The 67198-nt window shown below is 54.4% G+C and overlaps 5 protein-coding genes across 7 annotated transcripts; 3 read left to right on the forward strand and 2 right to left on the reverse strand.

Moving 5' to 3' along the window:
- The first annotated feature begins 17417 nt into the window (after positions 1-17417).
- On the forward strand, positions 17418-20990 carry LGALS1 (galectin 1). The gene is made up of 4 exons (XM_054214583.1): positions 17418-17527; positions 18795-18874; positions 20217-20388; positions 20782-20990. The coding sequence occupies exons 1-4, from the start codon at positions 17519-17521 to the stop codon at positions 20923-20925; spliced, it is 405 nt and encodes a 134-aa protein (XP_054070558.1). The 5' UTR covers positions 17418-17518; the 3' UTR covers positions 20926-20990.
- A 2478-nt stretch (positions 20991-23468) lies between these two features.
- LOC128917687 (urotensin-2 receptor-like) lies at positions 23469-24893 on the reverse strand. Its single transcript, XM_054221061.1, has one exon. The coding sequence runs from the start codon at positions 24573-24575 to the stop codon at positions 23469-23471; it is 1107 nt and encodes a 368-aa protein (XP_054077036.1). The 5' UTR covers positions 24576-24893.
- A 1424-nt stretch (positions 24894-26317) lies between these two features.
- On the reverse strand, positions 26318-34755 carry LOC128904382 (arf-GAP with dual PH domain-containing protein 1-like). The gene is made up of 11 exons (XM_054188605.1): positions 34503-34755; positions 33380-33510; positions 32393-32484; positions 32221-32303; positions 31373-31485; positions 30472-30618; positions 29958-30041; positions 29553-29615; positions 28965-29036; positions 28234-28465; positions 26318-28146 (listed from the first exon to the last, which is right to left on the reverse strand). Exons 1-11 carry the CDS (start codon positions 34594-34596, stop codon positions 28118-28120), a joined length of 1140 nt encoding a protein of 379 aa, XP_054044580.1. The 5' UTR covers positions 34597-34755; the 3' UTR covers positions 26318-28117.
- Positions 34756-35989: 1234 nt separating this feature from the next.
- On the forward strand, positions 35990-39624 carry NOL12 (nucleolar protein 12). Its single transcript, XM_054187902.1, has 6 exons — positions 35990-36130; positions 36235-36340; positions 36544-36592; positions 37102-37244; positions 38235-38335; positions 38995-39624. Exons 1-6 carry the CDS (start codon positions 36048-36050, stop codon positions 39161-39163), a joined length of 651 nt encoding a protein of 216 aa, XP_054043877.1. The 5' UTR covers positions 35990-36047; the 3' UTR covers positions 39164-39624.
- A 5513-nt stretch (positions 39625-45137) lies between these two features.
- TRIOBP (TRIO and F-actin binding protein) lies at positions 45138-67063 on the forward strand. Of its 3 annotated transcripts, XM_054202218.1 has the most exons (19): positions 45138-45174; positions 46522-46655; positions 48099-48572; positions 49360-49492; positions 49861-50844; positions 51117-51212; positions 56636-56692; positions 57035-57103; positions 57684-57773; positions 58628-58737; positions 59034-59592; positions 60240-60350; positions 62350-62497; positions 62915-63026; positions 63494-63653; positions 63987-64100; positions 64409-64495; positions 65363-65526; positions 66257-67063. In XM_054202218.1, the coding sequence occupies exons 5-18, from the start codon at positions 50176-50178 to the stop codon at positions 65522-65524; spliced, it is 2544 nt and encodes an 847-aa protein (XP_054058193.1). In that variant the 5' UTR covers positions 45138-45174; positions 46522-46655; positions 48099-48572; positions 49360-49492; positions 49861-50175; the 3' UTR covers positions 65525-65526; positions 66257-67063. The 3 variants fall into 3 exon arrangements, with proteins under 3 accessions (XP_054058193.1, XP_054058212.1, XP_054058203.1); XM_054202237.1 differs by lacking the exons at positions 45138-45174; positions 46522-46655; positions 48099-48572; ... (1 more) ...; positions 49861-50844; positions 51117-51212 and adding an exon at positions 52722-52849; XM_054202228.1 differs by lacking the exons at positions 45138-45174; positions 46522-46655; positions 48099-48572; ... (1 more) ...; positions 49861-50844; positions 51117-51212 and adding an exon at positions 55072-55149.
- Positions 67064-67198: the final 135 nt, after the last annotated feature.

Raw genomic sequence — 67198 nt, forward strand, 5'->3', positions numbered from 1 at the left:
ACAGGTTGTCCGAAGCCCTGTGCCAGCCTTTCTGCTCACCACCCTTGCTGAACCTCTAGCCTGGGTCCCGCAGAAGCTGCGCAGAAAGTGGTGCCTGGTTAAGATCCAAGGGCAGGAATTGCTTCCCTACTTGACCTGTTTCAATTAACCTGGAACAACTCAGATCATACTGTTTTCTGTTTCTTCACTCTGCCGTTGTACTACAGCTGCCTGTGTGTGATTTAAGTAGTTTGTCGCTGCAGCATGGAGGCCAGAGGAAATTGAAGCTGCTTGAGCAGCTCCTGTGCTCAACAGGCTCATTAACACCATGGTCTCTAGATTAGAGGTGAGAGATTTCCCACCTGCTAGGACAATGTTGGTTGTGGCCCTGGCAAGGTGTCCTTTCCTCGCAAAACAGAGGTGTTCCTGACTCGGTGTCCTTCTCTGGCCTAATACGTGGAGGTTGCTGATTCAGCTAACTTTGATCAGAGCTCAGGAGCGGTGCCAGTCCCTATTTGTGCACTCATGAAGTTTGGGGGTGGAGGTGTGAAGAATGGCAGTATGCTCCCATTCAGCGCTCTGGTACAACTAGGGGACCACGTGCCTGCCACAGCCTTGGTAACCTGGAGATTGACACGTCTCATGAGATGGGGTGGCTGTACTCCTCCAGTGGAGGGCGTAGGCTGTGTTTAGGCTGAGCCTCCTGATGCTCACTGCCTTGTAATCCACCTTAGTCTCATTAGTTGCTTTCCCTCAACAATTTCAGGGGTGAAAGGACCTGTCATTGAGCAATCCCACACTGTGTTTGCCTCCTGTTTGGCCACAAGCAACTCTGAATGCCCTTGAGCCAATGTTGCTGGAAATCTACCTGTTGGTGCAGGTTTTTGAGCTGCTTTCTTCTCAGTTGTCTGTTCGGGCAGCCAGATGTTAAGGATGCTCAGGAGAACTCTCTACAGAAGTGGTCATCCTCATCCCAAAGGTCACTTGTCACTTACTGATGGCTTGGTGGCAGTGGCACAGTCCTTCCTACTGGAGTACGCTTGTTCCTCAGGTCAGTCCAGGGATGGAGGTGGCTGGTCCTTGCAAGCAGTACATGGTCCTGGCTGGCACACCTTTTAAGTGGCAGGATCTGAGGCAGAACCCCTGGTGCTGCTTGCTGACACAATACAGAACTCTGCCATTCCTACTTTAGGTGTGTTGTAAGCTTTCCAGAACAGCTTCTCCAGCAACGGGACACAAACAGCAGCAGGAAAATCTGTCTGATCTCTGTAGTGACTTAGGAAGAGATACAACTCCCTGGAAACAGAGTCTGTGAGTTCTTAACCTGGGACTTCTTCTGGCAGCAAACCTCCAAGCTCAGCAGCGTGGAGGCATCCTGTTCACTACCTCTATTTCCTCCTCCTACCCTGGCAATGTTCTGCAATGATAAGGAGTAAGGCACCTGCAAAGGGTCATCCTTATCTGCTCCCTGTCTCTTGAACTTGAATGCTGTGCCAGGTGCAATATTAGGCATCTCTAGTAAGTCATCTGTCTAGAGCTTTCATTCTCCCATCTCCTGGACTGTTGTTCTCTAGGCTGAAAATAAACCTAGAAGTAGGAGGCTTCTGCCTTGTGTTCCCATTACGCTGGCTGGAGTGAATTGACAACAGATTTTTCTTTCATTTCATAATATTCGTGTCAAATGTTCTCTTTCTTTTTTTCCTTTGTATTGTAACTACCAGGGGCTCCACTGCCTGTCAGTGCCTTGTACAAACGGAGTATGAGCTGTGCATCCCCGCCACCGTCCATCCCACCGAGACCAGTTGTTACCCTGTCCTTTAACACACATCTGGGTGACACTTAGAGGCCTTAGTGCTGGGCATGGTAAGAGGAAAAAATGCAACCGGGTAGAAAGAAGTGCAGCTGAAATTGCTTTCCAGCAGACCTCACTTTCACTGTTGCCTGAGCCTCCTGTCTGTCTGTCTGTCTCAGTAGAAGGGAAGGAGTGGGAGGTTCCACGTCAGAGCTCCTCCAAAGATCTGCAAACCCAACATAAGCTGGTGCTGCGAAAAATTCAGTTATTTTCACATCGGTCTGATGCTCAGCAACAGGAATGCTTTCACCACGAGAGAGGAGGCTGTGCCAGGCAGGGGGCAAACAGCTGAAGGTCGGAGAGTGGGATGGGGTGGTCTGGGGTGTCTTCCTGGCCAATGTGAGCTCATTCATGGAAATATGGGTTGATAAGTGGCAGCTGGTTGGGAAAAGAGCGTGAAGTCCTGTCCGTTCACACATTCAAAACTTGCATTCCTCCAAATTGTTGAACAAGGCCCCTTCCCAAGAGCTGAAAAGCCAGATTTATAACCACAGACAATTTTGGTCGTTCTTTGGGCGTCAGCTTCTTTCGCTGGCTGTTGTCGAGGCTGCAGGGCCCCTAACTACTGCTGGCACCCTGGGTGCAGCCAGGCACCCCGCAGCTGCAGCTCTCCGCTCTGGAGCTGTTTCTCATCACAGCTCATCCCCACTTCCCCCCACAGCTCCGGTTGGCAGCCACTCGGTCATGCAAGCGTCTGCTCAGGAGAGCCTGGTCGCTGGCAAGCAAAGGCTGTGTCCTGGAAAGCAAATGGCGCACAATGTGGCTGACAGCCCTACAGTCTGCATCCAAGTCACGGCTCCCTTTTGTGCACACTTAATCAGCTCCTTCTGTGCCGGGCTGCGCTGGGCTGTTGCTTGGCATCTTCTGTCATCCTTCCAGTTGCTCTTAGCGGGACCATGCCCTACATCTGTGCTCTATAGCTTCAATGCTATAGATGTATGTTTTCCAGCACATTATCCTCCCTTCCATAGCTGTCTTACGCAGTTCTTCATTCCTCCCTTGATGAACGCCAGGCTCCCTGCTTGCTGCTTTACTCCCTGCTCCATTGGCTGCACCACCACAGGAATCATATTTTCTATTTTCCAGGCCTGTAGCATACTTTTTTGCCTATCCAAGTCAAAGTGAAGGAGGACCCAATCCCTTCAGGCACTGCTGTAAAACCCCTAGCAGCAGTTTCAGGTGCCTAAATCTCTATGAATCAAACTTGAAGTCTGGAGCTGTGGGATGCGGAAAAGGCACAGACTGGCACTTGCAAGCCATCTGCAACCCCTTCCGAGGGGTGCAGCATTCCCAAATCCATGTGTGAAGCCTATTTCCAGACCCATATGCAGAACAGTGCCCCTTCTCCTCTGCAGGTACGCAGGCTTGGCCAGGCAGGGGGAAGGAGAGCACCTGGGACTGTGGTTGCAGGATGCTGGGAAGCTGCACGTACGCAGCCTTGCTGTTGTAATGGCAGCCCTCACCTTCACCCCAGCTCATTCGCTGGTGCCTGGCTGGTTTGCCCCTGAGGGATGATGTTTCAACAGGAGGAGGCCACAGACGCTCAGCCGGAGCAGGGCAGCCGCCACGCCAGCAAGGCTGCCACCATGGCGTGCCCAGCCTGGGGAGACAGGGTTGCGGCCAGGTGGCCCGCAAGCACTGCCAGCAGCAAAGTCAGGCTTGGCACCCCAGTGCAATGTGGAAAGCGAGCTCTCTGCTCCTCTGCAGGCAGAGCCGAAACACACCGGCTGGGAGAAATCGTGCTGGGGAGCTGGGGCCTGTCAGCGCTTGTCCCGGTTGCAGATGGAGGCCAGAGACTCAGTCCACCTGCAGCTGGTGTGGCATTGAGATGCGACCAGCGTTGGGAGACTGGGGAGCCACCTTCGTGAGGTGCTGGGGAGAGGCAGAGCTTCCTCCAGGCACCCAGTTTTGCTGTGATAACGGCAGGTGTGCCAGAAATCTGCAAAACATCCACTCAGAACTGCTCTGGGGGTGATGGGGGAACCCAGAGCTGGGCAGGGTGCTGTGGCTACCAAAAAGGAGTAGTGGGTGTTGGCGTACCCTGAGCATCCTCCTCCCTCAGCTTGGTGGAGGCAGGAGCAGTGCAGTATGGTACATTCCCTGGGGAGGGGATGCCTTCAGAGGTCTCAGGATCCCCATTCTCATCCTCAAGGCACTGCTTGCTAACCCACCATCCTCTCTCTCTCTCTGTCCAGGCCAGCTCTGGCCCAGCCTCTTGTGCCACGTGCCCAAGCCCGCGTTCACATCAGCTCTGCTGGTGCTGCTGGGGCTTGGTCCATGCTATTACAGCATTGGGTGACTGTCCTTAGTGGAAGTCATGATATTCCCAGAAGCACGCGCGCACAACCCAGAAGGATGAAAGATATTGCATTATAAAAGAGAGCAAGAAAGAAAAGCAGTGTATTTCACATTTCAGCCTCTTGGAGGGACCAAAGAGTATCTTGTCTTCAGAAACGCTGCCAGAAAGTTAAAAAAAAAAAAAAGATAAGCTTGGCTGTGAACCATAGTGCTTCTCCTGCTTTCTGCCTTCCCGTGGGATTCATCCTTCCCTGCCCAATGCAGGTACCTGTACCCTGACAGGGTGCTGGGGCTGGGCTGAGACTCTCTTCCCTGGGCACTCAGAACAGATGGAGGCCCTGCAAACACACAGGGGTGTTATTCTGCCTTGAGCAGACCAGTGCTGGGCCAAAAAAAATGAAAAAACAAACAATTCTGAGCCATTTGCTAGTTTCCCCTGAAAAGGGTGAGCACACGCCCAGCAAACCAGGCCACCCCATCTCTGGCAGCTCTCACCCATGCACAGAGAGTGCTGCTGGCGCGTTTTTTGCTGAGAGCCTGCCTTTCTCGGAAAGTGTCCCGGTTCTCCATGGGGAGTATCGCTCTGAGCCAGCGGCCACCCTCCTGCCTGCAAGAGGGATGGCCAGCTCATGGCAAGGCCAGGTGTCCTCACCCACTTCTGCTTCTGGGAATGACAGCGCAGAGCCCAGCGTCTCAGTTTCACTCTGAGGGGTAAAATTGTCTGTCCATCCCTCAACCAAGCTGAGACACAACCACATGCCGGGCACAGCCTGAACTTTCTGCAGTAGGAGAGCACTGGTTTTCAAAAGGGGAAACGGTGACTCGGCAGGGAGTGGGTCAGCATCCAGGGCCAGTCCTGGAGAGCATCCCCTGGGCAGCTGCAGCCCACCAGCTTTGGTCAGTCGTGCTCTTCACTTAGGTTGCCTGCTTTCAAGAAGGCTGAGCCCAGCGTTTTTGAGGCTGTCCTGACCCAAACCTCAGCAAGCTTGTGATCTCCAAGGGTGGGTATGTGTACAGAGGGGTTAGGTTTCCTTCAACAGGGCTGCTTCAGCTGGCCCAGTCCCCTCGGCTTCACTGCAGAGCTGTACAGACACACTTTGGGACTACCCTTCCTCAGCAAGGAGCATATTACATTGGAAGGAGGAGGCCTTGGTTCTGGGGACAAGATTTTACCCCCATGTCCATGGTCCTTTTTCTTCAGGGCTGAATGGCACTTCCCTTCGTCTCCCTATCCTGCCTCCCAAAGTATGGGGTGCAATGGTTTCTCAGCATTAGACATCACTCTTTGGGGAGATACAGTCTTTCTGCAAGCCATCTCCTTCACGTGACAGCTAGCAGCTTTACAGGTGGAGTAGTCTTCATCCCAAATCCCTTTATGTGCCCAACAGGCCTGGGGAGCTGTGGGAGGAGTTGGTTGGAGACACCTGATGGCTGCCCTGCCAGCATCCCACCACCCCATGCAGCTGGATCCAGCCTAATCAAGTGACTGCAGTAACCTGGCCTGCCTCTTCCTCTGGCCAAGGGTTTGACAACCCTGAAGCCACCGGTCCAGTCCCATTGCATTGAGTGAACCGATCCCAGCAAAGATCCTGACCTTATTCAGGCCCCAATACATGCAGGGCCCAGGAGCAACAGGTTGGCTGTTCCCAAAAAACAGAGTTGCTCCAAAGCAAGAAAGGCTGCTGTTGGCTCATCCCCCCTTGTGTCTTTGCAAATTCTTTAACAGCTTGCAGTACCTAAAGATCTTCTCCGTCTAGGCTCAGCTCACAGGGCTTCCCTGGCCTGTCTTGGGAACTCGAAGAGGTGTTTTTCAGGAAGCCTCAACCTGCTGGATATTGCACAATGCAAGAAGAGATGAATGAAAGTTGGTGTTTGGTGAGACCAGATCCCAGCAGCACAGCACCCTGTCCTGCCAGAGGGCTGCCCTGGACGTATAGGGATGAACATCAGTCCTGGGCTCTCAGCTCCTTTCTCTCTGATTCATCCCCAGTGCTGTGCTTGGAGGGTCTGAGCAGCAAGGACGGACACACTGGCCTCAGTGGTGCTCCTTGGAGTCTCCTGCCTGGGCCCAGGGAGGTTAATGCGCTCCCTTACCCTGAGGGGTCCCGGTAGGCAAGCAGTAATCCTGCGGCAGAGGCACGGGGAAGAGGTAGCCCAGGACATGTGGCTAGGCAGCCTGATGGCAGGGTGGGATGCTGCATGGCTCAGTCTACGTGGAGGTTGTAGCATGGCTCAGTAGTGGAAGTTTTGGCCAGAGAGGTTTCTAGGAGGTGCCAAGTGCCGTCTGTGGTTTCCCTGCCATGCGTGGGGTCCGTGCAGGGCTGGGAGTAGGAAGAGAGTGGATAGTGATGAAGCGATGGAGAGTTTGAAGGTAGTCCAACTGAGACACCCTGAGAAATGAAGCAAGTAATAAAATCCCAGAGAAAAACAGCGCTCCGTGCCCAGCCGGGCCCATTCCTGGAGCTGCCAAAAAGGCATCCTTGGCTCAGAGGCAGGCAGTCATAAATGCAGGGAGAGATTTCACAGGGAAGGAAGGTTTTACCTGTCAGGCAAGTTCAGGAGTACCTTCGCCCACCAGCTGTCAGTGTTGAGAATGGTGGGGAGGTGAGGTGGGCTGTTCTCCCATCACAGCCTTCAGCACAGCAGAAGGAGGAAGAGGAGAGGGGGATCAACAGCCCTGTTTTCTCTGTGGTACCCAAGCCAAGAGAGTGGCTGGGCCATTTGGAGAGAGGACCAACCCCTAGGGAAGGTGGGTGGGTGCCTGGGCCAAGTGGGATAAACTCCTATCATCAGTGGGGAGACAGCTAGGGAAGGCTGAGTGCCTTCACAGTTTTTGGCAGGCTGCTTCTGGTTTTGGCCGCTCTCCTTGGACTCAAACCTTTGTGGCTGGAGAAGCGGTCCTGTCCACTTGCAGGGCTGGCCACCAGCCGCCCTGACCCACCAGCCCCGACGGGTCCTTCTCCCAGCCACTGCTTGGCCTTCTGCGCCTCTCATCCCGGCTCATGGGCACAGGTCCTCCCCAACTTGCTCAGCAGGTAAAACCTTCCCTGCCCATAAAGCTGAGCTTGCACCCCTAGGGCAATCGAGTAAAGCACCATGTGGGGCACGGCCCTGTTCTGCTCTCTGCTTTTTTTCCTTCCCTTTCACCCAAATAGACAGGCCACCAAAACGAGAGACAAACATCTTTGTTTCCAAAGCGGGAAGGACTGTCAGAATGGCATGTCTCCCTGCATCTCATCAGGGGTTAGATGGATCCCTGAGGGCCATGGGGAGCCCTGCCATGCAGCACACGTCCTTGCTGACAGTGCTATTGTTAAGAAGGGGTGCATTTCGGGGAGCGAGGGTTTTTGCCCCCTGCTTGTTTCTCTCCAAGAAAGTCACGGCTGATGCCTCCTTGCCCAGGGAGACTTCCCTCCCCGACAGCTCGTATCCTGAACAGGCACCAGCTTGGCACTCACCAAAGGGTGTGCGGGGAGGCCCCCATTTCTGGACCTCTCCATGTGCCCCTGGGCTGGCAGGCACCCCACAGGGTGCCAAAACTGAGCTCAAAAGAAGTGGCCTTCTCTTGGGGCTGCCCAGCATGAAGTGCACACTGCTCCAACTCAACATCTGCACCCAGCAGGGCCCCTTGGGTTGCTCCTTCCAGGAGCTCGCGGGTGACAGAGCCGGTGAAACAAGCCCAGGAAGCACCGGTTGGGGGATGCCTCGCCCAGAGGCTTAGGGCTGGATCCTGCAAAGGGCCTGTCCCCCTTGGGGCGAGCTTACACACCAGCAGACCCTGTAGGGACATTGCTTTCCCTCTAAGGTTACGTCCTTATCATGGTCTTCACCTGCAGACTTCTCTCATCTCCCCATCTTCCCTTTGAATGGGAGGAGGTGCGTTATATTACAGCCTGAACGTGACTAAATATAGCCAGTGCAGAAGCCAGGACAATCTCCCTGGTTTTCCCTGTTCGGTTTGGTGGGAATGGAAATGAGACATCCTGGCTGTTGCCTGCTTCTTGAGCAAACGCCCAAGGGCATGGAGGCCGACACCTCTCAGATGTCTGGGGTTTTTGAAGCTAATCCACCCTGCACAAGAAAACTCTTAGACTGTAGGACTTAAGGCCGAGGCAAGGGTGAACTGGCGTGAGCAAGCCCTCTGGAGCCAGGGGCACAGGGGACACCACATGAACCATGTCAGTGGGATCCGACATGTCACCAGTCCAGGGTCTGGGGCAGGAGGGTAAGTCAGGCAGGTTTAGTAACCCTGTTGGGTAACCATCATTAGTAGCAGCAGCCAAGGGGAAGTGATAAATGCCCCTCTGTCCAGGAGGGAGCTTCGCAGGGATCCCACTTCTGCTTCTTGATGCTTCTGTCTCAACTTGCCCACAGGAACGTGCACAGCACCTTCCTTCATCCTCAGGCAGTGCCTTCTGCCCTCTGCTTCTGGTATGCGCTCCCTTGCAGCCATTTACTTTGCTTTTGCCAAAAGAGAAGCTAAAAACATTAATGCCTTTCCCAGCTCTGGGGAGGTCTCAGGGATCAGCAGCCTGGGGTGTAAAGGCTGAGCCTCCCACTGGTGCAAGGGCCCTTGGCCCCACGTTGTACCTGCTGAACCTGCTGTGGGCTGAACAGACAGCACTGACTGGCCCCATGATGAACGCCCCACAGACTGGCTACCTATGGGGTATATAGGGTACACCCTAAAATACCTGGCTGGCTGATGGACTCTCCCTTCCCTTCTATGCTGGGAGAAAAGAGCAGGCTTCAGGCTCATGTGAGCAGCACTTGCCACCAAATCACTAGCACATGGATGCTGCAAGTGAATGTCCATCCCTCTTCTCCCAGGCTCCTGCTGCAAAGAGGCTAAGCAGAAGCTGACACTACGTCTAACCAGCCGCTTGCCCCATCTGTGACTCTACTCCCTCCTGAAACGTTTCTCAACCATCAGCGTACGGGCCAACAATGCTTTGTAAAATCCTCAAAGCTGCCCCACAGAAAAGCCCCCAGCCCACGCATATGGCCAGGCAGTCAGTTGGCATGTCAACTGTGCCCCCAGACAAAGTTTGTCAGTGTTCAGCCACAATGTCCTTCATAATAAGAGCAAGACTATGATCCTAAAGAGCAATGCCATGCTGTTTACTTGGGTGCTTAAGTGCATCAGCACACTCCCCTCCCTTTTCCTTTTCCCAAAGGGGAAAAAGACGGGCCTTTGTTTGGGAAGGGCTGAGGATCCCAACCATAAGGTGGAAGAGAGGGAGAGTACGTCTGTGCTGCCACTGCTGGGGGAGCGAGCTTCTGCTTCTGACAAAACGGCCCATATTACCACCCCACCAGCTGCTGGTGTGAACCTGCCCCAGCTGCGCATCTGGAGGAAGGAGCCAAGAAGATCCCAAGTATGGACCCTATCTTTTGCCATAAAGTGCGGACAGTTGACACCTGGACTGTGCTGGGCGCCCGAGGTTGGCTCTTCCCAAGCGCTGCAGGCAGTCAAAACCCAGCTTTGGCATCGGTGGGGTGCTCTTAGCCTGAGGAGCAGAGCAAGCCGGAGAGGACAGAGGTGGGAAAGAGCAAACTCTTGTGCAGAACACGATGATGGATGGGTGTGCTTGCTGGCATGGGTAGAGGTGGCTCTGCAAAGGCTCTGCTTCCTTTGCAGAGATCCGCTTGCAAAATCTCCTGAAAGAGCGACACAGCCTCACCACAGCGGTGATGTCCATGTACCCATCAGCCCCAGAGGATGCCTTGTCCCCCTCGCAAGGGGGTGGGAACCAACAGTGTTGCAGGGGATGACGCATCCCAGTGCTTCCCACTGCCTCCAAACCGCGATAGCATCGGAGGGGAGTGCCCTGCGCTTTCTCTCCCCAAATAGTACGAGCCTTTGGGAAGCGAGCGTGCCAAGCCCTGCCAAAACACCCTCCCATTTCAGCAGCCGATCCTGGCAGATAACAAACAGCTTGCTAGTGAGAGGGTAATTGTTCCAGCTGGCTGTAGAGTGGCAGGCAGCAGCTGCCTAACAGGGCTCAGTACCACCTAACTGTTTGGGGCACCAAGTAAGGGATGGCACATGCAGCTGAAAGGCCCGAGGGTTTTTTTGGGGGGTCCCCAGACAAGAAGTGGAGGGAGTCCCAGGCTGCGCTGGTTTTGGGGCCAGGAGGATGTGTCCCCGTTGGGGAATGATGAGCTCTACCACCTGCAGGACCCCAAGGGAGGGCAAGAGCTTGTCTTCCAAAGGCAATCTTCTTTCCTTCAGCTCCTGCTGCCTGGCAGGGCCCCACTGCCCCTTGGAAAGTCCAAGTTGGCCTTTTGCCTGCCTTGGTTTCAGCTTGGCTGTGCTGATTCCTTGTGGTCCCATGTGGTTTGGAGGCTCTCCAAGCACGAGATGTGACCCTAACGCTGGCTCTCGGGCTGGCTGCAGATGAATATGTTTGCCAAAGCAGATGCAATGGTCCATGCAGGGTACATGTCAGTGAGAAAAACCTGACGTGCTCCAGGCTCCCTGCCAGCCTCACCTCCCAAGCAGCTCTGATGCCATTTCTGCCATGTGTGGAGACTAGTATCATATCCTGCACCCTAGGTACCACTTTGCATGGACAAAAAAGAAAGGATGTTTTCAGGCTTCTTTGTCATTCCTGCCAGCAAGGCCTATTCAAGGCAACCCTTTTCTTCAGGATTATCATTCCAGACTGTTTTTTACACACATCACTCTCTAAAAAATGGCATGCGGCTGAGTTTCGGTCTCAAGGGTGTTGCAGGAGAACGTGCCTGTATTCCACAAACATACTTCTCCTGAGCACTGTTTCTTGGAAGAGCTGAAACCAGCATCTGGGTTGCTGTAACATGTTCAAACACGGTATCCACTTACAGTTTGCATATTAAGTACAGAAACAAACCTCTGCCTAGCGAGTCTCAAAAGTTGCTTTAACAGACAATAACCTGAGACAGGGAATATGCCTCAGCAGGTCATTTCTAGGCTTGAAATAGGCTCAATAAATGGCAGGTTTCTAAGGCACTGCAAGGACACCAATTTGGGTATTACAGCAGTGCAGAGCCGGTGGACACAATCAGTTGATAGCCTGCAGCTCTCCTGCTCCAGCACATCAGTGCCAAAACATCTGACCCTCCTGCGTGGAGCTGCAATTCATTGCCCTTGAACTCCCAGCGCTAGCCAGCAGCCCAGGAATATTCCTTAGCCTTAGCACATTATTCCCTTTCTCTCCTGCAGTGGTGGCACTGGGCTTATGTTGCAGGCCCTCTGGAAGTCATTACCCAACGTCCAGACAAGCGGGGGCAATATTTTCCCCTCTATAGTCAGCATTTGCTGAGCTTGTAACTCTGCTTTCGAAACATGTCATTTCCTAAAGTTTGGGTTTGAATCACAGTGCCTGCACAACCTGGACAATGCATGCTGCACCCCTACTCATTTTCACTTCTACCTTTTCCTTTCTTTCTATTTCTTCAACTTGATTTATTTAAAGAAAATCGGGAATTCACGCCACTGGTCAGAGTTTGGTTTCCCATTTTCTTTAAATGAGAAATATATTATCAGTTTCAAACTGCGTGTCAGAGTTGCACGAGGTGCCTAATGGTACTTTGCCTACAGGAGAACTTGAACCTTACTCCGTTCACCTTCCAGCTTTCCCTGGCCTGCAGTCCCCCTCTGGCTCAGCAGCGATTGCCTGACCTGCTGCAAGGCTTTTCTTAACCTGCATTTGCAGCTCTTGGAAATCCTCTACGTGCAGCAACCACCTGGTCTGGGCTGCATCATTGCGAGCAACCTTTCTGTGTCAACACCAAGAAAGTGCTTTCCTAAAGCATCAGGCCGCCCCTCCTTGATTTGCCTTTGCTGTGCCGCCCTGGGCCAAGTGCTCTTAAACTGAAATGCAAGTGGCCTGAAGCCTTCCCGACCAGTCACCACCTGGCTGGGATTAAAGATCTGCTAACTCCACCACTCCAAGCCTCACAGTCAGGATAGTTCTCGTCCAAGCTAATCGAAGGCTTGGCACTTTTTTGCTGCGCTGGCAGTATTTCTATCACCGTCAGGTGAGGAATCATCCTGCCTATCACCCAGGCAGAGGAGCTAACCCAGATCAGTTGGTGACTTCTTGCTGTTCTTGCATGCTAGAAGGGCACATGAATGGCTTGGACCAACCATCTCCATGGGCTGACACAGGCTGATCTGCGCTGCCCGTAGCCACGACCCAGTACCTCAGTCCCTCTCTGCCCTCCGGGCCAGGCTTTTGTGCCCATCCCTCAGCCACAGGGACACCACCCTGGCTGGCAGACCAGGCATACTCCCTTCCTCGCTGTGCCCAGGGAGGGTTAACACCCCCGAGACAAGATGAAGCCCAACGAGCAGACAGAGGTGCAGGGAAGGAGGTGGCGAGCAGAGATTTGGGGAGCTCCTGGGATGCAGGGTGTGCTTTCAGGTGTGCTTAACACATCCCGGTGTCATTAGTGTGAGCAGGAGTCATTCCCGCTTCCCCAAACTGTAATTTCAGGCTCACCCGGATAAATCACCTTGGCCAGGTACCCTTTGATAACATTTGCAGGATTATCTTCACCACTGGGGAACATATTTCCATACTGATTTAATGAAAGCAGAGATTCTGGAGTCAGCAGGAGTCGGAGCCTCACAGACAGCTCCTAATCCAGGAAATTGGACATGGTTGGAAATGTTTCAGCAGTCAAAGCTTGGGAGATCCTGCTGTGGCTCATTCCTGACGTGAGGCTCTGTGTCCGCAAGATAATAAATCTGAGTTTGGTGCACTTAATCCTGAATTTAAAATACCACAGCCCACATAACACGAAGTGGCTGAACAGGTACAAAGATGCTCTCCCAGTGGAAAGATGTTGCAAATCACTGAAGGAGTAATTGCAGCTGAAACAGGCTTTTGCCAGCTGGAGAGCAGTGTGTACAGGTGGACTTTGGTCACGTAGTCCACAGGCTTTCCAGCCAGGCCCTTTCCCAGTCCTCCAACGTCATGACTCGGGATGCCCCATCTATCACTACATCCGTCACAAGCAGATTTGGGGGCAGATCTTCCCTCTTTTGTTTCAGACACTTGCCTGACTGGGCTATTTCTTTGGCGGCTGCCAAACCACCTTGGTTAGAGCCACCCAACAGCTCAGCCCAGCAGTTCAACTGAACCCCATAGCGTGCAGTAGATGGACTCCAGTGCTCAGCACGCAGGACCAGTCTGGGTATGCTGAGGCATACCAGTGCCTATCAGCTACACCAGAAGGCAGGCCCTAAATCAAAGCTACTCACAATGATGAAACTCACCCTTAGCAATCATGTTTCCCTCTTCAACCTCAGCTGAATTACAGCTTGGAGGTTGGGAGGGGTGGGGATGTCTACAAGGAAAGCTGGGAGCTCAAGAAACCGTGCCATCTCAGCATGGAGAGATCAGCACAGGCTCTTTGCGTGTCAAGGAGAGTGCAGGAAGACAGCTGAAGCACTGGTAGAAGAGCTACAATGAAAACCATGGGTAGCACTGGCAAAAGATGGGGGTGTCTGGTCCCTTCTGTGGGAATCATGGGTCACAGCCAGCATCAGGGGACGAGCTCAAGCCCCAAAGGCAGCAGCAGTTCTTTGTGGACTTCCTGGGATTGCTCACTGTACAAGGGCAATTTGCACTTTCCAAGGAGGAGTGAGCAGACACGAACACTGTGCAGGGAAAGGTTAGAGAGAGAGCAATGAGTTGCCACCAGGAGCCAGGCTGTCTCTGAAGCACTGGCCATGGGGAAGGTGCCCAGGGTCAGGACCTGAGTGGGATACCTAACCTCTAGCATAGGACATGCTTGGCAGGGTCTTTGCTGTGATTTCTGGCCTTGCATATGTGTGCTGGCTGCGAATTTGGTCTGCCCCTGCCACGGCATCTGGCTTTTCTACACCCCCTTCTCCTGGCTCCATCTTGTCCAGTTTGGAGATTGCAGACGCAGATGCAAACACCACCTGCCTCACCCTCACAACCAGAGATGAGGCACTGCTGAAGTAATATCCTGCAGACATGATTCCCTTCTCCACACTTGCGGCTCCCTCTGGCCAAGAGTTTGGCATGGCCATAGGCACTGTTTGCAGCAAAAAGCATCACGTCGACTGACTCCCTTTGACTTGGGCGAAGAAGATCTTTTGCTTCCCAAGGTACAATGCAGATCAGTGTCTCTCCCTGTAATACAAAGCAAGGATTTGCAGCAGAGGTCTCCTAGTGAGCAAGAGCCTGGCTGGAAGGGTGGAGGAAAAGGGACCTATTCCACGGCTGAGTTCCTTCACAGTGGGATAAGCCCATGCCACCGAGGTCTACTGTGATCCATCCTCACCTTCCTCGTCTCCATCCTTTGCAGATCAGATGGGCCGATAACCTGCGGGCACATCCCATAGCTGGCTGACCCACCACACACTGATAAGGAATGATGTGATGGGAGGTGAGAGTTGCCAGCTCCAGCCAGCCTGGCTCTGCCCTTCTCAACCCACAGTGGCTCTTCCTACACCACATTGCTCCTGAAAATAATGGGCAAACACCTCTGCGTCTTCAGTGTGGAGCAGGTGGCAGTGGATCTGGGGACACCATCCCTGTCTAGTGTGCCATCAGGGTGAGCAAGGCCCTTCCCTGCCCTGAATTCAGCCATACATTGTGAGGACGCTGATCATGGAGCTTTGAGTTTTGTCACCTCATCATGGTGGCTCCAACCCAGAGGTAGGAAGGGAGACATGGCATTGTACTGGTGGAGGTAGCCCGTGGCCTACAGGCAATGGGGCACTCAATGGCTCCCTTGCCTGTGGTATTAGCCTGTCATGCTAATGCCATTTAATTCAAGGCTCCTTGAAAGCCAGTGGAGACACCTGGAGTTTCACCAGACAAACACAGGCTGCCCAAGGTAGACCGAAGTCTGAAGGCTGAATTTCCTTGATGTGAATAGCCCTTCCGATGTCTCCTCTGGGATGGTATCCCCTCCCTCGTTATCACCTGTTATCTATGAGCTCGTCTCTAATCTTCACAGCAGCATCTGGAGGAAGGTGCCTGGACAGGTATGACTCAAGGAGCTGGTGGCTGCTAAGGCTCAGTTATAGTGCCCAGCTGCCAGAAACACTGCAGGAAACACAGAACCTACCTCTGACCATGCCCATCTCCAGCTCTAAGTGAGCAAATATCTACACATTTCCCTTCCCCATCCAACATTTCTTGCAAGGGAACAGGTCCTCCTAGTCCAGTCCCTGTAACCGGCTAGACTGGCTCAAGCAGCAGCTCATCTCCTTGTAGAGGTGTCTGGGGTCTTTTGCAGGGGTTCAGTCTCACAAAATCTTGGATTTGAAAGGAACTGATTTAATTACACACACATCCCAGGCAGAGGGAAGCTGGCCCTAGTTACTTTTTCTGGTATGAAGAACTTCTCATCCTGCACCACATGGAAGGGATCAGGCTCAAGGGCTGAACCGTGATGCAGGTTTCCAGAGGCGGGAAAGGAAGAGCAGGTATGTCAGAGCAGAGAAGCCCACTTTGGCTTTTACACCAGCCCCCTTTTGTCATGGGGTGATCAGTGACCTGGCCAAAGGCTGGAGCCTGTGTGTCATGGTTTAACCCCAGCTGGCAACTAGGACCACACAGACACTCAGTCACTCCCCCTCTCCCTTCAAAAGAGTAGGGAGAAGAGGGAGAAAGCGAGGGGGAAAGGGAAAAAGACCTTATGGGTTGAGATAAAGACAGTTTAATAGAACAATAATGGATAATAATAATAATAATAATGGTAAAAGAATATACAAAATGAAGTAATACAACACAAGTCGCTCTCACCACCCAAGGATCTGTTGCCCAGCCCATCCAGAGCGGTGATAGCAGATCCCTGCCCCCTGGCCAACCCCTGTTTATATACTGAGCATGATGTCTATGGTATCGAATATTCCTTTGGCTAGCTTGTTCTGTCTATGCTCCCTCTCAGCTTCTACGGAAAGCTGAAGAAGTCCTTGATCAATGTAAATATCACTTGGCAACGACTAAATCAATATGTGTTTTCAACATTCCTTTCATACCAAATCCAAAACACAGCAGCCACTAGAAAGAAAATTAACTCCATCCCATCTGAAACCAGGACACCGTCCATGCCCTCCCCAGCTCCAGCAGGCAGGAGGGTCTCCCTGCTACCTCTGCTGGCATTGATGGCACCAACTGGGAACATCTAGGAGTGACAGCCTCTGGGGTTGTGCTTGACAGAGGGTAAGAGGGATGAGGACTATCACGTCCTCAGCAGAGGCGGAACTGTTGGGCCTCATAGAAAGGGAAGAAGCAAGTATTTCAGTGTGTTTCAGTTCTGGGCCTCTTGAGGAAATCACAGAGCGTCTTGTGATTTAGAGACAAATATGCAAGACAAGGAGAGCTTTAAGCCACAAACTTGGCCCACTGCCTGAATTTTTCCCTTCTCTTTCACTGTAATTACAGTTGAGCCATGTAGTAATTGGGTAACTTTTTCCAAAGGAATCCTTTCACCCAGAGTGAATCATACTTGCCACAGAGAGAACATGGAGGCAGATAAAAGGCATATAGATCCTATGGCTTATTGTAATAGAGCGTTTTGCCCCCATCCCCTTGTTCCTCAATCCCCCAGGTGCATCCAGGGTAGGTGCGAGAACTAGGCACTAAGCTTTCCTGGTTAATCCCTCCCCACCCCTCCAAAACAGCTTCCTCCTGGCTTGCTGTGCCCTAACAGCCAAGATGAGCTCCATGGTTTTGAGGGCGTCCAGGGGGTCTGCAGAATAAGAACTATTTCCCCTCCTTTGGTTCCTGTACCTACAAGAGAGGATAGTAAGGGCTGGGTCAGCAACTGGGCAGCCTCTGGGGACAGCAAGGCTTGATAGTGCAGCTGGGTGACCCTGGACTTAGCTTAAGTCATCCGCTCCTGGGGTTTCGCCTGGACCACAAAGAGTTTCTGAGGTACTGTGTGCACTCTGATATTTCTTCTGCTCCTGATTTAGCCAGAGCTGAAGAGCCCAGCCCCACTCCCAGACCCTTCCCGCCAAGTCTCAATCCATCTGACCATTTTCTACATGGGATAAAAGCCTTGGATAGTAGAACACTCATTGTAAAACTATTTTCCATTGGCTTCATGGCCACACAGAGCTGGATTTCCTCCTGGAGCGGCCGTCAGCCTGCTTGGAAGGGTTAGGTCAGCATTCTGGAGAGACGCCTGGGTGAGGGTGGGAGGAGGCAGCTCTGCTCGATAGGACCTCCCTCCCCCCAAAACCAACCCCTCCCACCCTTTCCTCGGTCTGATTGGTGGGTGAGGTGGAGAAGGGCTGGGACAACAACAGCTCTCCATCTATTTAAAGGCAAGGGTGGGGCCCCCTTTCAGCTACTTGCCTGGGACTGTTGTACCTCGGTGGAGAGGAGCGTTATCCTGCAGAGCAGCACCATGTCTTGCGTGAGTAGAGAAAGGGATGTGGCTGCAGGGGCAGCTTTGCTGGAGGTGGTGCTTGGTGATGTGGGACTGTGGGGAGCGTGTTGGCTTGGTGTGAGGGTACTTGCACTGTCCTCCTCCACTTGTTCGTCAGCCTCTGTGTCAGAGGGTCTGCTAGAGCTGGGTGTCTGCTGCTGGGGAGGAAGGATCCCTGCTGCATCCATTACAGAGGGGTGGCTGCTATTTCTTGTTCTGGTAGGAGTGGGCTTGTTGGTTTTTGTTTGGTGTTTTTTTCTCCTCCTGCAGGATCCCTGTGGGGAGGTACAGGGGTGGTCCTTGCTGGCTTGGCTCCCAATCTGGGGTAACCTGTTTTACAGTAGCTCTGCTCTGGGGAAGCAACTGTGGTAATTTGTATTGCTCTTTGAGCATCTTTTCTGGGCAGCCTTGCTGCTTGCTTCCTGGCTCAAGTTTTCATGAGTCACTGAATAGTTCTCTCCCTTTCTTGTAAGGAAATGCGCTATACAGAAGTGTCCTTCTGTGAGCATCAAGGACTGCTGGGGAGATGCTTGTGTCAGAAGAGTGGTTGCACTTTGATTAATTTATCTTTCATTAGGCTGAGGATGCTTAGTCAGAGAGTATCCCAAGTGCAAACTTATGTATTAAAGTAGAATGGGGAAAAGATTCTGCATATTCTTTGGCTCTTGCTTTTGCTGTGATAGAAAATGAGTACATACAGGTTTCCCAGGCTATTTTAGTCCTCCTAGAGAGCAGGTGGAGGAAGGTGTGTATGTAGAACAGGAAAATGTTCTTGCAAATGCTGAGCCTACAACAAAAACCAAGCACCTGGGAGCTGGGGAGTGAAGTGTCTGAGTTCCTGGACCTAGGCAAGGCTTGAAGTTCAAAACCAAGCTAGGGGAAGGGAGTGGAGGCTCCATCCCTGCGCAGCCAGGCTTGTGTGGGATGACATGGGACCCAAAAGGCACATGGGTGTGTTTGGGACAGGGTGGGTGTGATGGGAGCTTGCAGGTGCTTACGCTTCACTACTATGAAATACAGATATGTTGATGAGAGCAGCAGGAGAAAGATTGGGAAATCAGGCACATGTCCCATGTGACTGGGGTAGCTTCTCTGGGATGTCCTTGGTGCAATGCCCTGGGGGAAGGGAGCTTCCCTGTTTCTCCAGTGGTCCAAAGCAATGCACTGGCTTGCAAGGCAGCAGGGAGAGCTGCCAAGTCAGAGCAAGCGAGCCAGCAGGTACTGAGCTAATGTCTCCGCCTCCACATTTCCACAGGGACCAGTATGCACCAACTTGGGTCTCAAGCCTGGCCAGCGCCTCACTGTCAAGGGGACAGTTGCACCGAACGCCAAGAGGTAAGTTGTGCTGTGCTGCCAAGGCACCACGCTGAGTTGTCTTCTGCTGGTGGGGAACAAAAGGAGTTCTTCCCTTGGGTAGGCGAGGAGGAGCTTTGGAAGGGGTTAACACCAGCAGCGCTTCCCAGTGAGTCACTGCTTAATGCATATTGCAGACAAACTCTACTGCCAAGGGGCTAAGCCAAAGCAGATGTGAAGCTCCAGCTGCGTGCACTGGCAGTGACCACATCCTCTCTAGTGCAGCATGAAGGAAATGGAAGCTGTGCCTACACTGAGATTTGGTTTGAGACCATCCTCATAGCCACATCCTCTCCCCTGCATGAAGATAGCCCAGGAGTAGGGACACTGTTACAGTCCCTTGCTCCACTGGGCAAGAGGAGATTAAGGCTCAAGCAGCTGGGAGGTCATGGATGCTCTGCACCACAGCTCCAGCTGATGGTGCAAATGGAAAAGCTCCATGTTGCAGCGGGGGGTCTCATGGTGTGGAAGTTTGCTTTCACACAGTGGAGGTGCCCCTCATCTGCTGGTGGGGAAGGAAATAAGAAAGGTAGTGAGAGGGCAGATGGGCTTAAGTGGAAATATGCTCCTAAATGTGCATCAGGGTGGCTGGGGCACCCAGGGAAGCCTCTGCAGCAGCCCCCAGCCCTTTTGCAGGTCTATGGCTGGTGGAGCCTCTTGGTGGGCAAGGTGGAGCCTGTAGCTGCTGTACCAGCATTAACAGTGTTCCAGAAAATGTCCCAGCTCTTCCCAGTGCCTTTGAAGTTTGATAGTGTCAGTGAAGCCTCCTGGGCTTTCTCTTGCCAAATAATATACCTCCTCTCTTCTCATCTGAGTAAGAGGCCTGAAGGCAAGGTGGACACTGGGCTAGGAAGCTGCTTCCTCCCACTGCCATTGCAGATGCTTTGGGATAGCTAATGACATGGTAATTATTTCAGCTGCCTACAGGGTGGGGAGAAGGCAGTGGCTGTCAGGCAGGGTGCAGCACCAGCTAACTGTTCAGGGCTGAAAGGAACTCTGAAAAGCAACTGACTCCTTGGGAGCTGGTTTGGGTGCAGGATAAGTCCCTGCTCAGGGCTGTAAGCGCTGAACCTTCGTCTTGTTAAAAGCTTTGTGGAAGCTAAGTGGTGTCTCTCCCAGGGATGGCACTGTGTGGCCCTATCCCCCCAGCAGAGGACAGTACCCCTTACTGACACAGCACCATCTTTCTGGGGAAGCTGTGCAGTTTAGGAAAGGGTTACTCTCAGCTGGGCTTGAAGCAACAGAACCAGAGATGTCAGCAGTAAGGAGCTACGTGCTACCATAGTATTGATTAAAACACTACTGATGTCGTCTTTCTCTGCAGCTTCGTGATGAATCTGGGGAAGGACGCTTCCCACCTCGGGCTTCACTTCAACCCCCGTTTTGATGCTCATGGTGATGTGAACACCATCGTTTGCAACTCAAAGAAGGTGGAAGAGTGGGGTGCAGAGCACAGAGAGTCTGTCTTCCCTTTCCAGAAGGGAAGCCCAGTGGAGGTGAGGCCCGGGACACACTCTCTGTACATGCCCTGGTGAAGGGAAGGTGTTTGGCCCAGGGCACCCAGCAGCAGGGGCTGTCCTGGGACTGTCAGTACAGGAGGTGGCTGGCTTCTGCTTGGCCGGTGCCACCATCCAGGGATCAGAGCAGTGATGGAGGGTTGGGGTCAAATGTGCAAACTCCATCTCGCTCAAAGGAATGTTGCTATTGAACCAAGCAGGGAGCAGGCATCTCTTGAGAGACCAGAATACCACTCCTGCTGTTGAAAAGCAGGTTATGCTGCTGAGCACGTTCACCCTGCAAAGTGGAGGGTGGCACAGCAATGCTGCAGAAGGGAAAGGCTTGAGGGTATCTTGTCAAAACTTTCTCTGACTCTTCCATTTGTCTTGCAGGTCACATTTGGCGTCAACCAAAATGATGTGACAGTTCACCTGCCAGGCCACCAGTTCACGTTCCCGAACCGGCTTGGTCTTGCTGTCTTTGACTACTTTGATACACAAGGGGACTTCACACTCCAGTCCCTCAGCTGGGAATAACTTCCCCTGACACCTCCATCTCAAAGATACAGAAAAAGCAATCAATAAACAAGAGTTTTGGTCTACCTAGTCTCAAAATCTGTTTCATACTGCAAGTCCACATGGGTTGGTCACCTTGCTGGAGGGGTGGGGGGAGGAGGGTAGCCAATGGTGCTCGATTACTGTATGTGGATGGGATTGTGCCAGCCTTGGCCCTTAAAGTCATGGATGGAGAGGAGGGTCAAAAGCCTGAGAAGGCAGAAAGTAAAAAGCTCAAGGAGAGTCTCGGAGGAAACGCTGGGGCTAGATGTGACTAGTGGGGAGAGTAGAAGAGTCCCTTAGGCAAAGTCACTTGCTTTTGAAGTCTAGACTGACACCTTAGCCTGCCTGAGTAAACAAAAAAAAACCTAAGCATCCCTGGCTGGCCTTGGACAGCCTTGAGTTGCTGTGCTAGGTAAGCCTAGTGGTGTGTGAGGTGAGGAGCAAGTTATCAGTTGTGCTAGCTTTGACCTGCACCCTTGATGTAGAGGCTGGCCTAGATCTCCTATGTTGTCTTAGGACCTCTTGCTGCTGCGTGGGGAGAGCAGTAGAAAAGGATGGCTTGCTGGGTGTGGTGGAGGGTGCAGTGGGCTCTTCATACAAATCCTTTCTTCCAATAACTGCAGAAGCCCAAGTACTGTTGGGCCATAGCTTGTGTGGCACATGAAAGCAGTAACCTGGAGGGGTCTAGTTTTATTCTGGCCCATGTGTCTTGCCTGCTCCACACAAAGCTGGGAGAAGTAGCAATGCCCGTGTGGGATGCTGAGGATTTGCCCATGATGCCTTTTTTTTTTTTTACCACTTCACTTATGTTAGTCCAAATAAACCTGAGCACTTTTCAGTCTAATCTGAGGCTAGCCTCTGAGGAGACTGAAGATGATGAGGCATGTTTGATGTTACAGCATAGTTCTCACTGGGCTGTAGGATTTTACCCAAGGTGTCAGCCAGCAGCTGCCTTGGGGGCTCTCCCAGCCTGATGCAACTTTGGCAGCAGTGACTGCTGCTGTTGAACAGGATGTGCCTGGTGGGCGTAGGAAAGGTGGGAGCTGCCCTTTCCACAGTGCATGGCAGTTACCAGGTAGGCCTGGGATGGAAGGACCCAATCTTTGTGTCCTCACTTCCAGGCTTGGCCATGAGCAACACAAAGCACAAAACATTTGGAGTCCTACAAGGACTCTCTGCAGGCCTGGCTGGGCCGATTCCTCCCATTAAGCAGTTGCAGAGCAGCTGGAGCACAGGAACTTGCTCCTATGCCAGCAGGACCTCCTGGTTTTGCTCCATAATTAATGAGGCTCTGCCAGGTCCTGTGTCTCAGGTACCCAAGCAGAGGGAGGCTTGGCTGCTAGGGACTGGGGGGCTAAGGAGGAAGAGGAATATGAGTTGGAGACAAGCGGTCAAGATGGGATTTTGAGGTGGGAGGCAGGAACATTTAGGGTGTACGAGCAACATGAGGCTCTGCAGCTGGATCTCTATTCAAGCCCCATGTTGCCCAAAGCCAGTCTGCTCTGGATGATCACATCCTGCTCTTTAGGTCTACATCTATAATTGTGAACACAACATCTAACATTGCCAGCCTGCGCACAGGCATGGCTGGGGGACAACATAGCTTGGGAACTCTTCCCACAGAGTGATATGGATGAGGCCATCCTTTCTGGGGACGAGAGGAGAGTTTAGCTGTGTGGAAGTGAGCCAAGCTAGGCTAGATGGCTTCAAGGTGAGAGACCTGGCCCAGTTTAGGCAGTGGTGTTAACACAGTCTGGCGGACTGGGGTACGTTTGGTAGGCCAGAAAGTTGTGGATTTCCTCAACCACAGGAGGGACATGGTGCTGGTGAGGGCCCCCTCGTGAACGGTGATGACGGACCTGTAGAGGAGCTTTTTCCTTGCAGCTTCCTCTGCTGGGCTGATCTTGAAAGCTGAGCAAATGCGCTCACCTCCCTGGGCTGTATTTTGTAGAAATCTCACAATGTTTCTTAAGTGCACATGGAAGTATTCTTTCAGAAAGACCCTTCAAAGATTTTTTTGTGGAGGGTGAGGGAAGAAAGCTGAGTGTGAGCTTTACCACAAGAGGCTGAACCTTATTCAGGTCTAACGCCTTATTCAGCTAACGTGGCTGCTTCTTGAAGTGACTCACTGGTCCTGTGAAATCTGTGACTCACTGTTGTCCTGTCTTTGTTATGGCTCAGCCCATTGCTAGTGAGGAGGTGAGGGGTGGCGAGGGTTCCCCAGATGTATAATTTAGATATATCGAGGCTGACTGCTCCCTTCCACCCACTCCCCACCTTGCGCAAGGCGGAGGCTGGCATGTGAGGTCTGCAGGACCCGAGGATGGAGTCAGGATCCTCGAGACAAGCATCCTCCCCACAGATAAGGAGGGTAAGCAGCCTTGCAAAGGGGAAGGCATGAAGGGGAACGCACCGCAACGGCGACGGAAGACACCGCAGGCTGTCGTGGAAGGCGACACACTTTTATTTCTCGACTCAACCCCAGCCAAAGGCTGGGAGGTGTTCCCAACCTGGGGCGTTGCTCACCCCTCGCCTTCCCCCACACACCCCGATGACTCTCTGAAAGCTGAGGGGATGCTGTGGCCTCCCACTGGGCTCGCTGTGGCCTCCTGGCAGGGGGCCGGAGGCTGTGCTGTGCCCATGCGGCTGCGTCCGGGCCGCTGGCGGTAGCTGCCGGCGAGCAGGGTGTAGAGGAAGGGGTTGATGCAGCTGTTGCTGTATGCCAGGCAGGTGACACCAAAGTTGAGGTAGGCCTGGGCGGTGGGGCCGATGCCCAGCCCCTCACCCTGGTACAGCCCGGCCAGCTGCCAGGCCCAGAAGGGGAGGAAGCAGGCCCAGTAGGCCACCACGATGGCAGAGATCCTGGAGAAGAGCCGCCGGGAGGGGGTCCGACCAGCCACCGGCAGCCCCAGGCCCCAGGAGGAGGAGCGGTATGCCCGGGCCAGGCGGGCGTAGACGACACCCAGCACCACGCCGGGTGCCAGGACGCTGGTGGCGAAGAGCACCGTCAGGTAGAGCCGGAAGGCCGCCAGCGTCCAGGTGGGGATGCAGATGCGCTTGTGGGGGCCACTCCCCTCCCGCAGCTGGGTCATCACCATCATGGGAGCCGTAAGCAGGAGCGAGAGGAGCCAGAGGACGGCGCTGGCCAGCTTGCGGTAAGCGTTGCCGGCCCGCCTAGCCCGCAGCGGCCGAGCCACTGCCCAGTACCTCTCCAGGCTCATGGCGGTCAGCAGGAAGATGCTAGCGTGCATGGTGAGGAGGTCCAGGCTGAGCAAAAGCTTGCAGCCCACGTCCCCAAAGAACCAGTCATGGGCGAAATAGGTGCAGACCACGAAGGGGATGGTGGAGAGGTACAGGAGGTCAGCCAGGGCAAGGTTGATCACGTAGACCCCCAAGGAGCCCGCTGAGCGACCCGCTACCCTGCCAGAGGCCACCACCACCGTGTAGATGTTCCCCACCACCCCAGTGATGCACATGACCAGCAGCACTGCACCCAGTGGCCCTGTGACTGGGCTGTCCCCTCCCAGGACACTACTGCTGTCACCCCCACCACTGCTTTCCTCCAAGAAGCCGCCACCCTCGGGATCCTCTCCAGGCTTTGTGCTGATGGGGGAAGGATCACAAGACATCTTTGGGTACGGCAAGCAAAAGCAAGTCAGGCTCTCAGAGACCTGCTCCTTCCCTCTGCCTTCCCCACCTCGCGGTATGGGACACGTCTAGCCTTAACACGAGAGGGAAGAATGGCAAGAGTTCAGCAGACATAGGGTACTCCAGAGATGTCTATTCCTCACCTCCAGCTGCCCAGTCCATTTTGCTGATGTTGTCCATTGCAATCTCCGTCCGGCAGTTTCCCTTAACCACCAAAGGGCTGTGAAGGCGACACCTCCCTCCCCTTCAAGACAGATAGGGGGGGGAAATGTCAGCCAGCCAGCCAGGAGGAAATGTCTCTGGTCAGCCAGGAGGAAATGTCTCTGGTCTTCACCAGCTCCTCACTTGTTGCTTTTCCAGTATTCACTGGGACCACGGAAACCAGCAGACTCAGCGGACAGGTGGATTTCTCCTTCTCCCAGGTCTGTGTCCTCTCTGCTCAGATAGACTCTGGAGACGTGGGCTCTGCCCCCCTGAACCGGCCCCTGGAGACTTGCTTTGCCCACTGCACTGAGGAATGTGTCTGACTCACAGCTTCACACACCAGTGTGAACACAGTCCCAATTTATACTGGGCTCTTAGCCACTAGCTGAGGAGCCATGCTGGCTCCCTCCTCTTTCTTGCAGACATGCTCCTTCTTCCCCAGTGCCTTCCTCCAGCTCCCTCTTCCTTCTTGTTCTTTTTTCTTTTTCCCATTTCCCCTTGCACAGTATTCATCATTTGAAAGAGGAGATAAAAAAAAAAAAGACAAAACTCCCTAATATGGTGGAGGGGGAAGCATCGCACCATGGCTTTAGAAGGGATACAAGGGCCAGCCCTGAAAATGCAATAGGCAGGGAGCTGCCACAGTGCTGTCCTTGGCCCTTAGCCAAGCGAGGCTGAGAGGGCCTGTCCCCCATTCCCTTCCAAGGATATCAGTAACCTTTGAGGTGTAGGCAACGGATGTAGACCCCAGTTTTGCAAGCAAGCCCACAAGATACTAGGACGTCTCACATTTACTATGACCTGGCTCTATACCACCCTTGTCCCTCAGTCAGCGGCAAGCTTCTAGAGGCTCAAAGGGCTGGATATTTTAGACCCACTCTTTCCCCCCTCTCCCCAAAGAGCATCCTCCTCCTCTAAGTCTTCCTCCTCCTTCACTCAAACCCCCAAGGTCTGCTGCCTCACCTCAGAGCAGGGAGCAGAAGTGTGTTAGGTAGGCACCATTGCCTTCTAGTGGGACATCACTGCATGACACCCATGCCCCCAGACTTCTGCGCCCAACGCTACCCTGCTCTTCGCCCACATCTGAGCTTCATTCGTCACAGGGAACAGACACAGTGGGGCAGAATTTTCAGAGCAGAGACATTACCAAACACACCCTGCTGTTAGTTCTCAGGGGTTTTCGGGCAGCTCCAGCCACGCTCTTTTGCATTCTCAGTGTATTTGGCTTCATTGTGGCTGAGTTAAATGCCTCCACTCATCTCCAGCAGCAATAACTCAGCAGCAAACAGGAGAAGGGAGCATCCCACCCGTACTGCCCTCACTGCAGGAGGACCCAAGCACCTTCCCGAGCAATGTGCTGCATGCAACAGCAACAGCTTCAGCATGGCAGTGCCACAGGAGTGGGCGTATGGCACATACAGCATTGATGGAGGGAACTTCAGAGTTCAGAGATAACCTCTGGGTTATTGGTATGAAATCTTAGCACGGCTGGATCACGCTCTCTACTCTTCTTCCCAGAGAACTGAATGTGCAGGTTGTTTGGGTGGGGCTTGAGCTATTTTTTAATTGACTGCCCATTTTCACATTGTCAGAACCGAAAGGCACTTCATTTTGGAACACAAGCTTTGCAATGGCCTTCAGTTTTTAGGACAGTCACGCTCCAAACTGGGAGAGATCAGCAAACTGCAGTGAAAATGTACTTTTGGGTGGAAAGCTCCATTGTGCCATGGCAGCAGGATGAGTGATGCTGCTTCTCATCCCAGAAGCTGATGCTCCCAAAAGGTTGTGGTGGTCTCAGCATGGAGAGGGGTCCCCAGTGGAGGACGATGACTTTGCTTTTTTGGCTCTGATGGGAAGATTCATAGTCCACGTATCCCAGGAAATGCCATGAATAGCTGTGTATCCTTACTCTGATTGTCTGTGCTTTTTTTCAAGAAACAACCTCGTGCCTTAGCAGTTAGCAGCTCAGCTCTTTTAGGAAGTTAAAATAAATTACAATGAGATTTTTTTATTCATTTCTTTAGGAGCTAATTAAAATACTGGTTGCCTCATTAATTCCAGTTATCTCCTCTTAACGCACTAGATGCCTACTCTCACACTGCCTGTGTAAAACTGCAGACACATCAGATTATACAGTCATCAGCAGAACTCAGCTGGTCCTTCCAGCATGTGAAACACAGCTCTTCCAAGAGAGCTTTGATCTTTTAGATATGAATCATGTGTTGATTTAGTGGTTAGAGCTAACTGTTACTAGAAAGACACGAACATACGGGCTTCCTACTACTGCATAAAATTGTATGTGTATGTAATACACAATATATACACATGTAATGTATAGGGCAGAATGAAAGTGCCAGGCCTTCGACATACAGAGAGTGAGGGAGCAGAGATCCATGTGCTACTAACTTCAGACATCAACCCCTACACTCTAGTAAAGTCAACAGAGAGTCCAAAGTCTGCATCAGACACACCATAGACTGCTCTCTGCTGGACCCAGCCTCTCTCCATTGGTTTGATTAGAGACTCAGATTTGACAGCTGAACTTCAATGGCATGAATATCCCGCACAGTATCTTCGCTAGGGTAGTATTCCACCTCCCACCACTTTTTGTTACGTGCATACACACATTATCCACATACACACAAACGTACACACACATTGGTTTTGAACAAAACTCTCAACATTCTCTGTAGCAAATGGAGGAAGGTCTACACACAAATGTGGTCCAAAGAAGCTTTCAAGCCCACACACAGCAGGAGGAAACAGGCCTCATATTTAGTTGTTAGATTACATCTTTTAAGTGACCTTTCTCAACTACAGCTCTAACTGATCAAATATCTAGGTGTTTCACATCTCTGTCACCAGCAGAGAAGCCATTTCTTGTCTCTGCTAGTCCAGCAGCCCCTGCAACCCACTGGGGCGTAGCTCCAGGCAGGCAGCTGTTTTCTTGCATAAGGTTGGTGGCTGTCTGCAGCTCCATGCAGGAGTGACGCTAGGTCCCATGTCCAACGTAGCAAGTGCTAAGTTTTCAAGGCCCAATTGACAGGCAAGGCCTGCCAGCATCCAGTCAGATCACAACAATTCAACAGTGACAGTTTGCACTGAGGATTCAGACTCACAAAATCTTGGACTTGAAAGGAAGCAGCTTAATTTGGCCCCCAGAATAAAGTGGACCATCTATGGGGAAAAAAAGTGCTTCAAAGAGTGCTTCAAGAGCACTGTGTTTCTCTGATGTCGATCTCCTCTCCTCTCCTCTCCTGACAGCCCACCCAACAGGACCAGGTAGAGTCGATTCATAGCGAGGTTCCTGCATGGCTTCCTAGGATTTAAACTTGAAGTAGGCTTCAACTGTAGTGAAGGAAAAAGGTGGTCCATTAGGGCAATACCCTGAAACAGAGTGGCAGGAGAGGAAAGAAATAGGATCCAGGCACTTACTTGCATATTCCTGTGGTGTCATAGCCTGGTTGATGACACTAGTGAAGGCGGTGATCCAGTCCAGCTGGTCAGTCTCTGTCTCACAGGTGAAGAGGTATTCCCGGTCGGGGGTGACAATGGTGAGTCCATAGTGCCAAGAGAAGTTGCCCTGTGTCCCTGAAGGCAATCCCTTCTGGACGCTATAGCCATTCTCTCTGCTGCCCACAAACACCTCACCCTTAGCAAATGCATCCTGCACATCAGGAGGGAAAGAGAGGGGTTTACGGAATGCCAGAAGAACCACGAAATAATAACAGTGCACCTAAGGGCAGAAGGAGAGTGAGTGAGGACCAAGGATGAAGCAGCAAAAAAGATTTGAAGGTGGTCACGGGATTCAGAAGAGCAGGGAGGCTATGCTCAAAGGCATTGGTGGACAGGAAAATTTAAGAGCGTAGATCTCGAGAGGTCTGAGAGAGGAACTGCTGCTCCTGTCTCTCCATGTCACACCCCATGTCACTCTTCTCCCCATCACCACCTTTACACCGCTGCCCTCCCTGTTCAGATTATCTGCAGGCAGTGAAACAAACATATAAAGCACAGGATGATCTAAGAGGGATATAAAGGGGAAGACCTAGAGTCCGTTCAGAGCAGCTGGGGAACCTGCAAGCCTCCCTTCCTGCAGAGCAAAGGCTCTTTGACCCTGCCCTCAGCACTGTTGCCCGCAGCTGCCAGAGGTCAGATCTCCCCCTCACCAAAGGGTCCTTGAAGTACATGAGCCTGCGGTGATCCAGCGTGAACCAGCGCTTCTTAAAAGCCTCTCTCTGCTGTGGAGGGAAGAGGTGACATATGTAAGGGGACAGTGCCCTCTGCCGCGAGACGTGCGAAAGGATACCCAAAATTCATCCCCACCACTTGAACCAAGCCCCTGCCTGAACAGCAACCTCCTCCTCACCCTTTCTGAACTGATGAGAGCGGGGATCAGTATCGGGTTTTTCAGTCCCAACTGCTGTCCCCAGCTCTTGGGCTTCTGTGAAGGACCCCAGACTTGAGACAGGAGAAATCTAGACACTAAATACCTGTAAGGTCACGCACACACAGACACATGCAGAGAGATCTGTTGTTCTGGGAGAAAGCAGGGACTCTGGCTTCATCTACTTTCACATGTGTCCTTCCCCTTCCTTTTATTCTCCCCTCCCTTGGTGCACACACACTGTTCCCACGGGTGTCTAAAGATTCAGGGGGGAATGGGGAAACAGCAGGAGAAAAACATTGAAGTAGGGAAGTTCAGCGGCTCTCTGTGAGGTCCCTGTTAGATTTTTTTTTCTCCCACGGCAGCTCACCTTGGGACCAGTCTTCTCCATGTATCCTTCCTTCAGGAAGTTTCTTGTCAGACGATTTTTAATCTGACAAAAAGGCAAGAGTAACATTCACTTAGCCATGTTTCTTTGCTATTCCCTTTCACCCCTGACCCTTCTTTCTATTCCCTCAAATTCAGCCACCTTTTAAATTAACGTTTCTGGAACTGCCTAGCCAGGAGTCACTTCTGTCTTCAAAGTGCCCAGAAACAGCAGACAGTGGTTGTTCTCTGGCCATCACAGGCCCTTTTACACACTTTTTCATCCCTCTATCTAAACACTGCAATTTCTACTTCTGTACCCAGGGATCTAATAGTATCTAATGGGCTCTTTTATCACATAACCGAGTACCAGCAGGAGACTCAGCACTGCGCTCTAGTGCTGCCTTACCTCATTATCGCTGGCAATGGGAAATGCTACCTTCAGATAATGGAACTGCACAGAGCGAATGGCATTGAACCAGTCCACTACCTCCTGAGAATGGAAAAGGACAGGACAGAAAGCTTAGCCAGAGCAACAGCGGGCCCTCTGAATTCACCCAATTGCACCCAACCCTATGTTAACCACAAACACAGCCAGCTCTCCCTGCCCCAGCACCTACAGCATCTCCACACACGCACACAGCCAGCACAGCTGCCCCATGCCCCACATGCACAGGCAGCACATCTGCACATCTACGGCAGCTCCTCCCACACAAACCAACTCAGCCAGTGCTCCTGCCCCGCTCCCTGCAGCAAAACTCTCTCTCACAGACACACAAACACAGAGACAGAACCTCCACCCTGTTACCTACAGCAACTCACACACGCACACCCCATCCTAGCCATGCTTCAGATTATTTAATAGCAGCAGCTTCTCAAATCGCCTAAATTTCTTTGCAGTATTTGATACTAAAGCAAGATACCTTTCCACTTTCATGGTAGACAAATATATTCCGGGTCTTGTTGTCTTTGAGATAGGTGATCTGCAGGCCATTGGGGTTCCCAATCTTCACTGGCTGGAATGTAGCATTGATGACATCTATTTTAACGTTGATTTTGGGTTCTTTGGCCTGAGAACAGAATGGTATTGGTCATGCATGAGCAATCCTAGTGGGAAAGAGACCTGAGCTGACTTAGTGAGGTAAGGCAGGGTGAGAGGCTGTTAAAAGGTAATAACTGCTCCTTCCCAGCAAAACTGTTGCAGCACACGCTCCCTTCACTGGGTGGCGTGCTCAAGCCTGAACAGTGGCCCAGCCCCTCCAATTTAGATTTGAGCTGTGGCTACTATGGAACTGCCAGTGGGACATCTGACTTTACAACTGAGCCAGTCTAAAGGCTAACCGACCTCCAAAGGAAAGACCCCACTCCTGCTCCTCCCTACTCCAATCCATTCCCTCCCTTGCAACGGTATACTAGCACTTGCCCCATTCATTCCAGGGACATGAACTAGCAGAAGAGCAGCCCTCCTCAAAACAAACCAAACAACAGGCTTTTGCCGACTTGGCTCACAGTGGAGTGAGGCTGTTTCCAGGGATGGTGCAGGATTACACGATAGGCAAATGGATAGGGATGAAGTGAAAGATCAGCCCTTTTATCAGCAGTGAGGGAAAGGCATAGAGAAGGACAAGGGAAGGACGCATGGAAAATGTCACCCTGACAGTAGGAGGGGGACCCTTCTCCTCAGTGACATGTTTCTGTTATCATCCCTGGCCTGGGGTGAGTAAGGCAACCTCAGAAACATGCGTAGGAAATAGAAACATCTCCATGACCCTACTGCCCTGGGTGGAGTATGCACTGAGGTGGGAGCTGACCACCATAACTCACATCCTGCTTGGTGAAATACTTCAGACATCCCTCTCTCTCAGACAAGAGGAACTTGCGGGGTAAGAACTGTCCGTTGTCTCGGCCTCGCTTCCAGAGGATGCCTTCCTTCACCCCTAGGAGCAGAAAGGCCACTTCTTAGAGCATTCCACAACAGGCACAGTAGGCATTAGAGAGCTGCATGCAGCCTGGGGTCCCAGCCACACCTCTGGGATAAAACATGTGATGGACTATTGCTGAGAACAAACACCTGAGAAGGGGAGGTCTCATCTCTGACTTACAACTGATAGTGGTGTTCCTGGGTTTGCAGCCCAGATAAATGGTCACCAAAAAACACTCCCAGATGCTTCCCACCTCCTAGTCTGGCTCCCACTACTGCGTCTGACAGCCTGAGAGCCGTCTCTCTGGTGAACATCAGAGTCCTGGTCCACACAGACCCTGGCATGGGACCAGAACTCTTCCCACTTGACTCTGCAGGCCCTTGGGCTCCAGCGCCATGTGTCACACAGCCCTGGAAGTGACATTTCAAAGACAACTGCTGTGGTTGGAGGGCGTGGCATGCAGCAGGACAGAAATTCCTTACTGCAGAGGTCTGGCTCCACCAGGACAGCAAATGTCTTTGAAAAATGCCAGCTGGTAATACCAAGCTTGGAAGCAACCCATGGCAGTGCTAACCTACACTACCCACAATTTAAACTCCCACAAAACAATGCCCTCAAAGGACCAGCTGAGTTCTCAGGAGTACATGCGGGATTTGCAACACTGACACTATGAGCTTTCTCATCATGGTGCTCAAAAGCTTCCAGCGACGGCAACAGGCAGGATATTTTGATGCCGTGCTCTGCTCTTACCATCAGAATATGGCAGCTGTTTTCCCGGCTCCGTGAACTCTTTGCGTTCATATTTGGCCCGTATCCACTGTTCTCTCAGCACTCTGGGGAGAGAGGTGGCAGGTAGCTCAAAAACAAACTAAAGGAACCCAAAACTGCCCCTCCCCCTTTTCTTCTGTATGCAGCAACTTACTGGCAGTCATTGTAGGTTGGCTGGTAATAGTAAATAGGGATGTGAGCTTCGTATGTGGCTTTAGTCACAGCATTTCCATGCTTGGCCAGAAACTGCAGAGTTAGACAGAGAGTTAGCGCCTTCCCTTTCATGCAGACTCATGTTGGGCTTTTTTCTTTCCTGACCCACTACAAGGCTAGATGCACATTGGGCTCTAATGGAGCATTCTCTTTCCTGCCCATTGCAACATCCCAGCAAAGTATGACTACAGAAAGGTGGGTCTCAAAGGTCTTGTCTGCTCTCAGAAGTTACACTGATTGCACCTACATCAAGAGAATGCCATAAATGTCACTTCCGTGGGGCTGGGTGCACACACATTCAGTGGATTTGCTGCCATGCCCCGCATCTCCGGAGAGACCAAGTTCAATGACAGCTCTGCAATGCTGTCTGGGAGGACATTCCAAACCTCATCACTCCTCTCCAAAAAGCAGCGAGATTCAGATTATTTTCTTTGGATCTCTGGAAAAATTTTTCAGTCCCCTGAAGATTAATGGGTTGAGGGGGGTGTAACAGGCAGAAGCCAAGTTCCCATAAATGCCATTTTTCTCAAGAGATCACATTATATCTGGAAACTCTTGTCGGAGCATGGATTTGCCCAAGATTTTCCCCTTGGACTGCTGAAACCAAGACGAGACACTGAAGCTGGATGGTGCTAGTGAGCGGGAAATGAATAATCTGGAGAGACAAAGCCCCTGAGCCTTGGCAGGATACATTGCAAGAGCTGTGCATTTGCCATAAAGTAACAGGAGATGGGAAGACACATAAGGCAAGTGCATCATCCCTCTCCCAGTGGGTATCACTTAAGTATCCAGAGCATGAGTAGCAAAGGGACTATGTATCAGATTAAATCTGCAACTATGTGATGGCAAAGGGCTGATTTTCCCAGGACACTTAGTGTATGGCCTAGACCCAACCCACCTGACATGCAAGCGGGGATAAAGGTCTCACCTGCACCTGAGCATCATCCCAGTGGTCCATCTTCAGGGATTTGACTTTGCTGATGCTAGGGATGTTGCGGTGAATTCCCGAGCAGCTGAGGCATATAAAGACACCCAAAGTAGAGGATGCCCAGTCAGGATCTGAGGGTATAAAAAAGGGCATGACTAGAGGTGGTAAATTCCCCTGGAAGACATGCCTCAACTGAGAACATAGTCCAGAGAAACAGAGAGCTGGGTGACCCCAGTTTCATCTGAGCTGGTTAATTAACACCCAAGGTACAGGCGGGAAAAAGCATAGCTATTAGTCCCTCATTTCCCCTGCTTCAACCACCTCATCTGAGTCTCTGTTGACCTGAATGTCGAAAAACTAAGGAGCACTCTGCGAACTCCTTCTGCGTAAAGGGTCACCCAAGATGAAACTGAAACCACCTCTGGGAAAAGACTCCAGGAGCTGCTTAGCACAACACAGCAAACCCCCAGCAGCATTTAGCTCAGGAAGTGGAAAGCAGCCTTGAATACAAAATTCTCCAGAATTTAAGAAGGTAAAAGGTACTAATTAGCCCAGTCTTAATTTGGCTTGGGTGGTACACTCCACATGCCCCTTTTGGGAGTAGTATGATGGCTGCTTTTAGCAGCGCCTATAGGACCTCAAACTGGAGACCCTTTCAAGAGGGCAAGCCTTTCAGTAAAAGAAATCTCTGAGGTGCCTCTGGCAGGTTGTCGGTTCATAGCTGAGTCACAGTGGAGACAATGCCTTCCTGAATCATGCCTTCTTTCTGAAGCAGTTAGGATTTCACCAGGAGCTTTCCTGTCAGGTCCTGACTGGGCATGACCTTGATTTGTATTTGAGATCTGACACAACTGCAACCCACAGCGCTGCAGCTACACCGCCCCCACTCATCTGGCACTACCATGTCCCTGTTCTTCTTCCCACCAGCACTGTGGCAGCATCTCCTTCCTCCTGCCTGGCCAACTCACCTCCAGAGAGAGGAAGCGAATATCCAGAGTAATGCCTCTCTTCCCTCTCTGCCCCAGGCTCCTGGGGAGTCAGATGGCCGCCACCAAACTGCTGCTTGAGACCAGCCCCAGCTCCCTGCTTCTGACTCTTCCTCCAGCAGCCCTCGGGGACTCACCTGGCTTCCCACAGTCTGCGCACAAAGAGTTTTCTGCTCTTCTCCACACCTCCTTCAGGGCCTTCATGCTCCTCTCGTTGCCTCCAGCCATCATGTCCAAATGCTATCCCTCTGGGCAGGGCAGGGCAGGGCAGAGCCAGGAGGGCAGCTGCCTGCGCCTTGTGCACCTGTGGGACAACCCTCTTGGTTGGCCAAGGAAGAAGGAGCCACCAGAGAGCCAGAAACTCTTGCAGACAAGAGAAAAAACGGGAAGGCAGGAGAAGCTGAAAGGTTAATGGAAGGAGTGTGGAGGCCTGACTGCGCACCTGAGCTGGCTGAGCGCAGGCAGGGACGAAGAGGCTGGAGGCTGAAGTGCACCCAGACTGTGAGTGAGGAGGAGGAGGAGGCCTGGCCCATGGGCGTGGAGGGAAGTGCAGTAATTAACCACAGAACTGGTTTTTCCGCATTTCTACTGGTGAAAGGACAGGCCAGGAAAAGAGCACAAGCAGTGAGAGAGCTGATAAAGGCGAGGCAGCTGTGGACCAGCGGCCACTAGGCAGTGTCAGTACTTGTGGGCTGGTGGGGGTGGCTTTGGCTGCCCCCACAGTGCTTCGGGAGCTTCCACCAAAGTCAGCTGGCCACCACGCAAACATTACACCCATTTTTAGGGCGAGGACTGGAGGGCAAGGAAGGTTCAAGAATTCAGCCGAAGTCACTCAAGCCAGCAGCCAAGAACAAAGCAGTCCTGATGCCCCCACCTACTCATGCTGGTACCTCTCTCTACCATCAACTGCAGAAACCATGGCTGTTCTGCGAGGTCCTGCATCTTGGAGACTCAGTGTCAGAGCCGAGACCTGCCCCCGTACTTGCCTCCCTGGGCTAAGGGCAGCACAGGTGCTACTAACACCTACCAGCTATGATAGCTTGACATAAGCTCTCAGACCCTTTATTGAAGAAACACAGATGTTAAATATTTGGTGTAACAACCTTTACTTAATAAAATACCCGGAGGAGGGGCAGAGTGGGTCTTGGGGAGAGAGACTGGGTGCTGGGCTGGCAGCACCGTAAGAGCCTTTTTCCAGGAAGGAGCTGAAGAGGAGCCAGAGGCACCCAAGCCTGGAGGAACCCCCTGCCTGCCCCAGGCTGGATGCCACGGTTGACAGCCGACAACAGCAGCTTCTCTCTCCCGGTCCCAGCTTGCGGGGGAAAAAAGCGCACCGGGAGCGGGTGAGGGGACACACACACAGGTCCCACACACCACTGGGACAGGAGGACCCGACGCCGGCCCCGCAACCAAGACAGTGGCCCTGGTGTGCCCTTCCTCTCACAGCCCACCGCCGGTGATGCTCGGGGTCCACCCCCCGCACCCCGGGGCCGCTCCGCCCTCAGCCCAACAGCGGCTCAGCCGATAAGGGCCACCCGCTTAGGACTTCGTGAGGAAATCGGATCCCCCCGGTCACCTCCTCCCCGCCAGGCGCGGCCGCACAAAATGGCGGGCGGGGCAGGGGCCGCCCCTCAGGGCCGCCGGCGGCGGAAGGGGCGGGCGAGCGGCAGCGTGGTACCGCCATGGGTCGCAAGAAGAAGAAGAAGAAGGGTCCCGGCGGCCGTGAGGGCCGGCTGGTGGTGACTTTTGACGAGGAGAGGCGGAGGTGAGGCCGGGCGGGCCCCGGGGAGGAGGGGAAAGGCGGTATCCCCTGGTCAGGGGGTCCCTAAAAGCCGGGGGGGGCCCCGGTTTCTATGTTGGCGGCGGCAGGGAGTACTTGACCGGCTTCCACAAGCGGAAGGTGGAGCGGAGGAAGGCGGCGCTGGAGGAGATCAAGCGAAAGCTGAAGGAGGAGCAGAGGAAGATGAAGGAGGAGGTACCCACGCACACATCTCCCGCCCGGACCTCCGTGGGAGAAGGGTGCCTCCCCGCTCCCGCCATGGCGGGCGAGGAGTGGGGTAGGCCGCGGGGACCAGGCCGTGGGGCAGGAGGCGTCTTCGGGCTTCCCCTGCCCCGCTTGTAGGGGGACGGGCGGCTGGAGGGGCAGAGGCGCCGCGGTGACCTGTTTCCATCCCTCAGCGGCACCAGGAGTACCTGAAGATGCTGAGCGAGAGGGAGGAGGCGCTGGGTACGTGCTGACCGGTTGCAGGCGCTGGGCAGTGGGAGGTGGGCACCCGTGGTCTGACACCCTCGGCTGGGTGTTAAGAGCTGGGGCGGGGGTGTTCACACACTGTCCCACAGAGTCAGCTCCTGGCTCTTCTCGTGTCCCCCTGGGAAGCTGGGCAGTGATCTGAGCAGGTGCTCACACACTGCCCCACAATGTCAGTTCCTTGCTCCTCTCATGTTCCCCTGGGATCTGAGCAGTGACCAGTGACCCTTGCAGCCCTCTGGCCCTGGTGGGACAGAGGGTCAGGTAGGTCGTACAGAAAGGAACAAGGAGGAGGACATATCCAAGGTGTTACCTGGTCCCTTCTGCTGGCAGAAGGAGCTTGCCCTTCATGCATGTGGTGCCCCTCCACTTGTTAACCCTGCATGCAAAGGCTGGGTCTTTCCCCCAAGCATGGCGCTGCAGGAACAAGCAAGCGTATCTTGGAAAAAGTTGGGCACTTTGCAGTGCAGGATTTCTTGTCTCCCCAGATGAGGCTGATGAACTGGAGCACTTGGTGACATCGCGGACAGAGTCTGTGAACATCGACCACCCAAATCACATTGTAACAGTGACCACCATCAGCGACCTGGACCTCTCAGGGGCACGCCAACTGGGACTGACCACCCCTGTGGTAAAGCCTCTTGCTACTTCTCTGATTGTATCAGCTGTAAACATTCTTGGGACTGACTAGGTAGGCCTGGTACTCCCTCAGTATGCCCAAAGAGATGTGCAGCTGTCTGGGAGCAGGGATGAAAAGGGAAACTCATAACTTTACATTCCTCCACAACTTATGTTGGTCCTTTAAAGAGGAAGAAATGTCCTATGTGAACAGCTCGCTCCAAATCTCCCTGGAATCCTTTGCTAGTCTCAGCTGACCTTGTTTAAGTGAAAGATACCACAGGGCTGGATGGGGAGAATGTAGTGTTTTAAAAGCAGATACAACACAAGCAGGAAGATTTCAGACTACTGCATGGACTGTCGTCAACCTCCTGTGTCCTGTCCAGGAAAAATTACTGTTAGCATGAGGAGGGATTTTTGTCTCCATGATCCTGTGCTTGGACCACAACAAGGAAACCACTCAGTTCTGGTTATGGTTGCTTTTATTCTCAAAACATATTGTAACTGAGATCTCATCTTTGTTTCGTAGAGATTTTCAGGCACTGGTTGACTTGATCCTTTTGATCTTCATGACTTATAGCTGGATTTGAGCTCTTTGGGGAAATGCCTGTGTTTGGCAGTTAGCCTTTTACATTCTAAGGTCCTCTTTAAGTGGCCTTTCTGATTAGAAGATGTTTTAATAGTAATGTAAGAAAAAAGCTGAAACCTTTAATTCATAGTTAAGGCTTCAGTTGCATGGCCATTAAGATCATGCTGAAGTTTTTGGATCTTAGGGTGGATTACTGTAGACTTCTCATTGGTTGTCCCTTTCTGAGGGGCTGCGATAAGAAACCTTGAGATTTGGACAGCTAGGGATGTGGAGAATTAAAAAGGCTTCATCCATGACTAGATGGGTCACAAAAGAGGATGAAACCAAGAAGGCAGCAGAAACACCAGAATCACAAGACTACCTGTTTTAATGTGTCTATAGGGATTTTTTTTATCTTTTGCCTCCCTCTTTAAGGGAAAAAGTGATGGATCAGAAGAAGAGAAAGGGGAAGAAGTGGTGAACAAGCCTGTAAGAACAATGCCAAAGAAGTCCAGAAACCCCTTCCTGTCTGAAAAGTATGTATAAATTCATTCACCTCTTTGCTGTTAAGCTCTAGAAGCTGATCAGGAGGATCTTGGGTTCCCAGATCCACCATGTGGTTGCAGGGAGGGGATGCTGTGCTGCCTGGGCGACGGTGGGCAGGAGCCAGCAGAGGGCACTGGCAGAGCACAAGCCTGCCCCAAATGCTCCGTTCTCATCGCATTGATCCCTGGTGACAGCTGGAGGAGGAGGACGTGGTGCTGGGCGGGCTTTGTCCTGAACTGTTTGCCTAGTCCTTCTCGGCAGATATTGCAAGGAAGGATGTATTGCAGGGTGCAGAGTTTGTCTCTAGGATGAAGGTCAAAAGACCCTAAAGCTTTAAGCTTTGGCATTCCCTACATTTTTCAGTATCTAGGATTTGCAGCTGCTTTGAGGGTACAGAGAATTGCTTAACTCCGTGGAGATGGGACAGCCTGCTGCTCAAAATTCATTTTGGTTGTTACTGCTCATTGTAGACTTGCAAGTTTTCTGCCCCCTGTCAGGATGATGCCCAGCACAGTGGCGTTCCTGTGGCTTGCTGCAGTGGGCATGCGTTCCTGGTGGGCCACACAGGGCTCTCCTCCTGTTGCTGTGGTGTCACCTTGTTCCTGCAGACTTTGGTCCTCAAACACTTCTCTCTTCCTGCCCTGCACAGGATCTCTTCTCTTACTGCCACGCTGCACATGCATAGCCAGAAAAAGAAAGGAAAGCGACCCCAACGTGGGCAAGGCCCACGCAAGAAAACACAGAAATCCAGCATGGGGCGAACCACTAAGACTCAGCGACGGAGGCTGACAGGAAAGATGGGCCGTGACCAAGATTAATGGAGAAAACTAGTGCTTGGACCAGCAGCTGGGACAGCACTCCATATCTGGACTGCAGCGCTTTGGGACCTCTTCACTGTGGGCAAGGGCCTTGTTCACTTGGCTCTCTGACCAGCAGTGAGCCTGGTTCAGCCATTCTCTCACCTCCTGAGCACTGGCCAGGATCACTAGACGCTCTATCCGTTTATTTTTGCGGTGATCTCCAACTAAGTGTCTATGTGCCACGGACTCTCTTAAAAACTTCTGCTGGGGATGGGATTCTCTATTCAATGTAATCCTTCTGTTCTTGGGCCTCCCCTTCCAGAGCTGATACTTGGCTTTATCAAAGGAGAGGATCTGGGGCTGAGTGCAACAGGCATGTCATCAGGGCAATTTGTGTGACTAGGAAGAGCTCTGCTTCCACTCGTCCATCAGTGCCCGCGTATCTCTGCTGTGCAGTAAATCCTTTTTCTGTGGAGACATGGCGTCATCTTGTTTCATGTGTTTCTTCTCCAGTGCCACACCTGAATGCGGGGGTACTTTTTGTCTGGTACCTGTTGCGGGTGAAATTTGGTAACTTTGTGAATAAGTCTTTATGAAGTCATTTTGCTAAGAAAAAAAAACCAACACATTTGTGACTTACTTGAAGCATAACAGCAACTGTGCTAATGCCAGTACCAGCTGGGAAGAGGGGAGATGATTCCTGTTGCTTAAAGGATATTGAAATCTGCTGGTACTTAGAAAAGGGAATAGCTAGGAGCTATTTCTGTGGTAACACAGAACCAGCCAGAGCAGGAATGGCTCATTCCATTGTCTGCTGAATGTGCCGATGTTAATTGTGATAGCTCAGAGGAGTACAAAATGCCCTAATGCCCTTGCTTGCATGTGTGTGGCCCTTTCTGGGATGGGAGCGGCAGAGGCTGCCCTTTACCTCAGGGCTGCTGCAGTCATCAGCAGTTAATTGCCTTTCTTCTTGGGACCTCTGTATATGTTTCTTTAGCATGGATGCCTTCAGTGGAGTGGGAAGGTTTGCATGGTTGAGGAGTGCTGGTGGCTAAACTGGCAGTGAATCCTCTGAGGAGGAGAGAGAGCCTAAGGCGGCGTGCTGGGCTCTGTCCTCCAGTATCTGTAGGAGATGGTGGCTGTTCAGCCTCTGGCAGCCAGGCCCCCTCCCTTGCCACATGTCTACTGGTGAAGAAATGACAAAGGGAGAACAGGCCTGTGTGGCCAAAACCCACACCAGAAAATTGGCAACCCAGCAATGGGCAAGTATGTAGATTCCTCATGCCAAAAATGGGAGGGGGAAGAGTAAACCAGTGCCTGAGGCTTTGTGGAGGAACATCAGACCAAAGCTGATGGCCACCAGCTGCTAAAGCTAAGGGCACCAGCCTGATGCATATCTCATTGTTTCTTGGAGCGTGCGCATGCAAACACACAGAAATTCTTCAGAGCGTGTTGGGGAGGGATGTTTGATCTCAACACTGAGAGCAGCTACACAATTCCTGCTAGAGCGTGTTCCTTTGGAGGGAGCTGTGTGACACATGCTAGTGGTGAGGACTGGGGTCCTTTTGCACCTCCCTTTCTCCTCCAGAGAAGGTAAATGGCAGGGAAGTGGATACTGTTACCCCTGTACTACCAGTGCCTTGTGTGCTTGGACTCTGAGTCCCACCCTGAGCTGAGACCTGGCACTCTCAAGCATAAAATCTTAGTAGCACTGGCCATATCATGAAAGTGTGTCTGGTTTCCTCACTCCAAAAAAGCCGTGGTGATCTTCTCTTGCGCTGCCTTAAAGGCCACTCCAGAAAGCTCACGGGGTTTAATGCATGACCTTGCCCGTCTTCCTGTCTCAACTTGGGGTGGTGGGTGTTTCAGAGCTGCAGAAGCACAACTCGGTGGCAAGGCCAAAAGTCACATCCAAAGCATCCAAGTGGTGCCATGTGCAGAGCACAAATTGTTTTTTCTTCTGGTTTGGGAGTTCCATGCTCTAGAGCTGTTCTGCGGTGGTTGGGTTTGAAGGGGATGTAGGAGGGAAGGAGAGGGAAGTTCTGTTTAGAGTGGTGCACCACACCAAGGGGATTGTGGCTCAAAGCTGGAGGACAGTGTGTGACACCTTTGGTCTGGGTGGCAGGTGACTTGTGCTTGCCCCAGCCCCAGGAGTTTGCTCTGGAGCTGGAACGGCTGCTGTTAAGGAAATGTACAGTTCATGTGTTTGTGAAATTGCTCAAGTGTGGAGTGTGAGCTGTGGGTTGGGTTGCCTTCTCCAGCCTATAGACAGCCTGGCATGGTGGCTGGGACAGTGCTGGATTACCTTTTTATAATCCTGCTGGGATGTTAAGAGTGACCTCATTAGCTCTTTAGTGTTTCATAGAATCATGGAATGGTTTGGGTTGGAAGGGACTTCAAAGATCATCAGTTCCAACCCCCCTGCCCTGGGCAGGGACACCTCCCATCAGACCAGGCTGCTCAAAGCCCCATCCAGCCTGGCCTTGAACAATTCCTGGGAAGGGGCATCCACAACTTCTCTGGGCAACCTGTTCCAGTGTCTCACCACTCTCACAGTAAAGAATTTCTTCCTAATATCTAATCTAAATCTCTCCTCTTTCAGCTTAAAACCGTTGCCCCTCGTCCTGTCACTAGACTCCCTCATAAAGAGTCCCTCCCCATCTCTCCTGTAGGCCCTGTTTGTTATTTTGCTGCCAGGTGATTTAGAATAATCTCTTTTTTTAGTTTGTTTCCCTGGCCCTAATAACTTCTGAGCCTTTCTCAAGTGTCAGCTGAAATCTGCAATGGCCTCTGCTGTGCTCCGAAGACTTCCAGTTCCTGCTGGAAGTTGTGTTTTCACATTAAAAACAAAAAAATAAAAAAGCATATGGAAAAACTGAGAACTGTTAAACCCTATAGGGTGTTAACCATCAGGATTGTTGGCTGCGCTATTGATTTCTCTGTTTGATCGATTAAAGCTTTATGTTGTAATATAAATTACTGACTCAGCCCTAGCCTGCTGTCTTTGTTACTCACGGGGTGTGCAGTCGGGCTACCCCAGGATATATTGAATCAAGGATATGAGCTCCCAGACACAAGTTAGTGCGTTAAGCACTTGCCAGACACATCACAGTTCATACCAGGCCGTGGCTTAAAATTTTTCTGGTTCGCTGCTTCCCCTCGTTTTCAAGATGGATTTGAGCATTTTTGTTGTTTGGGGTTTTTTTCTCTCCCCCTGGCTGCTCACAAACAAGTTCCAGCTGTTCAGGAGGAAGCCGCTTCGGAGTAGAAAGTACCTGCAAAAATCAAGGTGCTGGTGCGGCTGCTGCTCTGAGAAGGAAAAGCGGAGACCAGCCGCTCCCCCTCTGCTCCCCCTTTCCGCGGCCTGTGCGGGGGCTTCCCACACTTGGCTCCGCAGCGAGGCCACCTCGGCCACCTGCGCCTTCCTCCTGCTCGCCTCGCCTGCCCGAGGGCTCGCAAGGGAGAGAGATGCGAGGCTTCTTGACGTGGGCTGCCACGCTGGGGTTTTCCATGCATGATGGCTTTCGCTGGCTAGACTGCAATTCCGCACATGTGCGCGCCCAGAAATGTAATTGGGATTACAGAGGATCAAAACCAGACCGGGAGCCTGAAAGGTCAGACATTTTGGTGGGGGGGCGGAAATAGGAGCGTGGTGCAAAGGAGACATAGCTGCAGTGGGTCCATGAGTGGTGTGGTAATCCATAAACCGTATTTATCGCACTGCAGTAGTGTATCAAGCTCAAGGCTGTTCCCAGTATGGTCCCACTGCTTGTTCCAGCACTGTATTCCAGAAATGAACCAGGGGGAAAAATGTTACTGGTAGAGCGACAAGAACTGTTGGGAACTAACAGAGCTGAATAACTGAGGTTTGCTGGGAAAGACAGGTTTGAAGAGAGGATTGCAAACTGACTTCAGTGGGTAAACAAAAAGTGAATTTAAACTTATTTTAACGCTCCCCAGGAGTGGGAAGAGGAGGAGGATGAGTTGTAGCAGGAGCAATGGAGGACAGATGTTAAGCACGTTTCACCAGGAACAGCGAGGCTCAGGCAGGGCTCGTGCTGGGCAGGTAAAAGCCCAGGCGAGACAAACCTCTCTGGGGCATGCTGCGGGTAGGGATGGCCTCCGGTTGGAGCCCTGCTGGGGACACGGTGACATTGGGCTGTCTCAGCGCTTGCAGATGAGTCCGCTGCTAAGGGTTCAAGTTAATTAATTCCTGGGGTGACGCGCGCGGCGGGAGCGCTGGGGCAGACCCTCGGCAGGCGGTGAGGGGATCCCGGGGGGGAAGGACAGGGAAGAGGCCCAGGTATGCGGGGGGCAAGGCGGGGGGGATGAGCCGCTGCCCGCTGTCCCCTCCCCAGCCCCGGGGCCACCAAGACCGGCCTGGCCCGGCCGGATCGATCGCCCGCCGGCTGATACCGGCACGTGGGTGCCATAGCCTCGCGCCTCCGCCAGCCACTCAGAGGGCGGTATTCAAATTACTGCTGGGTGGCAGCCAATGGGAGAGGAAGGGGCGGGGGCTGGCTGCCCGCAGTTCCCACGGCCAGCTTCATTGAGTGGGGAGCTCGGCGGGCGGCGAGGTGCTGGGAGCCATAGGGAAGCTGAGGTACTGGGTGTACTGGGAGGCACTGGGAGCACTGGGCATGGCTGGCTGGCTGGCTGGCTGTATGTATGTATGTATGTATGTATGCATGCATGCATGTATGCGTGCGTGCGTGCGTGCATGCATGCCAGAGGCCCTGGGGATCACAGCGTTATCCTGGCAGTAGGCCCCCAGGGATGTGGGGAGCAATGATTTGCCCATCAGGCAGTGGGGTGCCATGGGCTGCAGCCACAGGTGGCACTCTGTGGGTAGGGGTGGGCAGCGATGTTGGGGTGTTTTTTACTGTGTCCCTGGCAGGTGAGTGCTTAGGCTCTTGTCTGGCTTTTGGCATGAAAGAGTCAAGAAAATGTGCCCCAATGTGAGGATGGAGGATGCATGGTTGGCACTAGTGCAACTTAGCAATACAGCATATTGCAAATGAGTGCACTGACAAACAAAAATTATAGCTTGGTTTTGGCATTGACAGTTGGCCCTGGTTGTTTTGAGGAGCAGCCATAGCCTTGATCAGCTGCTGTGACTCAAGTGTCCATGTTTAGGGGAGCAGTGGCATATTCACATCAGGGATACTGGGCTCATCCCACACTGATTTCCTGTCCTTCTGTTGGTGCCTCCTCCAGATGAATTAAGTGGAGTCCTCCCAGCACAGATCACATCCTCAGATCCAAGGACTTGCTTTCAAACCCCAAGGAACAGAGGAGCTGATGGTGGGCAGGATGCTTGCAGAAAGCCAGGACAGAAGTGTGGAGCCCAGCTGTTGTGCTAGCAATGCCTGTTGCCTTTCAGTTTTGCAATCAACTGTCCTACAGGTCTCAGAAATTTTGGTGGGATCAACAAGTTTAGGAAAACTCTCAGTGGGTTTCCAAATTTCCTAAGCTTTATAAGCAACATGGTCAAGAAGAAAGGTTTCCTTTTTATGCCTTTTAAGAGAGCTTGAAGGAAGAAAACTTCCATCAAACCAAATAGCAGGATGCCATCCCTCTGTTCACAGGGACTCACAAACTGGGGCAGCGTCAGCAGTCATTCGAGGGTGCAGTGCAGTGCCCCCTTCTAAAAGAGGTCTCTGCCAGAGCATACCCTTTTATTATCTATAATTACATGGATCATACTGATGGCTTTGCACCTGGATGCCCTTTGATTCCAGTATTGCCAGCTGAGAGCAGCAAACTTCAGTCTGGGAATAACATTCCTGCTTCCACAGGAGCCTGAGGCTGGGGAACTAAAAGCTCTGGGCTGCTGCTGTTCCTTCCTCCTTTTCCTTCTGACTGCCCGCTGCCAGCAGCCTGTCAGCCAAAGAGCTTTGTCCCTGCTGTGGACAATGTCTGGTTCGGTAGATGATGTTCCCTGCATGAACTTTGAAGCCAACATATTTGCAAAGAGCCTGTGCCAGCACTGTTTCCGAGCCGCAGGGGCTCACCAGCACGCTATCCAGGTGAGCTCCTCCATCCCACCTGGAGGCTATGAATACTTCATTAAGGGTTCCTTTGTTCCACGTTGGGACTTCGTGTGCCTTTGTAGAGATGGAAATCCCTAACACAAAGGCTCAGCCGGGTTTTCTAGATGTCGCTGGGGGAAGGCTGCATGGGGGCTGAGTCTTCCCAGGCATGGGAATCCACCATTTAGCTGTGCCCAGACCTGAACTGGGAGCCACCTTAGCCAGAAAGGGCTGGACACCAGGTACAAGGGGCTCAATAGATCCTGGAAGGGAAAGCAGGGGTGTCGCAGATGCAAAGATACGAGGAGGGAAGGGGGGCACTGGCAGGGCAGGAACGCACCCTGGATTAATTTCTGCTTCATGCCTCCTGGCATTTACAGCCTGCCTCACCTAATATGTGGTCCCAGTGGATGTCCCTGTGGCCCCTGGCTGTCATCTTAGGGCTGGGGCTGAGTCCTGTCCCTGGGCTGCTGCAGTGACCTGTTCTCGCTGAGGAAGGAAGAAGGGGGGTAAATCTCATGGGATGTTGGGCTCTGGATACCTCGATCCAACATGGTCCTTTGGCACAGGGCTGGACGCACAAGCTGCTTGGTTGCCTTTGACCGGGCAACAGCTGGTTTCATGTTCCCAGAGGGTTTCGTGTTGTTCGCCGTCCTCCAGGAGTGACTGGCCTGGGATGATGAAATAGTAATGAGCCTCCCTCTCTCTTTCTCGCCCTCTCCCTCTCTCCCCCTGGCCCCGAGCCCTCTAAGGTTACCTCAGCCCTTCACCCGCGATCTGCTCAGAGCCATTGCCTCACTCAGAGCCATTGCCTCTGAGCGAATCCCGGCACGGGCGAGAGCTGGAGGGAAGGCGGTGCGGACAGCCAGCTCCCCGGAGCCTACCCCCCTGCTGCTCATAAGCCCTGCAGGTAACAGGGCTGGGGAGGATGCTGAGACATCTACAAGCCCTGACAGAGAGAAGCAGGGGCTGGGGCTACAGCCTTTTCTGCAAAAATCGCCCTCCCTCTTGGCTCCATTGCCTCTCCCCAGGCTGGTGAAGGAGAGTGGCTGCCAGCAGCATCAATGCCGACATGAGCGGGGGGGGCAGTTTCCCTGAGCCCTCATCCACACGTGCTGTCTCTGGGATGCCTGCAGCATTCAGCATCAAATAGAAGCATGCTGGGCCTATCTGGCCTCCTGAAGTAGAAGAAAAATATCAGTGGTGGGCTGGGAGAGGTATCAAGAGCCCCAGAGGTCAATCTGCTCTCAGAGAAGGTAGAAGCAGCAGGCATTTCCGAAAGGCAGCCTTCCTCCTCATCCTCGACACGCTGACAGCACCATTGCATCCCCTTCTTCCTCGCAGGAGCATGCTGTGGAGATCTCAGGGCGCAATGCCGGCAGCAACGCAGACCCAGGTGGGCCCTGGGATGCCCTCCACATTTTAGCCCCTCAGTGTGAGGTATACGTGTGCGTGGGCCCAGCGGAGGGGACGGAGCGGTGAGTACCAACCGGGAGCCACTCTGCTCCAACGGGCCCCCTCGATGGGAAGAGTGGAGGAGGGGGAGCGGGAAGCCAAGCAAGGAGAAATCAGATGCCTTGTCCCTGATGCTCTGCAGACCGGTGTCTGGGGAAAAAGGGCTGAACAACCCCCACACCATGCCCTCTAACTAGGTTCCTCTTGGCTGTCGTAGGAGAGGTCGGGGGCCACCAAAAGAGTCTCTTTCCTCCTCACTGCCTCTACAGCAAGGCTGGTGGTCCCAGGATGGGCTCTGTCAGCCTCTGTCCATCCAGTGGAGAGAGAACCAGTGTGGCTTGGACTGCTGGCGCTGCCACCCGTCCCTGAGCTCTGCAGGCTGTGCTGACTACCAGCTGTCCTCTCTCCCTGCCCCACAGCTGGCACGAGAGCAGGGGATATCCCCCGCTTAGCCCCGGAGCTGAGGGTGAGCACAGAGAAACCGGCACCGACCCCAGCGCCTGTGCCGAAGCCAACTCCTCGCTTGCCAGGGTGAGATGGGGATCTCTTGTGGTTTGGGTTATTTTGGTCTCCCCGTCCCCTCAGCCCTTCAATGCCACTTCTGCTGGGCACATTCAGAAAGTCTTGAGATGTAAGGGGGGATCAGCTGAGACCCTTAGTCTCCACAAAGGAGGCTCTCTCCCTAAAGAGCATGTGAGATTCGCTCTTGGATCCCCCATGCAGACTTTCCTATGTTGTTTCTTGCCATGCCCATTGGTGTTGGGCTGAGGTCATCTTATGCTCACCCAGCTCTTCTCCTCGTTCCTTTTTACCAGGAGCTTTGGGCTGAACAGGCTGTAACTTCTCGTATATGCTCTTACCTCCTTCCAGCCCACAAAAGCTACTGGTCCCCATTGCAGAGATCTGCCCTATCTTGTCTCCCAGGACAGGGAAATGACCCGGTTGTGGGACAACACGTTGGGATCAGGCAAACGGGATGTGATGAGCTACACAGGCCACAAAGAGGAGGTGTGGCTGCGAGCCCCGCAGGCAGACAGACCCAGGTGGGCTCAGCCCGTTCCCTCTGCATCCTGGGTGAGAACTGAGGCCCAGGGCTTTAGGAAAGAAATCTGCCCGCTGAAAGCAGGTACACTTGGTTTGCTCCTGTGTGAGATCCTGCCTCTGGTTTGCTTTTCATTCAGGGGTCTCTGAAGTTCACAGCAGATCTCTGTCTAGATTTAGCATCTCTTTACCCAGTTCTGGTCCCAGGAGGCATTCAACACCCCTGCGGGCACCAGGCAAAGGGATGAATCCCAGAGTCCATGAGATGGCATCTCTGTGTGTGCTGATCATGAATCGTGGGTCTCACGGGTATTCTCTGTCTGCATGGTTTGGCATGGCCTTGGCTCACAGTGCTGTGTCCCAGCACTCCCACCCTTCCTAGAGGGAGTCTGGGTTTTATCTCTGCCCTCCTGGACCGTTTCTAGCTCTCCTCCGAAGACCTGCTTTGCCGTGGACGTGGTGGCATCCCGCGCTGCTCATGCCTCCCCCAGTAACGGCCTTCTCCCCGTCCCAGAGCACCGTCCTGCCAGCCAGAAGCCCGAGGAGAGCTGGCCGAAGCACCGCATAGAGAGTGGCTATTTCTCCCTGGAGCATCGGAAAACCGACCCTCCCTGGGCATCCGCCCCACCACGTGCCCCTGCTGGCTCCTCGCTGGCCCGCAGTGACCCGGTGGGCAGCGGCGGGCGCCTTGCTGGCTCCCCGGTTCGGGAGCCCCGTGGGCACCCCAGCAGTGTGGGCACGGAGGGGCGGCACGGGCTGGAGAGGCAGGAGTACACGGTGCTGGCAGACCTGCCCAAGCCCAAGCGCCTCGGCCAGCGGGATGCTGTTGACCGCTGCGGCTCCCGCACGCTCAGCCCCGGCCGGGTGGAGGTGGAGAGGATATTTGGCTGCGAGCGCAGGTGAGAAATGACAGGTCTCCACAGTGGCCAGAGGTGGGGGATAGACCCCCTGTGCTGTTGGGGGGCTCCCCATCTCCAGAATCACCATGCCATCTAGCCCTGATGGCAAAGCTCAGCTTTCAGCTGTGTTTAAATTTCCCTTAAAGCAAAGGTTGGGTTTAGGCTCGGTGGCTGCTGGCTGGGGGAGCTCCCCCATTGTGCCATGCAGGCACCTGAGGCCATTGGAAAGGTGGAGCAAAGCTGCGCTGCTGGAAGTGGAGGGAGCAGTCCAGCCTCCTCATCCTCATGGCCACCTCCTGGAAGCTGCAGGATGTGCTCTGGAGCAGGGCAAGACACAGAAAGGGGGAAGGAAAGAGGTGGTCCCCACTCCCAGCCTCAGTGTCTCCGCAGAGATCCAGGATCCACTGTAGAAGGACAGGACGGGACAGGGGATACAAAGAAGTATCCAGTGCTGGTTGGGTTTTGGCTGGAGAAGCAAGAGAGGCACCAGTGTCGGTGGCACAGGGAAGGAGGGGATGTAAATGGGGACCAGGGAAGTGTCCTGGGCAGGTGGATGGGATGTGAAGGACCAGACAGAGGGAAGCTTAAGGAATAGCGTGATGGGTGAGGTAGCAGGACACAAAAGCTGGTGTGGTTGAAGCGATGGGGAAAGGGAGAGGCTACAGTACACACAGTGTCTGGGGCAGGCAGAGGTCTGCAGGATCAGGCTTAGGTGGAGCAGGATCTGCAGGGACTCTGCCGCTGAGCTGAGCCTGGTGGCAGCTGGACAAACTGAGTGTTTCTGCAGGAAATCAGAGACCCTGGAGGCTTTCCAGGCCCTGGAGGAGGGCCGCGTGGACCGGCTCGATGGCAAGACCCCAGTGCCACCCAGCAAAGGCCGTGTAGTTCGGAGGCAGTCCAGCCCCAGCCTGCCCAAGGAGGTGAGGCTTGGCTGTGCAGCAGGACCCCATCCCAACTCCCCAAGCTGGGTTGCTTTTCCCTGCCGCATTTTCCTCTGTTTCTGCTACGTGCTTCTCTCTTCTGTTGCCTTGCTCCCTCTTCCCTGTATTCCCGGCCCTCCTCTGGCAGTGGACTGGGACTCTTGGCTCTTAAATGGCAGCAGCCCTTTCACCCTTTGGGTGCAAGGGCTTCTCTTCAGTACAGGCTGACTCCATGCACAGGGATCCCATTGCTGTCTGTGGAATTATTTAACTAAACTGTCTCCTGGCCCTAATCCCATCTTGTTCTCACTCACTGGCATTTATTTTTTTTAAGAGGACTCTCTGCTCTCTCTCCCCCATGTCCCTAGGGTCAGCGGCTTTCCTGGCACCTCAAGCAGTGCAACAGAGACCCCAAGGAGACCCTGCGTTCCCCCAGCCCGGCTCGGCAGCCTGAGAAGGCCAGCAGGAGCCAGGGGGATCCCTCGCGCCCTGCCAGCCCTGGCTGGCTGCTGGAGAGAGGCAACCAGAGCCCGCGCTCTGCAAGCCCAGCCCGCCGGTCAGAGAGGAGGGCAGGGGAGCCCGTGAGCCCTCCCTGGTGCTCAGAGAAAAGCTGGAGGAGCCAAGGGGATCCCGTCCGTCCCCCAAGCTCGGAGAGGGTCCGAGCCTCTTGGCAGGCAGGGGGTATGGGGCAAGCCTCGGAGAGGAAGACCCGAGGGGACTCCCTGCACCCTGCAGGCCTCAGGAAGGGCTCGGATAACAGCGGGCTGAGCCGGGCAGGGCCACCACCACGGTCCCTCAGTCCCGGGAGGCGTACAGAGAGCACATGGAGAAACCAAAAGGAGATCTCCCCTTCCGGCCCGGTGCGGGGGGCAGAGAGGCAACGGGTGAAGCCAGGGGAGCCACCACACCTCGGGGGGGCCAGGAAGCCATCTGAATGCGGCTGGCAGTGCCTCCGGGAAAAACTGCCGCCCTCCCACCCTGGGAAAGGTGCCAGCAGTGACTGGAAAGGCAGAGGCAAGCCCCTGCGCCCCACGAGCTCAACACGACCACTGGAGCAGGACTGGAGGGGCCAGGGGGATGCCCACCAAGTGCAGGCGTGGGAGAAGGGCTGGAAGCACCAAGAGAAGCCCGTGTATCATGCAGACTTGATGCGCCAGCTGGAAAGGGACTGGAAAAGCCCTGCTAGATGTCTGGACATCGTACTACGGCCAGATGACAGCTGGAAAAGGCCTGAGAGTCCAGCACAGCGGCTGGAGGACAAGTGGAAGGCTCCCGAGCACACCCGAGACACAAACAACCCAGAGAGGCCATTAGAAAGTGACTGGGGGAACAAGAGGCTTCTCATTTACCACGTGAGTATGGCAGGAACCAGATGTGATGGGGACCCTGCCAGGTGTAAAACTGGCAAGGACAGAGTGGGTGGGTCCCCTGGGTTGCAATTCTGGCACACCCACGCTCCCTGGATCCTCTGCTTCTCCAGGGAAGCAGCGCTGCCTGTCTGGCACTGGGAGGAGGGAAGATGCTTCCCCCCCTGGCCCACACCAGCAGGCAGATGCTCAGATCTGGGATACCAAGGCAAGAACTAAACCCCCATAGCTTCAGTTTCTGCTTTCTCCCCCTGCAGCCCCAGCTGGGTGGAGGTGCCTTCCCACTGCAAAGCAGCGCTGGCTCCTCAGGAAGCTCACAGCCACATTCGAATGCCAGTGAGAAGCACAACAAGGTAGGGGCCAGGCCCTGGGAATGGTGAGGAAGGGCAGCTGCTCTTCCCTGGAGGTCACTGCGGGCAGCACCTGGGTCTCCAGCACTTGATCTGAGCAGGCTCAGCGTGGTGCTGCCTTCCTGTGACCTCCTGCGCACCACGCTCACTAACACACCCCTTCCCTTCATCTTTTGCCCATTTCTCAGTGGGGAAACTGAGGCATAGAGTCTTTTTAAAGTCAGAGAGGGGCGAGCAGTAGACCTGGGACTAAAATCTCAGCGTAGCTGCTTTCTTTCCCTTTATTACTGCCCGGTGCTATGATGGCACCGAGGATTTCATGGGGATGAAGTGGGCTTTAGTGGCATGAAAGAAGATACCGTCAATTGTGTTGGCGTTCCTGGGATACCAAAAATGGTGCGAGAGCAGCTTTGGAGGGCTGCAGAAAGTGTCCTGGGAGCCCATGTCGCTGGCAGCTGTGCCCGAGTCCCTGCCTCTGTCCCCATCCCTATGTGTCAGTTGTCTTGGCCAGGTTGTCTCCTGCTGGGGCCTGGCTTTCTGCTTCATACAAGGACAAACTGCAGCCGGGCAGCAGGTTCCCAAAGGCCTCCAAAACTCAAAATGGGTGACATCCCTTGCCTCAGTTTCCCTGCCCTGGGCCACAGAGGACCCCAACGCCCTGAGATCCCCCTGCACAACTGGGGCTGGTTCACCCCACCTATTCCGTGTTTCTTCAGCGCTGAGCTCTGGGCCAGGGGCCTTCACTTTGCCTTGTGGAGCCTAGCATTTTGTGGTGTGCAGTCCCCTGCCCCCTTTCCTTTGGGACCCCCTCTAGCAATTCCCCTCACGGTGCCAGCTGGTTTTCTGGGGGCACCGGAGACACCTCTGCCAAGACTGCAAATCGCTGCTTTAGGGGTTCATTTGGGGTGGGTGGGAAGGAGCTAAAACCAAAGAGCTTCAGGAGCGAAGGTGAGAACCCCGCCGTGTGCACACACAGGACGGGACTGCTGAAAAATCCCTGTTCGTAAAAAAAAAAAAAAAAAAAAAAAAAAAAAAATATCCCTGCCTGAAAGAAAACCCTTCCCGGGGAAGGGCTGGGCTCCCGGCGGTCCCTTCCTGGGGCAGCAGCGGCTCAGCCCGTCCCTCCCTGGGCTTCAACTTTGCCCGGGCCGGCGGGGAGGGAAGGGGGCGCGGCTGAGCCCCAGCATCGCCCCCGTCCCGTCCCGTCCCGTCCCGTCCCGTCCCGCCAGCCGCCCCTCACCCCGGGGCCGGCCCCCCCTTTCCGTCCGGCCCGGCGGCCTCGCCCGCCCCGGTGGCTCCATTGGCTGCGGGCGGCCGGGGCGGCGGCGGCCGGTTGCCATTGGCCTGCCCGGGCCCTCCCAGGAAGTTTGGGGGGAGGAAAGAAAAGTTTTTTTGGGTTGGGTTTTGTTGGTTTTTTTTTTTTTTCCCTCCTCCTCCTCTTCTTTCCTTTTTTTTAATTTAAAAAAAAAAAAAAAAGGGAAAAGGCGAGCCCCGGGGAGCGCGGGGCGGGCGGCGGAGCGGGCATGGTGGGGCCGCGGAAGCCGCCCGGCCGCTGAAGCCGCCCCGCCGCCCTGGCTGCCAGCGCCCGGCCCCGCCGCGACCCCGGCCCCGCCGCCGGCCGCGGCGCCCCCGCCATGACGGTGAGTCGGGACCGGCCCGCGGGGGGTGCAGGGTTTGGGGAAGGGACGTGGGGGGGTCCTCCACCCGGCCGCTCTCATCCCCCTCTGCCGGGCCTCGGAGGTGCCCGGCGGGACCCCGCGGGGCTGGGAAGGGGCGAGGGGTCGGCGGGGCTGTCAGCCGCTGCCTGCCCGGGGTCCCCCCCGCTCCCTGGCACGGCTGGTCCCCGGGGGACTCTGGCCCCGCCGGGCACTCAGGGCTGCGGCTGAGGCTCGGTGTCTCTTTGCCTCCCTTCCCCACCGCCGCCGGGCTCCCCTCCTGGGCTCTCCCCGGCCACTCGGCGGAGTCCCTTCGTTAGCGTCACTTCGTTAGCGGTGGGCACCACCCCACCCGCACAGTCAGCGCTAATGCTGTGTGTCAGCGGGGACCGGGCTGAGGCCTGCTGAGCTCGCTGCATGGATGACCGCAATCGGATGCGAAATCCACATCCCCCTCCCCCCCGGGCGTGGGGAGCTCTTTCTCCCCGTGGGAACCAGATGCGGTTTCGGGGTAGGGAGCATCCCACCCCTGGGGCAAACCTTCCTGGCTAGGGATGTCTGCCGGCCCGGAGGGGAAGGCTCTTGAGCAGAGTAGGGTAATGGAGGTGACAGGCCGGGCTGTGCCCGCCGGCATTTCACATGGGGGCACTGGGAAAGGGAGAGCCTGTCACTCGCTCACTTTCGCATGCATGTATGGATTCGGGAGCTGCATTTGTGCTCCAGCCTGGCAGCGGTTTTGCTTCCACCAAGCTGAAATGGAGTGGTTTTGCTTTGTGTTTTGGCCTGAGGCCCGCGCCTTGTGGAGCGGGTTCCCTTTTTGGAGGAGAGGAGATATTGCGCTTTCCGGGAGGCTGAGAGCCCCTTGCATCATCTCTCAGAGGTGAGAGGAAGCAGCACTCCAGGACCTCCGGCCCTGAGGAGCTTTTGGGAGCGGGAAGAGCGGGAGGCACGGTGATGGCAGAGGCTGGCAATGGAAGGAGCACACCCCTCCCCTCAGACACTGAGCTTTCTCAGCCTGCTGCAGCCACTTCTCCGTCCCGGCGCCTCTGTACCACCCAGGAGCCATTCTTTCGCTCCCACCCCGTCCCCTTTCCTTCTTTGGTGTTTACATTCTTCAGATACTTGCAGGCTGTTATCACCTCCCCTGTAGCCCTTCTTCAGCCAGAGCAGGCAGCTGCCTCTCCTTAACCTGTTCTTGTAAGCCAGTCCTTCCAGACATCACCTATGTCCCCAGCTGCTTGGGACCCCCTCTGGTGTCTCTACCTGGCCAGCTGCAGGGCTCTACGTATGACTCTGGTGGGTATGGATGCAGTCAGGCAAAATTGCTGCTGCCCCATCCTGAGCCGAAGCCTCGCCATCCGCAGCCCCGAGCTGTGCTGCGGGGCCTTGTGTTTTGCCGGGGGCGCATCCTGCTGCATCCTTGCATCTTCGTCACCCGGATCTCTCCCAGCGGTTCAGCTTTCCTGCATGTTTCCTCCTCCCACTGCCGGGCCGTTTCCTTTGGATGGGCGGTTCGATTTGAACCCCGCTGTCTTCTGCTGGTATCCTGAACTCTTTATGTCGGATGAGGAAGCTGGATTTGGTTGTGGGGAGGGGGAGAAAAGTGGCATTAAGCATTTTGTGCATCAACTCATGCCTCATCCTGTGGTACTGGCCACACAATGACAAGAACAGTTCCAAGCCAATTCCAGAGCTGTGGCTCTGTGTCTGGGGGTGGCAGGGAAAACAGGAGCCCTGTGCAATTTGCCCGCTTGGGAGGAGCCCTCCAGGGGGATTTTCTGGCCCCAGTACTGCATCGGGGGCAACAGTTCTGGCAGGACTTTGTGCCAGTTGTCCCAGCAGCGTAATTAGTGTTAATCGTTTTGGCACCTAATGCTTTGGGATTGTAAATCCTCAATAAGACAAGACCCATCTGATCCATACAACCGCCACAGTCCCTTCACTCCCTCTGTCCCTATGTTGTTTTTCCACCGCCACAGACCCTGCCCAGCTCTCTTCTGCCGAGCGCACGTGTGTCCCAGGAGAGGGGGAAGGTTGTGCTTTGACGTTTTGCCTCCTTTCCTTCCCTCCCGCCGCTCCCAGTTTGGAGCCGGAGCTGAAGTCACCGGATTGGAAGGGATAACGGGAAAAAGGGTGGAGCTGCTGCCACGGGGAAGGAATTAATTTTCAGGGTGCTTTTTCAGGGCGGCAGCGGGGCCGACGGGACATCCGGGTCCGTAGGGATGGGGATGCGCATGTCCCCCTCATCTCTCAACTGCCGGCAGTGCCCGTCACCTTGGCGGGAGGTGAGGCGTGGGAGCCCCCTATGCCCTTTCGCTCTGGGTTCCCTCCCTTCCCAGGCAGCTCAGGGCCACTGTCGGACACTTCTGGCTGGGCCTGAAGCTGTAGCAGCCGGTGACCCTCCCCTTGGCGGGCTTCCCCGTGCCTGCTTGAACCAATAGCCGGAGCGCCAGGATGGGCCGGCACGTACTGGGCTCTCGCCGCCCTGTAACCTTGGGTGTAACCCAAGAGCGGCAGCACGGTGAGATGAAAGCAGGGGAAGGCTCGACTCAGCTGGGCGTCCAGGGAGCTGGGCTTGCAGGGCAGCTGCAGCCAGCCACCGGACTCGTTCGCGGGGTGCAGAGTGGCCGTCAGCTTGCTGAGCCACCCCTTCTTGCCAGCTCAGTCTTGAGTGGTGATTGTGGTACGTGGGGACTGCTGGTGGCTTCCCTGGGGCTGACAGGTCTGGTGCAGACTGCTGGGAGGTCCAGCTCTGGCACTGTCACCTCTCCGGCACTGCCCCACCTGGTTCAGCTGTGGAATAAGGGGCTTCCAGGGGAGAAGAGGCGTTGGGCTGAATTATTTGGTGGTGCAACTTCTCCGGAGCCAGCAGGGGTGGGAGGAGGGACCAGCTCAAGCCTGTTTGGCTGAGGGCAAAGCCAGGGAAAGCAGTTCCCCTGAGTCAGCTCTCCAGCGCTCCACCTTGGGAAGGAGATAAACTGGTTGGGATGCCGCACCAGTGGCGTGAGGTTAGGAGGAGGCGGGGAGCGGGGGGAAGCTTCTTTCTAGCACGGGGTGATCTGGGTGAAACTGTGCTCATCCTCACCTTTGGTGGCTGGGCAGGGGGCAGGCTCTGCAGCAGGAGGGAGCAGAAAGAGCTGAGTGGTAAGAGAGGAGCCCTCAGCATCTCGGAGAGGGTCGAGTCTCAGAGAGGATCAAGCACTGGTTGTGACTCTTGATTTCATCTCTACCCTGGGGCACATCGTTTAAAGGCAATGTGTTTTCACAGCTGTTAAATTGCCTCCTGTATGTTTGCGGTGAGGGCCGTTTCGTACAGAGCTGCTCGAGTCTTTAATAAATGATCGGTGGTGAAGCTCTGAGGCACAGATGGCCAGGGTTTGGACAAGGCGTGTCTGGTTCTTTGTGACTTTGCCTCCATGTCCGAGCCAAGCAGTGCAGCACTCCCTTCTGCCTGCTCTCCTTGCCCTTGCCTTCCCCCTCTCTGAATAAATACCTCCGAGGCACCTTGTGGAAACCTCCCTGTTGCATGTTTTCCTTTAATTTTTTTTAAACCTCTTTCCTTATCTCCTGCTTCCTCTTACAGGAATGACTGCCTGCTGCTCAGAGCTAAAGCCAATCCTCCTTCACCACCGGGTCCTACACCCCCATGAGTTTCCTAAAAGCGATGCCAGGCTATTCCCACTTGTTCTGCTACTGGGGACCCTGGCACGAAAAGCCCTTTTGTGGGTTGCTCCCAGACAGTAACCTTCTGTTTTGTCCTTTCCTCTCCAGCCGGATCTCCTCAATTTCAAGAAGGGATGGATGTCCATCCTGGACGAGCCAGGAGAGGTAAGCCCTAGGCGGGGGTCTGCCTCTTCCCCCAGCCCCTGCTGCTAGAGATCCCCCGGCGAGCAGCCGATTTCCTTCCCCCTCCCTCGCTGAGGTCGCCTCCACTGGGAAAGGCAGCAGAAAGCCTTTGGTGGAGGTGCCTCACTCTGTGTGCGAGCACAGAGGTTCTCCCAGCCGAGGGACACGAGGGGGAGCTGGAAGGGACGTGAAGGAGGGGGAAGAGAAGGGGGAAGAGGTCGCGGTGCAGAGCGTCCCTCCCTGTTCCTACACTTCCCCCGGTAACTTCCTATCCATTTCCCTCCTGTCTTTTCCCTTCCCTCCCCCTGCCTTATCCGGCTGCAGTGGAAGAAACATTGGTTCGTGCTGACCGACTCGAGCCTGAGGTATTACCGGGACTCGAACGCGGAGGAGGTAAGCACAGCCAGCCTTTCTCCTTCCCCAGGTGTCCTTCCCCACCCTGCGCACGTGGCCAGGGGGGAGGGGAACGCAGCCCTGGCATGACCAGTGGGCTCCCGGGAGAAGCGGTAGCGTCCTCTCCTCCTGAAGAGCAGTGGAGGTGGCAAGCTCCTCTTTGCCAAGGGGTGACAAAGAGGATGGGTGTCTGAAGGTGGCAAACCCTGGGAGGGCTGTCAGTGGTGGGAGGTGAGGAGAAAGGGTGGCCCCATGCCTGGGCATCTCTGATGCTCTCTGTCCACACTGCTGGCTGCCCCTTGGCTTAACAGAGGCCACGCTGTGCCAGAGAGCTGAGGCTGGAGCATGTGCCGGTGGTCTCAGCTATGGCATGTTTGGCCTCTTCTGTCCCCAGTCCATGCAGGCTGTGTGAGTGCTTTGAGCCTGCAAAGACATGAGCTGTGCTGGGACTCCTCCTCCTCCCAGAGAGCTGTGGGGTGAAGGCAGAGGTGGCCTGTGCTTTGGTTAAAGTGCCAGCAGATGACGGGCTTTTTCAAAGCTGGGCTTGCACTGACATCCTAGTGGGTGGCTGTACTTGCAGGCTGATGACCTCGATGGAGAAATCGACCTCCGCTCCTGTACGGACGTGACAGAGTTTGCAGTGCAGCGCAACTATGGCTTCCAGATACACGTGAGTGTCCAGCACCGTGTGGACATGAAGACGTGGCACCAAGGGACACTGGCTGGAAATGCGTGCTCCCTCCCAGTGCCAAGATGCTGAGACGCAAGCCATGCAAACCTTGTGCCAGGACGGTGGCCCAGCAAGGCTCGTTGGTGACATGTGGGTGGCAGTGCTTAGGGACACAAGTGCTGCCCACCTGCAAAGGAAGGAGGAGGAGGAGGCTTTGCAGGGCTGGCCGAAGGCTGTGCTGGAGGCTACGCAGGAGCCAAGCTAAATGCCAGGAGTTACTTGACCCATTGGCCAAGGCAGCTTCTCTAGAGCTGCGGGGAGGGAGTGGTGAGCGCTGCAGATCTCGATGTAGCCTGGCTGACCGTGCTCAGAGTAACAACCTGTACCCTGGATCCAGCCCCAGAACAATCCTGTCCTTGTCTACTTGGTGTAGCAGCAGGAGACCGCAGCACAAAAGCAGCACAAAGAAATTATATTTCTGTGGGCGTGCAAGGTTGGGAACTTCATGGTCTGGGTGTCCCAGTGGCCTGCTGCTGTACCCCACCGCTGGTGCCCAGCTCCCAGCACGTGAACGGCTGTATTGCACCAGCTCACATTTGGCCAATGTGCCAGCAAAGTTTCTTTTGGCTTTGCTTGGAGAGAGTCTTACGAAGGACATGTTATGGGCTTCCCCGCAAAGAGCGTGTCTCTACTCCCACCCCTCCACCTGGCCCCAAGGGCCTTTGACAGTGGGTTGCCTCTCTAGCACTGTCCGCCACTCATGCAAGTGGGTGCCTGGGGGTCTCAGGGAATGAGTGGGAGCTGCCTGCACCTCCACCAGGTGCTGACAGAGCCACATCACTTCTCCATTGCAGACAAAGGATGCTGTCTTCACCCTGTCAGCAATGACCTCAGGCATCCGACGCAACTGGATCGAGGCCCTGAGGAAGAATGTGCGCCCGGTCAGCGCTCCGGACGTCACCAAGTAAGAGCTGCCCCGCTTCTCCTCCTCCCGGTCTCACTGCCCTTCTACACTAGCAGGCAGGGACCAGGAAGGTCCCTCTGGAAATCTGGCCACTCACAGATCAATCCTGCCCACCCACCACTCCCCCTGCCCTCCGCTCTTCCTGAACATGGCCTGGAGACACCAGCCAGTAGCAGGGGTGGAGAGCCTGATGGCTCCCACCCTTGCGCCTGCATTTTGCCTTGCCACATCAGTTTATCCCAGTTTCTTGTGCAGTTCCTCTCCTTCACCGGTCACCACTGCTGCTCTGCTTTCAGGCTCTCCGACTGCGATAAGGAGAACTCCTTCCGTAACTGCGTCCCACAGAAGGGCTCGCTCCGGACAGAGGAGCAGCAGCGGCCAGGCTCAGGCTCCGAGGGGAACTCGAAGGGCAGTCACTGGAAGGCGGATGGGCAGCGCCATGCCTTTGACTACGTGGAGCTGTCTCCCTTGCCGCAGGACCCTGGGAACCAGGGGTCCCCACAGAGGACAAGAGGGAGCTCGAGGATCTCTGACCGTCCTCCCAAGCATGAGGAGCTGGAGCGGGATCTGGCTGTCCGTTCGGAGGAGAGGCGGAAATGGTTTGAGACCCCTGATGGCAGGGTCCCAAATAGTGATGGCCTGGTGGGGGACTCTTCCCGCAAGACGGGGGAGCTGGACCCCCCTGCTCCCCCACTTTCAGAGGACCAGCGGATGCGGCTGAATGAGGAGATAGAGAAGAAGTGGCTGGAGCTGGAACGCCTGCCCTTGAAGGACTCGCGGAGGGTGCCCTTGACAGCACTGCTGAACCAGAGCAAGGCAGGCCATGGAGAAACCAATGAGGCGCTGAAAAAGGAGGTAAGAGCATCCCTCCTGCCTGAAACTGGGATTCTAGTGGCTTCTTAATGTGGTCCCTGGCAGCAGGAGGCTCTGCAGAAGAGCAAGACGGAGGTGCAGGGAGATGTTCATTATTTCTGGTTCCATTTGCCACTTCTCCAATGCATGGAAGTTTTTGCAACCAGGTAATGCGAGGCTGGAGGCCTGCTCTTGCATGCCTGGGGAAGTTCCCCAGGCCACATTTTGGTCCAGGATAAGTTAGTTGGTGGCACTGCTTGCGTGGAGTCCATGTTTCCCAGGAGTACATCTGTCATCTGTCTTCTCTGGCTGTTCCCAAGCCTGCAAGCGTTTCACCTACCAGCCTTCGAAAGGACCCATGCATTTGTCTGTCAATACCAGCTACATGTGCAGCAGTGGTTTCCTCCAGCACGGATCCACCTCTGGAAGTTGGGATATCTTGTCCCTTCCTTGCTAGCGCTTACCAGGCTGGTGCTGGCTCTGCTGGTTTGGTCCCTTGGCAGGCTGCCATTCCTGTGGGAAGCAGACATCCCCATTGGCCATGCATGGTCCTCCCCATCCCTAAGCCCGAGGTTCAGATGTGGCACCTCAGTCAGGTCGCGGCACTTTTCCACCCCTGGCTGAGCATCTCTCTCTCCTCTGTGGCACAGGTCCAGTCGCTGCGGGCGCAGCTGGAGTCCTGCCGGGCCCGAAACGAGAGCCTTCGGGAGGCATCAAAATCCCAGGGAGACAGCCATGTGCCCCGGGGGTACATCTCACAGGTGAGCAAGGCGCTGGACACGGGACCCTGGGGTCACTCCCAGTCCCAAACTGGGAAATGCTGGGACTCAGCTCATTGCTGAGCACGTATCGCTAATCATTGGGTTGCCATGGTGACCCTAACTGGGCTCACTTGTAATCAATGTTAATTACATAAAGGCTGGTGTGTATTGCCTGGCCTTAAAGGGGCCACACTATAAACGGGGAGGAGTGTTAGGGGAGAGTTGCAGGATTTGTGCCCTGCTTTATGTGTGGGCATGGTGCTGGCCTGGGCAGGGGGGATGAGCCGTACCTCGGCATGGGAGTGGGTCAGCAGCTTTCTGACAAGCCACCCACGTGTTCTCTGGCAATTTGCAGCTCGCCACACGTGGTTCTTGCTAACAGGGACTCCCACATCCCTCGTTAAAAACAGTCCGTCAGGCCCTGGGGAGCTTGCGTCCCTGCCAGAGCTGCCTGAGCACCGAAGGTCACTTTGACAGCACAGCCCGTTCGTTTCCTGGGACAGCACGTGGGAAAGCCTGCGAAGCAGAGTTTGCTCACGCTTCAGCCTCTCTCTTCTCTTTGTTTATTTATTTCCCCCCGCTGTGGACTCATCCAAAGCAAGCGAGGTCACATCCCCCAGGGATTTCCTGGGGGGAAGCTGCCAATCCACCATGCTGTGGGGATTTCAGGATGTGCTGTACGTGTTGAAAGATACCGGGGGGAAGGAAACTGGGGCTGGCGAAACCTGTTGCAGCGGGTTGGCCATACCTAGCCCAGACAAAGAAACCCACGAGTCCTGTGGCGCCCGGCCAGTTAGCAGTCACTCTGTCATCTTGATTTAGTATTTACAGCTCACAGTCCTCTTTATGGTCAAAAAAAGCAAAAGGACTAGGGAGGAATGGTACCTTATCTGCCTAATAACTCAGCTCAAAAGGTCAGCGTTTCACATCTGAGGCCAAATTTGGCCTTTCCCGAAAGGGCTTGTTCTCTCTCAGTCTGCTGAGGTTTGCAGCCAGCCTGTGGGCAGATCACCAAATTTATCTCTCGCCTTTTCCTCTCCTTTGGTTGATCTGTGAAGCTTCCCAACTTCTCTCGTCTCAGTGGGGAGGAGCAGCCAGCAAGCACTTGCATTCCAACATGTTGCAGCGCACTTTATATCAGCCTTCGCGTTAGTACTGGGGGAAGGAAAGGGACAGCAAGGGGCTGTCAGGGGGTACGATGGCTTCATGGCTCTCTGCTGATGGCTTAGATGCCCTGGCCTTTTAAAATAATACTCTGGCATGGTTTGGTGGTGGAAAAAATCCTTCCTGAGGGTCTTGTGGCGGTGCTGCCGGGACATAGAGGGAGAGCGGAGGCGTAGCTCTGAGGTGGGAACCGCTTTGCTTTGCTGTAACACCGGTTAACCACAGCGTTTGTCGTTGAAAGAACCATCCCCCTGGTCTCAGCTGTCAGAAAGGAGGGCAAGCTGTGTGAGGAGGATCCCTAATCATTAGGCTTTCTGGAGGGTACTTTGGCAGCCTCCGTCGGGCTGCAGGGCAGTACAGGGTGTCACTTCTCAGGAGAAGAGGCTCAGTTTTCATTGATTCCAGGGGATGCTGCTTCATTTAAAAGGCAGATACTGGGATGCAGTTCCCGCTGTTGATCTCCTGCAGCCAGGTGGAAGGGTTTGGGCTGGGGTGTTGGGCATGTTATTCACAGCTCTTGGCTGAAAAGGGACATTCCTGTCTTGCTGCTTCAGTTTTAAGAAGAGCAGGAGGAGTATTTCGTCCTCTGCAAAGCACAGGGATGTTGCAAGATGTATGGCCCTGTCAAATGGTTGTGCTCAGTGACAAAAGTGCCACCTCACTTTCCCGGGATGGTCTTTTCCTTCTGAAGTGGTCTTGCTTCTCTCAAAATGGCCCTGGACTTGGGTGAGGTTCGCAAAGGCAAATGTTAGCTTGGCCGGGTGCCTGTCGTGGCCCGAGCCCCTGCATGCCTAGACCTTTGAGTCCTTCATCCCTCCTTTCCCTGGCTCGGCAGGAGGCCTGCGAGCGCAGCCTGGCTGAGATGGAGTCATCCCACCAGCAAGTGATGGAGGAGCTCCAGAGGCACCACCAGCGGGAGCTGGAGCGGCTGCGGCAGGAGAAGGAGCGGCTCCTGGCAGAGGAGGCTGCAGCGACGGCAGCAGGTAGGAGTGGACAGCAAGCCATGCTCCTGCTCGGTTGGGTCCCTCCCACCTCTCTCAAATGTCTCTTATAAAAAAACCAGTCATCCTAGCCTAGAGCCACACTGCTTACCCTACTGGTGTGATGCTGATGCTCAGCACTTTCTTGTAGGCAGACAGGACTGGCAGAGGTGGCAGGGAGCTCCCACACTGCCCTGTGTTAGTCTCCTTGGCAGCGCTTGGTGCTGCATCAGGATGATCCTGGGGCGTGGAGAAGGTGGGGGATGCCCCAAGAGCAGAAGGGATGGAGGGGGAACCTGCAAAGACAGGTCTAGGAGCCTGTAGCAGCAAGAGCTTGGGTGGTTCCCTGGCTTGGTTTCCCCAAGACATGCCAGAGCTGGCACAGTCTGATCCCCCGTCTCACATTGTCCCCCTCTGCAGCCATCGAGGCACTGAAGAAAGCCCACCGGGAGGAGATGAACAAGGAGCTGGGTAGGACACGAAGCTTCCAGCAGTGTGGCTCAATCTCAGATGCCCTCCAGAAGCAGCACCAGTAAGATCCGCCTCTCCCGCTCCCCTTGCCCAATGCTTCTGCCTTATGCTGGCGTCACTGTGCCCCATCTGTGGCCGTAGCCCCCAGCTGTCCCCCCTGCCATCTCCTTAGCTCTCTCCCTGGGGGCAGTAGGTGCCCAGTGGTGACTGCCAGGGCTGCTGAAGCTGTAGGAGAAGGAGGTTTATCCCCTGCTTGGCTATTATTTTCTCTATAGCATTTCTGTTTTCTCTATAGCTTCCTCCCTCTATTTTCTTTACGGAAAGTTCTTCCTGCATGGCTTGAAGCCCCTAGAAGCACTACACTTGTGTGCAGGAGGGTAGGAACTGAAGCCTTGGTCCACAGGGGACATTATTTTGTGCCAATGACTGATGTGGGCAGAGGCTGCCCGTGGCAGGAGTGAAGGAAATGCCGTGGTCAAGGGCCAGTGAGGATTGCAGGGCAGCAATGAGCTGGTGCCTCTTTGACAGGTTGGATGTGGATTCCCTGAAGCGGGAGCTGCAGGTGCTTTCTGAGCAGTACTCCCAAAAGTGCCTGGAAATCGGGGAGCTCACCCAGAAGGCAGAGGAGCGGGAGCAGACACTGCTGCGCTGTCAGCAGGAGGGGAAGGATCTCCTCCGGAAAAACCAGGCAAGAGAATGGCTTTCCCTGCCAGGAGAGACCATGGAGCGTGTTCCTCCATCGCGTGACACACCCCCTCTGTTAAAATTCCCCTAATCGTTCGTATTTCTTCCCTGAGATTTTATCAGAATGAAAAAAAATTAAGGCCCTGTCTTAACTATGGAGTTAAATACGGTGAGTGTGTTCTTTGCGGCTGGTTGTAGGTGCCACCGTTGCCTATGGGCAGGGGGTTACAAGGAGGTTTCTAAGCTGGGGCAGGGCTGGCATGAAGATGGAGAGGTCAGGACAGAAGAAGGGCCCATGCCATGGCTACACCCTGACTTCTTTCATCTTTTCCCGCAGGAGCTGCAGACCCGCCTGTCGGATGAGATTGGGAAGCTGCGAAGCTTTATTTCATCGCGGGGCTCTGGGGACCGCTCTCCGCACAACAACGAGCGGAGCTCCTGTGAGCTAGAGGTATGAGAGTCCCCCCCCGGGGCTGCCCCACTGCCTCCATTCCCTGCCCCCATGCCGGGGGTCTTCTCTTCACAGCGGTTTTGGCTTGGAGCGGGTGGGAGAGGGGTGCCGGATGGAACAGGGAGGCCGGTGCAGGAAGGAGGTACGCAAGCTTCCCCTCTGCCACTCTCCCGGGGCGCTCACGCCGCTTCCTGCCCCGGCCCTCCTGGCCCTTCCTTCCTTTTCTACCACCGCGCTTGCGCCGGAGCCCGCCGGCCTTTTCTAGGCGGTGGCTCTTGAGTCACCTCTGGTTCCTCTCCCCGACCCAGGTGATGCTGCGGGTGAAAGAGAACGAACTTCACTACGTAAAGAAAGAGGTGCAGTGCCTCCGGGAGGAGCTGCAGATGATGCAAAAGGTCGGTGTTTTCTGGGAGACGTTGGGAAAGCAGCAGGGGAGGGAGGGGAGCACCAGGGCTGTATGTCAGCAGGGTTCGGCTGGGTTTGATGGGATGCTCAGGCCAAACCCTCTTGTCACCTGTGCTCTTCGTCCCTGCTCGCTCCCGAGCACATAGCAGCCACGTGCTGCAAACAGTGCGGGCTGGCATGGACTCACCCTGGACAAGAGAAATGTTACAGGAACATGTATTTACATATAAGCATGGACAAGACAGGAACCCTTCTTTCCCAGGTGGGAAGCCCAGATGAAGCCTGCCTGGCACTCTACTTCCCCAGCCACCTCTGTCCCCTCGCTGGGAGGATGTTTCCTTGGGCACCATTGCTGGGTGTGCTGCTCCCTCCGCTGGCGGCAGCTCCTTTGAAACTCCTGTCAAAGACCCCTGCCAAAGGGGAACCTGAAAGAGGCTTTGAGATTCAGTGATGCTCCAGGAGTTCATATCTTTCTCACTTAAGCTTTTTGCCATATAAGTGACTGGGACCAGCCCTTTCAGCAGCGTGCATCTCTGGTGGGGTTTATTTTTCCCATACACCTGTCCCAACTCACACGAGTCATGGTAAAGCCCACATCGCCCCCTCAATCTGATGCTGCAGATCCTCGCTACTGCGGGACCAGCGACTCTGCCTTCCTCCCTGGCCCAGGGTTTGGGAAGCGCTACCTCCAGGCTCTTCTGAATGGTTTCTGTGTGGCCCAGATTGGGATGGACTTCAAACCCAGGGCTGCCTCTCCCCTCCTCACCTGCTTGCCCTTCTCCTGCTGGGCTCACCTTGCTGCCCCCCTCCCTAATATCATCCCTAAAAACTGCTGACCCCTCTCCCTTCCCTGGCAGGATAAGAGATTTGCCTCAGGGAAATACCAAGACGTCTATGCAGAGCTGAATCACATTAAGGTGCGCTCCGAGCGAGAGATCGAGCAGCTGAAGGAGCACCTGCGCCTGGCCATGGCGGCTCTGCAGGAGAAGGAGTCGCTGTGCAACAGCGTTGGCGAGTAACGGTGAGCACCGGGGATGCCGTGATGTCCCCTGCAGGGGCAGGTGGCTAAGACCAGCTGCCCTGCTTTGAGCAGGGGGTTGTAAGCTGCCAGTTCCTCCTGCTCCACTCAGTGCCGAAAATTTAGGCTTACAGTCTTCCTTCTCTGCTTCTTGCATCCTCTTGCCCTGCACCCCGGGCCCTCCTGTTGTCCCTGATGTTCTCACAAGGTCCCCAGCCCCCTTCTCGCCGTGCTGCCCTTGATGCTTCTGCAGACAGCACCACCAAGCGCTGCTCAACCAGGCTGGCCGCACGCTGGCCTTCGCCCTGTGGCTTGGGTGACAGCGTGGGGACAGTTATGCACTACCCACATAGGTGATGTTTCTGCTGCGTTCACCTTTGAAGTGGTTCCTCTATTGCAGCACGGAAGTTTTAGGTCTGCATCAAAGCAGCCCTGACTAGTCCTAGCCCTCCTCCCACGCTCGCCTGCAGGCATCCCTGCTGCGGCTGGGGAGGGAAGCAGGCTAAAAGGAACAAGGGCATCCCATTGTCCGGACCGCTTCTGCTCCTTGCTTGGATGCCGTGGCCATCAGGATTGGGGTCACCTCGCTCTGCCAGCACACGCTGATGGGTTCCAAGATGAGCGGGTCTATAGCAAGGAGGCAGAGAGCCATCTCCTGGGGGAGCAGAAGCGACGGCATTTCTGCGCTCAGTGGAGTCTTTCCTAAATCATGTCTGGTTTTGTCTCTCTCTAGGTCTGCTCTTCACTTGTTTATCTGTTCTTGTTTTGTATTTGCTCCGTTCCTCACTTGCGGGGAGGGGGAGACGGAATCCCATCCGTTATCACCTCGGCGAGGAATCCCACCCACCCCCCAGCCTCCTCACTCCCCACCCAAAGCTTTTTTGATGAACCCCTTTTGCCTGCGTACCTGAGCACGTTGTTTGGACTGGCTCCTTACATGCACCTTCTTCAGGATTTTATATGTGAAAATTATATTTTATAGAGGAATTTTTCCCCCCTGGGAAGAAGGGGGAGAGGAGGGGGAAAACTTTTACTACGTCACCAGCGTTTTCTAACCTGAAAAAGAGAAGCTGTTTTTCACCCCTTCCCCAGCCCTGTTGCTCCCGGCCACGCCGCCACCTTCGGCACATGTTCCCTCTCTTCCGAATGTCTCCACAGCCCTCCTGGGATGTACGGTGAGGAGCACGCTCCCCCCTCCCTGTGCCACCCCCAGGGCACCTGTGGAGAAGACATGCAAGCCATAGGAGGGAGCTGCCGGGGCAGTCTGCCATGGACGTGCTTGCCTGGGACTTTTGAAAGAGGAGACCTTGGCAAGAGTCTGCATGATCGAGCTCTCTCCGTGACTGTCCTTTGGCTCCTTCAAGAACCCAAATTGGCAGGAGCCCAGAGCCACAGGGTCTCTCCTTTCCGGGGAAGAGGAGCTGTGAGGCTGCTACTGCACCCGCCGGAGCCAACCTCCCTCAAGGTGGCAGCTGCTGCTGCTCTGCTGCGCCCTTCAACTTTTAACTTAATAAAATCTTCCCCTTTCGCTGAGAAAAAACGTGGTTGTCAAGGGGAACATGTGAACACGTCCCTAGCCCAGTGTGGTGGGGGGGGAAGTGTCATTTTCCCAAGACCCTGTGTGATTTTGGGGTATCCCGACCTGTCCCTTTTCTCCCTCTGGATTTGGGGAGGG

This window comes from Rissa tridactyla, chromosome 1, assembly GCF_028500815.1.
Source record: "Rissa tridactyla isolate bRisTri1 chromosome 1, bRisTri1.patW.cur.20221130, whole genome shotgun sequence".
Taxonomy (NCBI): Eukaryota; Metazoa; Chordata; class Aves; order Charadriiformes; family Laridae; genus Rissa; species Rissa tridactyla.

Bases quoted from the DNA above. Each gene is read 5' to 3' on its own strand.
- LGALS1 (XM_054214583.1), top strand. The intron at 18,875-20,216 runs GTAAGTTGTGCT...CTTTCTCTGCAG, and splicing joins GTTGCACCGAACGCCAAGAG to CTTCGTGATGAATCTGGGGA. The intron at 20,389-20,781 runs GTGAGGCCCGGG...TTTGTCTTGCAG, and splicing joins AGAAGGGAAGCCCAGTGGAG to GTCACATTTGGCGTCAACCA.
- TRIOBP (XM_054202218.1), top strand. From the start codon at position 50,176: ATGGGGCAAGCCTCGGAGAGGAAGACCCGAGGGGACTCCCTGCACCCT. The intron at 62,498-62,914 runs GTAGGAGTGGAC...CCCCCTCTGCAG, and splicing joins GGCTGCAGCGACGGCAGCAG to CCATCGAGGCACTGAAGAAA. The intron at 64,101-64,408 runs GTATGAGAGTCC...TCCCCGACCCAG, and splicing joins GGAGCTCCTGTGAGCTAGAG to GTGATGCTGCGGGTGAAAGA.
- LOC128904382 (XM_054188605.1), bottom strand. From the start codon at position 34,596: ATGATGGCTGGAGGCAACGAGAGGAGCATGAAGGCCCTGAAGGAGGTG. The intron at 31,486-32,220 runs GTAAGAGCAGAG...TTCTGCTCCTAG, and splicing joins ACAGCTGCCATATTCTGATG to GGGTGAAGGAAGGCATCCTC. The intron at 28,466-28,964 runs GTGAGGGGGAGA...CCTGATGTGCAG, and splicing joins TGTACTTCAAGGACCCTTTG to GATGCATTTGCTAAGGGTGA.
- LOC128917687 (XM_054221061.1), bottom strand. From the start codon at position 24,575: ATGTCTTGTGATCCTTCCCCCATCAGCACAAAGCCTGGAGAGGATCCC.
- NOL12 (XM_054187902.1), top strand. From the start codon at position 36,048: ATGGGTCGCAAGAAGAAGAAGAAGAAGGGTCCCGGCGGCCGTGAGGGC. The intron at 36,341-36,543 runs GTACCCACGCAC...TCCATCCCTCAG, and splicing joins AGAGGAAGATGAAGGAGGAG to CGGCACCAGGAGTACCTGAA. The intron at 38,336-38,994 runs GTATGTATAAAT...TGCCCTGCACAG, and splicing joins AACCCCTTCCTGTCTGAAAA to GATCTCTTCTCTTACTGCCA.